Source organism: Brassica napus, chromosome C4 (genome assembly GCF_020379485.1).
Source record: "Brassica napus cultivar Da-Ae chromosome C4, Da-Ae, whole genome shotgun sequence".
Taxonomy (NCBI): Eukaryota; Viridiplantae; Streptophyta; class Magnoliopsida; order Brassicales; family Brassicaceae; genus Brassica; species Brassica napus.
In genome coordinates this window covers 27,093,172-27,164,902 of record NC_063447.1, presented here as the reverse complement: position 1 = coordinate 27,164,902, position 71,731 = coordinate 27,093,172, and the positions used below count along the sequence as shown (strand labels likewise).

Genomic DNA, 71,731 nt, shown 5'->3' with positions numbered 1-71,731 from the left:
TTTGGAAGAAGATGTGGAAATCGATCGACAAGAAGGGAATAATGTCGATCGACCGACTATGATAAATATCGATCGACAGAATGAAAACAATGTCGATCGATGCTCGATTCCTGCCAAGCCGGTAGTAGAGAGAGTGTATAGGACTTTGCCACCCTTTCCTCCTAAAAAGACGCAAACTAAGCGAGAATTAGATAAAGCTATCTGCAAGAAAGCATTCGATAAAATCACGTTGGAGATGCCACTAAGTGATGCCATAAAAGTAGCACCTTCGATTAAGAAATATGTAAAAGACATGGTATCAAACAGCTTCCCAGCTACTGAACACAGCGTCATGATGGTTTCAGAGGAAGTAAGTGCAATAATCCTAGCCGAAACCCCGATCAAGAGACCTGATCCGGGCAGTTTTGTTCTAGATTGCAACATACGAGACAAGAGTTTTCCTTGATCCCTTTGTGACCTAGGATCCAGCGTGAATCTCATGCCACACTCTGTCGCGATATCCCTGGGATACGACGAGTTCAAACCCACCAAAATAACTTTGGTTCTTGCTGATAGATCCGTTAGAGTACCTGAGGGAGTACTAGATGACGTACTAACGACTGTCACGTACCAACGGATTTCGTTGTGTTGAAATACCAGAATGAACCAAAAGATCCCCTCATCTTAGGTAGACCATTTCTAGCTACCGCTGGTACAATCATCGACGTCAAGGAAGGTCGAATATGTTTAAACATTGGAAACATTCCAATGACCTTCGATATGGAAAAACTGATAAAACGACCCTTAATCGACAAACAAACCTCTTACGCGGACCATATCTCTGAGTTGATTGAAGAATCCTTCATAGACCTAAGCTCAGATGACCCCTTGGAAAAAGAGCTCACATTTACCGAAGAGGAAACATTTAGCATCGACATCAGAGCTGCTGAATACGCACGATTAATGGACACAAGTGTAGAAAAAGCAAATGTCAATGACATGGAGAAAGACGATTCGGAAATCAACATGGATCGATATTTAAAGGCCGCCGTCGATCGACAACCATCCCCTCTAGAAAATTGGGATCCCAAAAAAGCACCAAAAATTGAGTTAAAGCAATTGCCCGGCGGACTCAAGTATGCTTTTCTCTACAATAATTCTTACCCTGTAATCGTAAATGCTAACCTAACCAACGGAGAACTTGCGTTGTTATTGAATAAACTGCGCAAATATAGGAAAGCCCTCGGATACTCTCTAGAGGATATTCATGGTATCTCTCCAGATCTGTGCATGCACCAAATTCACTTAGAAAACGATTCCAAATCGTCAGTGGAACATCAAAGAAGGCAAAACCCGAACTTGAAAGAAGTTGTTAAGAAGGAAATTATCAAACTTCTAGATGCTGGAACCATCTACCCAATTTCGGATAGCAACTGGGTGAGCTCCGTGCATGTTGTACCTAAGAAAGGCGGAATTACAGTGGTTAAGAATGATAAAAACGACCTCATTCCAACGCGAACTGTTACTGGACATCGAATGTGTATCGATTATAGGAAGCTAAGCGCTGCCACCAGAAAAGATCACTTTCCCATACCATTCACTGATCAAATGTTGGAAAGATTGGCAAATCACCAATCCTACTGTTTTCTTGACGGATACTCTGGATTTTTCCAAATCTTTATACATCCTGACGATCAAGAAAGACCACCTTTACATGCCCTTACGGAACATTCACATACCGCAGAATGCCATTCGGTCTTTGTAATGCCCCTGCCACCTTCCAACGATGCATGATGTCGATCTTTACTGATATGATAGAAGATTTCATGGAAGTCTTTATGGACGATTTCTCAATATATGGATCCAGTTTCAAAAACTGTCTCGATAACCTATGTAAAGTTTTGGCTAGATGTGAAGAAAATAACCTCGTTCTAAATTGGGAAAAATGTCACTTTATGGTGAACGATGGAATCGTCCTAGGACATAAAGTGTCCGCTGCTGGTATAGAAGTAGATGGGGCAAAGATTGAGGTAATGACCGGCCTGCCTGCACCCACAAACGTGAAAGAAGTGAGAATTTTTCTCGGACATGCCGGATTTTACAGGAGGTTCATACATGATTTTAGCAAAATCGCTAGACCTTTCACCTCCCTCCTCTGTAAAGAAGTTAAATTCGACTTCTCACCAGAATGCGTAAAGTCTTTTGAAGAAATAAAGAAAGCCTTGAGAACTGCCCCCATCGTACAAGCACCTGACTGGAATCTTCCTTTCGAAATCATGTGTGATGCGAGCGATTTCTCTGTATGAGCAGTTCTAGGCCAAAGAAAGGACAAAAAGCTACATGCAGTTTACTATGCCAATCGAACACTCGACGAGGCACAAAGGAATTACGCAACAACAGAAAAAGAATTGCTTGCTGTAGTTTATGCATTTGAAAAGTTCCGCCAATACCTGGTTGGTTCGCGAGTCATCGTTCATACTGACCACGCTGCAATTAAATATTTAATGCAAAAGAAAGATGCGAAACCAAGACTCCTGCGACGGATGCTTCTACTTCAAGAATTTGACATCGTGATTAAAGATAAAAGAGGAGTAGAAAACGGAGTTGCAGATCATCTTTCCCGGATACGAATAGAAGATGACGTTCCTATCGTTGACTTCTTACCTACAGAAAACATTTACCAAATGGATTCATTCGTCGGAAATATTTGTCTCAGTTCCGTTTAACTATCGATCGACGACGACAATGATATGTCGATCGACACTCCAGATAATCTAAATATAGAAATAAATCCCAATAACCTCACCTTCGATATAAAAGTAAACGTCGCATACAACGAGCGCACCATGACCATGATTCCCCCATAGATGAAAGTCTGCATCGGGAAGTGCACGCAGTCGGACAAGGTTCAAAGAGCAGACCCTGGTACGCTGATATATAGTGAACTATTTAGCTGCTGACATAGAACCCGAAGAGTTGAGAGGGTATACAAGGAAGAAGTTTTTAAGAGAAGTTAGGAGATATAACTGGGACGAGCCATATCTCTACAAACATTGCTCTGGCGGGATATGTAGACGTTGCGTTTCCGAAACTGAAATCCCTGATATGTTACTCCAATGCCATGGATCTGACTACGCTGGACATTTTGCAACCTTTAAAGCGGTGTCAAAAATCCTTCAGGCTGGATTCTGGTGGCCGACCATGTTTCGCGATGCTCATGCATTCATCGCACAATGCGACAGATGCCAACGAAGGGGAAAAATAAGTAAAAGACATGAAATGGAACATAAGTCTATTCTAGAGGTAGAAGTCTTTGATTGTTGGGGAATAGATTTCATGGGTCCTTTCCCTTCTTCGTACGAGAACAAATACATACTAGTCGCTGTTGATTATGTATCAAAATGGGTCGAAGCAGTAGCTTCCCCAACAAATGACGCATCTGTAGTTATCAAGCTTTTCAAGAGCATTATTTTTCCAAGATTTGGACTTCCTAGAATAGTCATAAGCCACGGTGGCTCCCATTTTATTAACAAAGTTTTTGACGGATTACTCCAGAAGAACAGAGTTCACCACAGAGTTGCTATGCCCTACCATCCGCAGACGAGTGGACAAGTAGAAGTCTCAAATCGATAGATCAAAGAAATCTTAGAAAAGACCGTAGGAACTTCTAGGAAAGATTGGTCTAGAAAACTAGACAACGCATTTTGGGCCTACCGAACTGCATACAAAACCCCACTAGGAACAACCCCATTTCACCTACTCTATGGAAAATCATGTCACTTACCGGTTGAGCTAGAACACAAGGCAGCATGGGCTATAAAATTATTAAATTTTGACATCAAACCAGCGGTCGAAAAGAGACTAATACAGCTTAATGAGCTGGATGAAATAAGACACTTAGCCTATGAGAGTTCAAAGATCTATAAAGAGAAAACGAAAGCATATCATGATAAAAAGATCATCACCAGGCACTTCGAACCAAATGATCAAGTGCTGTTATATAACTCTCGGCTTACGCTGTTTCCCGGAAAACTCCGATCTCGTTGGTCATGTCCCTTCACTGTTGTGGATGTCAAACATTATGGAGCCATCACACTTATAAACAATAAAGGAGAAGAATTTACAGTGAATGGTCAACGAGTGAAACACTATTGGGCTAAACCACCAATTAGCAGGCCTTTAAACTTAGGCCTTCGTCCTGATAATAACACAGATCGGACCTCGAGTCGAGCTCGAGACTTAAAATAAGCGCTGAATGGGAGGCAACCCATTTCTAGTTTTAGGATATTTAGGATTTAGTTTAAATTTAAAAATAAAATAAAAATACTAATAGACAATTATAAAATCGACCGATGAGAGCATGTCGATATCGATCGACAGTACATCACCTGCACCGACCGATGGTAACTCCTTTCCATCGATCGACACTTAACCCGGTCAGGTATATCGTTCTAACTTGTTAAATTGTGTACTTATGATTATTTCTCACCTTAACTCCGACTAGATATACACTGGGGACAGTGTACTTTAAGTCTGGGGGATGTTTACTGATATTAGTGTGTTCATGAGTCTTATAAAAATGTTTTCAAAAGAGTTTTATTGTGTCAAGAAGGGAATAATGAACTTTTTAGATTTTTGCTTGTTATCTAACCACTCTTTAACACCATTCTAGACTTATTGATTGCAGATAGTACTAAAGATACTAAAGTGGATCAACCTGTCAACTATTCACACTTGCTTGTCTTGGGGCTTGGTATACATGAGATCGGATTCTTCAAACAAGTCTGGAAGGTAAAGCCTTGTGTAGATTTATCACCTTTTCTTTTTCTATTTCGACCCTAGATTTATAGGTAGAGATATTTATTTTCAAAAAAAAAGCGAAACAAAACAAAAAAAAAGAAGAAAGAAAGTAAAAAAAAAAAAATATATATATATATATATATATATATATAATAGGTGTTAGTTAGGGGGAATCCAAACAAGACTTGGTGGCTACAACCATTAAGGCTTGCTTCATAAGGATTCCAACAAAAAGAATTCGAACAGGACTTGGTGGCGGCAATCATCTGTTCGATTCATATGAATTGTTGGATATAGGTCAAAAAAAAGTAAACATGACTTGGTGGCAAAAGACTGCTCTAGTATGTTTTGCTTGAGGACAAGCAAAAGAGTAAGTCTGGGGGAGTTGATAGACCATGGATTTTACCCACCTTTAGCCATGATTTATAATTGTTTTAATATATATTTACTACTATATAGAGTCTATTTAGAGTGTTTACAGGTTCAGGTACGTTCTGGAGAAATATGGTGATTTTGGAGCCTTTTGAGTGTAGAGCTGCACATATGCATCAAATGTTTAGCTCTGGATGGAGACTTTCCCACCGTTAGATTGAGCCCATATTTTACACAAGATAGAGCTTTTAGTTAGCTTTCCAACGCCACCGGTTTGAGGTCAATCAGCATCCTGTAGCAGAAGTTATGCCTGTTTTTCTGAAGAGTGGTTAGTCTGCCTTGCGAGAGGAAGCTGTCGAGGAAATGAAGGCCTGCCGATCGATATTGCATCATTGGTGTCGGTCGACAGTGATCCCAGAAAACAGGACAAGCTTGTTTCATGACCAATTTAGGCCTAGAAGTCACCACATATTACCAATATACCCCTAGACGACCTGAAACCCTAATTTACAGTTTTCTAAGCCATTGTTGACGGCTATGCTTCATACTATTCTTGAGAGAGAGAGAGAGAGTTTAGGATTGGAGAGAGAGAGAGATCTGTACACCTTGAGAGAAGGAAGATCTTGAACTCCCTTTGTTTTTACTCTATTCTGTTTTTATTTATCTATTGAGTATTATTCAGACCATCATAACTATGTGTTTTATGAATATTTCTGAGTAGTCCTTGCTGTTAGGTTTAGGTTTCTCAATAGGTTGATACATGTAATACTGAATTAAACTGTTGCTAGGGTGTTGAAAAACATAGTTCTTCATATAATTGTTCTTAAAGCTAAGTTTAGGATTGATTACCCTTTAAACTTAGATCTTAGGATTAATTGGGATCAAGCCATTGCCTTACTCAATACCTGAAATTAGCTAGCATGATCTAACTGACTAGATACAGACAAAAGTTGGTATAGTGAGTTAGAGAATATAAATCAAACTTGTCCGTAAAGCTTTCTGGAAGAAGTATCGATGGACGCAGCGATAGCCCTGTCGATCGATATTTTGAAAGGTGTATCGATCGATATTCATAACGAATTATCGATCGACACTTTCTCACGATTAACATACGAGAGTTGAGATCCGAGATCCAGATTAGACAATCAATAGATTACATCTTAGTTTGAAATCAAGAACAATTAATATCAATAAACTCCTAAAAATCTATCTAAAGTATTACTTATCATACCTGAGAACTTACCTAAATCTAGCTATTCTCCCAACTGTTAACAACCTCAAAACAAACCAATCGAGCAATAGCCTTGCTCACAAATCCATTTACTGCTTTAAAACTTATAAACCATTTAATCTAGATTTATTTCAAAACCATAATCTATTGTGTAATCCTAGAGTCTTTGTGGATTCGATCCCTAAGTACTACATCCGAACCTCTTATTTGAGAGAGTAATTCACTCCTTAGGGTAATTTGAGTGATATCACAAATGAGCATAGAGTCGAGATATAATCTCTTTTCTTTAACTCTAAATATTCGCTCTGTTAGTGAGACGGAACAGTACGAATACCGAATCCCAGGATACAACCATGGCAGAAAAATGACGCTATCGAACTATAAACTTTACGAAACACTCTCGTATTTAAGACTTACGCTAAGGGAATTTTTGTTGTTGGTTTCGATGTGAAAAAGTAAAGAAATGAAGAAGGGGAGAGTCGATATTTAAAGAGAAGGAGAAGACCGACTTCCCGCAACAGCTGCTGCACGTGGGCGAGAATCTCGCGGAGATCGAGGAAAGTTAAGTTGCGAAACTCATTCCGCAAGACTCTCTCTTATCTCGTTTAAAAATTTCGAAAGGATAAAATGCATGACGTTTTTATTTTCTAGACAAACTACTTGTCGTTTTAAATAAAATTGCATGCTGTTTTTCCCCGTATCGAATGGCAAAACGTTAAGATTAACTTGGTCCAAAAAAAATCTTATGGCCCTCCGCCAAGACCCAAGACCACGCCCGGGCCAAGCCGGCCGGACGGCGGCGGCGCGCGCGTGGAGAGCTCTCTCTTCCTCTGAGCCGTTTATTCTAGTGTAAGTGTGTACACTTATATATATATTGCTCGTTTCTGGCTCATGTAACCGATGTGAGATGTTTCTAAATCCCTTCGTTAAAGTCATTAAAGGCTTCTTTTGGTTACACCCGCAGACCCATTTCCAGACCCATTTCTTTTCATCATTTGCCAATTTTTATTAAAGCCGTTGGGCTTAATAAATTGGTCCAACAACTTGTTGTATCAATTACTTTTGTAAATATTTTGATTTCTAAATCTAAAATTAGGTTTTAATTTTTCAAACACGAATACCAATACATTTATCCAAACAAGAAAACAAAAAATTCAATAACCAATCGTACAAACTAAAGTCGTAGTCACAAATTAGTCGCTAGACAGACTCAAGTTAGTCGTAAATGAGTCGTTCCTTAACAATCTGACATTTCTCATATCAACAAAATAGTAGCTAATCAGTCGCTAAATCAGTAGCCTACCAGTCGTTAAACAGTTGGTATATTCACGACTGATTTAGCGACTGTCAGTTTTTCGACTGATTTAATGACTGCGTACTTCACGACTGGTTTAACGACTGCAAACTTCACGACTGATTTTGCGATTACATAAATAGTCGCACATTAGCTGTTCACTCATTGCAGTTTAATACCAAATATTTTACCACTAAACTATGACCAAATAGCGACTGTTTGCTTTACTCGCATATTAGTCGCAACTCAATGGTTAATTGTAGTTGGAAAATACGTTTTTTGTAGTGTATGATCAAGGAAGAATCAAAATTTCAAAGAAATTTTTGAATCAGATGAGCCGCCATCCCAGTCGCCATTTGCCAGCGAGAATATGTTTATTTGATGGATACTAGTTATGATCACCAGTTTCTTATATTTAAAATTTATATCTACTAATAATAGCAACCCAATTAATTTTAAAGCTTGTGAATTTCACTTATGTTGAAAGGTTGTATAGTTTCTAAAGTTGTAAAAAAAGTTGTGTCTTTTTTAAAAGTTGAATATTGAAAGGTTGTGTCTTTTCTAAAAGTTCTCTAAATAGTTGTATCTTTTCTAAAAGTTGACAATCCCAATTAATTACAAATGTTGTGAATTCCAAATACTATGTTGAAAGTAGGCATGGGCAAAAAAACCGAAACCGAACCAAAATACCCGAAACCGGAACCGAACCAAAATCTTCAAATACCCGAACGGTTCCTATATTTTTATATCCGAAATAACCGAACCGAACCGAGAACCGAACGGGTATCCCGAATATATAAAACTATTAATTATATATACATGTAATATAACTAAATATATATTTTTAATTTAAAGATCTGTTAAAAGTATTCGAAAATAGTTGGGGATAACTAAATTATTATAAACTATCCGAACTACCCGAAAGCATCTGAAACTATCCAGATAGTTTTATCCGAAATATCCAAAGTAATCTGAAATATTAGAAATTCTTATCTAAATCATCCTAATTATTTGATATTTTACCCTAAATAACCAATATTTTATCCGAATTACCTGAACTACCCGAACTATCCGAACCCAAACCGAAACCAAATGAGAACCTAATATTTTTCGGGTATTTTTTGGTTCCTAGTTTTACTATCCGAACCGAACATAACACGAAACTATCCTAACCGAACCAAACCAAAAATAGGTCATGTAGTAAGTGGATCCTCTAGCCCTCTACCCGAACTACCCGAAACCCAAAATACCCGAACCGAACCGATAACCAAAATGCCCAAGCTTAGTTGAAAGGTTGTGTTTTTTCTAAAAATTGTCAAAAAAATGTGTCTTTTCTAAATGTTGACAAAAAAAATTAACATTAAGAATTTTGTCTTTTCATTTAAAATAATATTTGTTTTTTATGATGTTAAATATTCAAAAATGTCTTTGTACAATTCTTTGTTTTAAGAAATGTGTATTTGTTAGTGTAATGAGTTATGTTGTGTCATGATTTTCTGTTGTTAAAGAAAATTTTGACAAGTTGTGACTATTCATATAAGTATTTTTTTAAAAGTGAAAAGTTGTGACTATTCTTATAAGTATTTTTTCAAATTAACTACCTTTAAATGAAAAAGATGTGACTATTTAAATTTAAGAGTTGTGACAATTCAAATAGATTTTTTTTTAATCTATAAATAGTCTATGACCATGCATTTTTCAAAACAAAATTTTCACTAATCGAACTAATAATAAAATGGTGAAAAATAGTTCTATATAGTTACTTGGTTACAAATTTTTAGAACATATTCAAATGAAAAGTTATCAACAAAAACTAGTAGGAAGAGTTTTACGTGTTTGGATATATAGCCAAATATCCTAAACGAAACAATAAAATCATTAATCTCAATTTTCTTATAATAGATGAAAAAGTTTGTCTTTCAAATTAAATATGTGTTTTCAATATTGCAACTATTGGAAAAAGTTGTGAAAAGGTTTAGATACAACATTAAAATGTATATTTACAGCCAAAATTGTAGAATACGTCCAGGTTGGATATCCAAATATCATGGATTAAACTTACCATTTCTTGTTCCATTTTTGTTTTTAATAGTTGCAATATTGAAAACACATATTTAACTGAAAATCTAGTTTAATCTAAGCCGGTGCTAAAGGAATTAGGAATTAGAGACTACAAACTTTTACAATCAATATAACAATAATCCAACAATTTGTCATTACCAAACTTACGAAAAACACATATTTAACTGAAACTCTAGTTTAATCTAAGCCGGTGCTAAAGGAAAAATGGAAACAATAAAACCTTTTCAATTCCTATTTAAATTGAAGAGTTGGAACTAATCAAATAGATTTTTAAAATATATAAATAGTTTATGTCCAAAACATAATTTTCACTAATCAAACTAATAATAAAATGGTGAAAAAAAGTTACATGCAGTTACTTGGTTACAAATTTTAGAAAATATTCAAATGAACCGTTATCAACAAAAAATAGTAGGAAGATTTTTACGTGTTTGGATAGCCAAATATCCTAAACGAAACAATGAAATCATTAGTCTCAATTTTCTTATACTAGATGAAAAGGTTTGTCTTCCAAATTAAATATGTGTTTTCAATATTGCAACTTTGGAAAAAAGTTGTGAAAAGATTTAGATACGACATTAAAATGTGTATATCTACATCCAAAAATCAGTAATCCAGCTAGGTTGGTTGCACTCGATACGTCCTACATATGCTGACCATGTCTTCCATACGCCGCTCACATATCTCCTCGAACTTTTCCTGAACCACACCGGTTTGTGACGGATGCCAAGTGTGAGTTTTCTAAAAAACAGAAGAGTGAGTTGATGTTAGGAATGAAATTAAACAACATTTTAATTGTGAAGTTTAAAAGAGAAAACTTAACTGCAAATTCAACAAAAAACTTTTTCTTTCTGGCCCCAGGGACAACAGTTCAACTGTAGAAAGGACCATCAAACTTGTTTGTAAAGATCTTTGTAATCTTTCGGGTCAGTGATGATTTGTCATGACCAAACCTTAAAACGCATAAACATAAGTTATGTACGGATGAGAGTGATTTCATATTAAAAAAATAAATAAGTTAGACTGAACCAAAACTGATAACCAAACAACGAAAATAAAATATTTAGACTGAACCCAAACTCACAGCAAGAACAAGTCATATACTCATATTAGAAACAAACATAGACAAAACTTTCAAGTCACAACCAAACAACGAAAATAAAACTTAAAACACAGACAAAACTTTCACCTCACAGAAATTTCAAGTCATATTTAGAAACATAAAAACATTTAAACAAAAATAGACAAAACTTTCAAATCACTAGGTAAACCCGAGACCAAACTTTGAAACACATATGATATTCGTTTCACTTGCTTGAGAACAAGAACAGTGATGTAGAACTAGAACAAAGATAGATATGTTGAAACTTTTCATTTTTCATTCAAGCTTAAAGTTTATTACAAGAGTAAGAGGAGTATTTATACTAAAGAGTTAAAATCCTAGGTGAGCCACGTGTTGTCGTTTAGGGCGACACTTCCTCGTTGGATTCCTGCACATGAAAGCGATTCCTTAATGCCATTGGTTGTTCCAAGGCGTACGGTGCAGGACCACCTGTTCTGTTCTTTGTCTGTTTTTGATCTCTTGACTCGATGTAGCCGTTGTAGTGCTGTGCTCTTGAGTGGACTTATGTTCTGTCTTCTGTAGGCCCACTTAATTCTTTGTAAAGCTAGTTTCAGCTCTTTGGGCTTTATCACTTTCTCGTAGGCCCATTGATATGTTCTTCTCTGTTTCAGAAACAGAACACGTTTCTGAACCAGTATTCTCTTTTGCTTTCCAAACTTTCATCGTTTTGTCAGTTCTGTCTACAGGCCCCCTCAAACTTTGTGTACGTGAACAAACCACACCAAGTTTGAACCTTAAGTCTTGAAAGCTGCGAGTAGGTAACGACTTTGTAAAAATATCAGCCAACTGATATTCTGACAATATATGATGTACGATCAATTTTCCAAAAGCTACTTTCTCCCTCACAAAATGGAAGTCAACTTCAAAGTGTTTGGATCTTTCATGCATTGCCGATGTCGCAGAGAGATAAACTGCTGAGAGAATATCGCAAAATAACTCGGGTGGTGAGGACTGAGGAATACCAATTTCACTCATAAGATTAGTGAGCCAAACGATCTCTGCTGCAGTGTCTGATAACGTGCGGTATTCAGCCTCTGTGGAACTTCTGGAAACTTAGTCTTGTTTCTGAACTGACCAAGAGATGAGGTTGGAGCCCAAGAATGTGCAAAAACCACCAGTGGATCTTCTAGGGTCAGGGCAGCCTCCCCAATCACTATCACTATAAGCTGTGACTTTTGAATCTGTCTGAGAGTTGAAGGAAATACCAAGGCTTGTTGTTCCTCGAAGATATCTCAGAACTCTATTGAGTAATTGAAAATTTGTCTCAGTTGGAGCATGCATCTTAATTTCTACATATGTAGTTCACTGCAAATTGAAGATCTGGTCTGGTTAAAGTCAGATACTGCAGTTTACATGCTAGACTTGTAAAATATGTATGCTGAGGAAACAATGGGGACTCGTCAGGAACTCTGTTGAGTTGATGAGGAAGGAGAGTTGTCACTGGACTACAATCTGACATTCCAGAGATGTGAAGCAAGTCTTCTGCATATTTTTTTTTGATTTAAAAACATCCCAGTAGAGTTGAAGTGAGCCTGCAGTCCAAGAAAGTAGTGGAAACGCCCTATGTCCTTCATTTTAAACTCTTTGTTTAGTGCCTCGAGTAGTATACTGATGAGATTTTTGTTACTCCCAGTTAATGCAATATCATCAACATAAAGAAGTAGGAGTATTATATTTCCATTGCGACGATAAATAAACAAGGAGAGATCTATGAGACTGCAAGTGAAACCGAAAGCTAGCAGGAAATCACTAAATTTGTTGAACCATGCTCTTGAAGCTTGTTTAAGCCCATATATAGCTTTGTTAAGCTTGCATACGTAGCCTGGTTTCTCTGAATTAATGAAGCCAGGAGGTTGATGCATATAAACAGTTTCTGTCAAGTCTCCATAAAGGAAAGCATGTTTGACATCTAGTTGTTTTATGTCCCAGTTATTTACCGTTGCAAGGTGGAGTATAGCTCGGATAGTGGGTGACTTGACTAGTGGACTGTATGTATCTAAGTAATCAATCCCTTCTTCTTGATCGTATCCTTTGACTACCAGGCGGGATCGGAGGCATCTGACTGTACCATCGGCATTCAACTTGACTCGAAAAATCCATATGCAGCCAAGTATGTGCATATTCGGTTGATAAGGGACCAGAGTGAAGGTATCAGGTTCATCAAAAGAGACCATCTCCTCTGTCATAGCTCCATTCCATCCTGGATGTTTCAAAGCTTCTGTGACTGTCCTTGGCTCAGTGGGTGTAGAGGTGACAGTGAAGAGAACATAGCGCGGGTTTGGTTTTGGTTTTATTGTTCCTACCTTTGATCTTGTTACCATCGGATGTTGGGACTGTGTTGCACTTGTAGTAGGTAACTGTTGAGTAGTTACAGTTTCTGTCATCACAGCTGTAGTTTCAGGCATGTTTGAAGAACTGGCGCTAGCGTTGAACTGCAAAGAATTGTTTCCATCTCTTGCAGTCATTGAGAGCTCTTTGATACCAGAATCAGAAGATGGAGTAGCGTCTGGACTGAGAAATCTTTGCAACTCAACTCATGGTAGCGAGCCAAACTGAACAGAATTTAAGTGATCAGACCTTGGGATGGAGCTTGGATCAGAAGATGAAGTTCCAGAATCTGTATTCTGACTTGCTGAAGATGTTTGCTGAATGTTGTGTTCAATTGTAGGAAAAGCAGGGTTTGTCCGAGGACTGTACTGAGGAACGGATTGCAGAGGAGTGACACTCAAATCACTACAAGAAAACATAAGTTTAACGACGGCGGTTTTCCTAGTGAGTTCGTCGTAAAAGAGGGTTTACGAGGAATTAGCGAGGAAACGGGTTTCGTCGTTATACGTTCGTCGTAACGCATATTTCCTCGCTAATTCGTCGTAAAATAGCGAGGAAACCATTTCGTCGTAAAAACGAAGAAAATAAATCGTCGTAAAGACCACGTAGACAGTCCACGTAAGAATGTTGCTACCGTTCCTCGTAAATACCACGGAAGCATTTCCTCGTAAACGACACGTACATATCTCGAAAGTATTTCCTTGTAAAATTCACGTAATTACCTTGAAATTTTTTCTTCGTAATTTTCACGTAAATATCTTGAAAGTATTTCCTCGTAATATACTCGTTTAACATTTCTCGTGATTTCCTCGTAAATGTTCAACGTAAATAAGTCGTAGATTAGCTACGAATCTACTTCGTTTTATTATTTAACAAATTTAAAAATATAATTAAAAAATATTTAAAATTATTTAATTTATTAATAAAATTAAAATTTAAAAAATAAATAAATACGCAAATATTTTATATATAAATAAGTTTTGAATTTATAATACAACCACGGAAAAAAAAGAACTAAGAGTCGTGCATCGCCCGGAGGAATTCATCACTCCTCCTGTCTACATCCTCCTCGGCATGTGTGTCGTCGGATGGTCTCTCGCCTGGAGTGGGATTTTCTCGTCACATGTTCCTCAACATTGTCTCCCAATCCGGATTTGTGGCCGCTATAAAGTCCAAGAAGCCCTCGAGTCCACCCACACGAGCTGTGAACGCAGATTGCGTCGAGGCCAACTCGTTACGCAGCTGAGTGACTTCATCATCCCGTCGCTGACCATAAGACGATGTCGCTCTCGGAACATCGTTGACAGAACCAATCCCCAACGTCCGTCCCTTTTTTTTAGGGACAACCTTAAAAACAAAAAATAAATATTGTTAGTAAAAATTTAAAGTTAAATTAAATGAATAATAAAAAAATTAAAATTTTAGAAAATTTACCTCCTCGTAAATCTTATCCACTTCAAGTGTGGATAAGGTGATGGGTAATCCGTCGGTAGACTGCTGGGTCAGCTTGGTCTGGCGGTCTTCAACCCGAGCAACCACGTCGTTGTAGATTTGCTCGGACTTGCCATCTACAAATACGCCCGCCTTGTTCTTGTGGGTCCTCTCGTAAAGTTCCATAAGATCTTTGGCCAACATTTAAGAAAGTTAGAATAAAAATATATATATTAAAAAAATTATTTAATAAAATATTTAATTACCATTTCCATACGGACACCGGCGTGGGGTTTTTGGCCCGTAGTATGAAGCATCAGCCCGTTCCCGTGCTCATCGACCGTGTTACGGGAGTTAGAGCAAGACTGGGCGATTCTAATGGAATCAGGAAGATGCCAATAACGGATGAGGCCATCCCACACATCCGTGGTGAGCTCAGCGGGTTTGCCACACTCATATCCCTTCACGATCCAGTTACCCTTCCAGTTGGAGACCGTGTCCAACAAGCGAACTTTCGCCTTCGCATAAAACGCTTTCCTCACCCTCTCAGTGACCCCCAAGGCCCAATGATATTTTTGCTGTGGAAAAAATTAAATTAATAATTAGTTTTTTTAAAAGAAATATATATAAATCATGAAAAAATTAAAGTATATATAATTAATTAATAGAAACTTACAGCGTAAATTTTGAACCACGTCTTTCTGACGTAGTGAGGCGTCTTACTCCAGTACGGATGTGGCATGGAGAAGTAACCTTCGATCGTGTCGGTTACGTCCGATGCAAGACATCCGTCAACCCCAAACCTGGAAAAAAACAAATTTAAAATATAAATTATTTTTTAATGTTATAAAAGAATTTTAAACGAATTAAAAAAAAATTAATGTAACATACCACAAAATTCCGTCCGGTCGGTAGGGGTCGAAGACTGGTAAACCTTCTCTGCCTGGCAGACGGAGAATGTCCTCGACAGTGTACTGCGAGTAAGGAGCACTCGGAGGCACCATAAAATTGGGATGAATATCGGCGGGCATCGGAGGAGGCATAGGAGGAGGCATCGTCGGAGGAGCCATCGGAGGAGGCACATGAGGAACCGATGGTGCACTAGAAGAAGGAGACCGAGAGACTCTCCGAGAAGATTGAGTCTCGGGGACAGTCTCCTGGCCCGAAGAACCGGGAGCTGAAAAAGACGGGTCTAAACGACTACCCAGCTCACCGAACATCTCTCTGTAATGAGCAGTAAGTCTGTCCTTTCGAACCTAGAAAAAAAAATTAATTTTAAAAATTAACATTAACAGTATAATTCCCTACATTATCCACCTAATCAATACTAATTAACATAAAACCCGTAAACCTATCTAAATTCCCATACTAACCACCTAATCTATCCTAAACTAATCAAATTAGAGAGGAATTAGAGAGACTTACCATTGCTACGAAATAGAGAGGAAGTGGAGAGGAAGTGGAGAGGAAAGAAAGAGTGAGCGCTCGGGAGTATATATAAGATTACTTATCCTCGTTATTTCCTCGTAAAGTTACGAGGAATTACAAAGGCCCGCGTGTTTTATTGTACGAGGAAGTAGCGAGGAATTACAAAGGCCCGCGTTTAGCTTTACGAGGAATTACAAATGCCCGTGTTTTATTGTACGAGGAAGTAGCGAGAAATTACAAAGTCCCGCATTTAGGTTTACGAGTTTTTTACGACGATTAAGCTTACGTGGAATTTACGAGTCAACCTTTTACGAGGAATTATCGAGCCCCTCTTTTCTATAAATACCCGCAACTTTCCTTGTCTAACCACACACAAACTCACAAATCACACACAAACTCAAAAATCACTCCCTAGCTCAAATCACACAACTCAGCAAAATGCTTTTCAAATTAGAAATATTTGAAAAAAAAAAAGAGGAGAAGAAGATATTGGAACACATGTGGGCTAGACTTACGTAAGTCTCGCCACATGTGATTCCTGTATCTTTCTTCTCTTTTTTTTTTCTAGTTCTTATTCTACGAGGAATAAGCAAGGCCAACTTTTTTTTTTTGGTTACGAGGTATTTACGACGATTTGCGCGTACGTGGAATTAACGAGCCCTGCTTTTTTTTTTTCGTCGTTATTTTCTCGTTGGCTTACAAGTGCTTTACGACGATTTATGCTTACGTGGAATTAACGAGCCCCGCGTTCTTTATTTTTATATTTCGTCGTAATTTCCACGTTTCTTTACTACGAATTAACGAGTATTATGTTTAAATCCCTAAAATCTGAAACCCCAAACCCCATCTTCCTTATCTTCTACTTCGTATATTCCAAACCCCAAACCCATCTACCCTTTAACCTCAATATATTCTTTCACCTCAATCTATTCTTTCCATTCCAAACCCCATTCCTTAACTTATTATCTCAATATCTTATTTATAAAACAAACTCCCACATTACCTTACACAAAATCAAATACATCAATCCGATACATTGACATTCTCATCATCACTAGAAACATCATCATTTTCATTAAACTCGTCTTCAACAGCTTCCTCTGTGGCATCGTCGGTAAGATCTTCGTACTCGTGATTATGCGGATCAATGAGAAGGATGTCATCAATTTCTTGTTCAGGTTCTTCGACTTCATTTATCTGTTCTTCTTGCAATGGTGGTTCTTCTCCACTGATGATTCGTCCTCGAGGTGTAACTTTGATCACGGCTAACCAATTTATACCCGAATCTCTCATCCGAGGGTATGGAAAGAAGCTAACTTTGTCTGCTTGTGAAACTAAGATGAAAGGCTCGAATTTGTTGTACCTTCATCCACCGTTGACAGCAACTACACCGAATTTGTTAAACCGAACACCTCTGTTGACGACGGGGTCGAACCATTCACATTTGAAGAGGACGCATTTCAGCTTCAATATCCCTGGAAATTCGACTTCAATAATCTCCGTCAAGATCCCGTAGAAATTTGTTTCCCCTTTCATACATATTCCATAGTTACTGGTCGCCCGCTGTCTACCATACTCATATGTGTGAAAAGTATAGCCTCGTGTGAAATACATCTGTGATGTGGTGACCTTTACAAGTGGAGATTGAATTACTTCGTGTAACCACTTAGGATAATCTGCATCGTCGTCATAATCAACCTGCAAAAATAAAGAGAACGTTGAAATACAAATCATGTATGAAAAAAGAGTTTGAGTTAATTAATACATGATTCCTCAACCACTTAATAAAGTGTTGATCTTTCCTTTTGTCTACGTCACTTGTGGATATACCAGGAAATGTTTCTTTGACTTGAGAAACAAATAGGCTGTAAAATCGCATTTTATATGAATGAATCTCTCGCAATTATATAATTTATACTTATATGTGTTTAGAAGTGTCCATATATGTTACCTTTCAAAATAACGCATCAATGGATCCTCGTAATTGAGTAGAATATAGGTGTGTGCACTATGAGCGTCTTGTTCACTCGACCACCAAACCTCTTTTGACTTCCCACCGAGTCGCCCAATCTGGCTAAAGATGTCTGGAACACCAGCAACTGCATATGTTGACGCAACACCACCATCATCATATCTTCTTGGAGCTCTTCTCCGGGTACGTACTTTTGACGCAAAGTAGTACGATGTGAAGTGAGAAACTTCTTCCGTCAAACTTCCAGCAATTATAGAACCTTCAACTTTGGCGAGGTTCTTTGCTTTTCCCTTCAAATATTTCATGGCTCGCTCATACTGATACATCCATCCGTAATGTACAGGTCCACGAAGCAATACCTCATATGGGAGGTGGACAGCTAGATGCTCCATAACGTCAAAAAATCCGGGAGGAAATATCTTCTCCAAGTTGCACAATAAGATGAGAATGTTCTCCTTAAGCCGTTCCACAACTTCTTCTTTAAGAGTGCGTGTGCTTAGATCCCTGAAAAAAATGCTCCAATGCCTTTTATATTCCAAAAACAATTAAACACATTGTTAGTCATATATTATTTTGCAAACTAAACCATTATAAGATTATTACGCTATAAAACACTACCTGCAAGTGCTTCATGTACGTTTGTTGGAAGTAGCTCCGCAAATGCAAAGGGCAGTAGTCGTTGCATAAAGACATGACAATCATGACTCTTCATCCCAGAGAACTTTTGACCCTTCTCAACACATCTAGAGAGATTTGAAACATACCCATCGGGGAACTTCACTTCTGATGCCACCAGTTGAACAACACCGACTTTTTTCCGAAGACAATCTGAATATCGGAACTGAAACTTGTCCATTGCTTTTTATATGTAACTCGCTTCTTGAGCAAATATCCGGCAAGTCCAACCTTGATTTTATGTTGTCTTTTGTCTTCCCTGGGACATTCAATATTGTATTCATGATGTTCTCAAAGAAATTCTTCTTTATATGCATCACATCGAGGTTGTGGCGCAGAAGAAGATCCTTCCAATATGGTAACTCCCAAAATATACTCTTCTTGTGCCAGTTGTGATGAACACCGTAAGAATCATGCATATTACGAGGGACATGCTAATTACCACCCCAACGAACTGTTTCGTTAGCTCCGTAGTAGTCGATTTGCGCTTCAATTTGTTCTCCGGTTAGATATGGAGGAGTAGTGTCTCTCACAACCCTTTTGTGCCTAAACAAATTATTGTTTCTTCGGTACGGATGGCCAATGGGAAGAAATCGACGGTGACAATCAAACCAACTTGTCTTCCTACCATTCTTCAGTTGAAACGCATCTGTCAATCCATTACAATATGGACAAGCTAATCTCCCATGTGTAGTCCATCCAGACAACATCCCATAGGCAGGAAAGTCACTTATGGTCCACAAAAGCATCGCTCGCATCGTAAAATTCGTCTTCGTTGAACAGTCATACGTCCTCACCCCTGTTGACCACAAATCCTTCAACTCTTTTATCAGTGGTTGTAGGAAAACATCCAGGGACCTTTTTAAATTGTTCGGACCAGGTATTAATATGGTCAAGAATAGCAACTCCCGTTGCATTGACATCTCCGGTGGCAGGTTGTATGGCATAAGAAAGACTGGCCACAATGAATATTGTCTCCCTGACATTCCGAACGGACTAAATCCATCTGTGCATTATCCGAGATACACATTTCGGCTATTGCTAGCGAAATCCAGATGTACTTTGTTAAAATGTTTCCAGGCTCTTGCATCTGATGGATGAGTCATCTCACCATCCGTCTGAGTATGCTCGGCATGCCATCTCATCTTTCCAGCAGTCTGCTCTGATTGGTACAATCTTTTCAATCTGTCTGTAATTGGTAGGTATCACATCTTTTGGTACCGTACCCTATTACGTCCCCGTCCTTGCGGCTTGAATCGTGGCTTCTTGCAGAATCGACATTCTTCTAACTTCTCATCATCTCCCCAGTAGATCATGCAGTTGTCGATGCAAACATCTATCATCTCTGAAGGCAACCCAAGACTATAAACTAGTTTCCGAATCTCATAATAAGAATCAGCAAACACATTGTCTTCCGGCAAATACTCTTTAAACAAGTCTGCCCATTCATTCATGCAACTTTCAGATAGATTGTGATCAGTTTAAATATTCATCATTCTAGCAGCCAACGGCAAAATAGAGAGACCTTCTCTACAACCACTGTAAAGTGGTTGATTTGTCGCGTTTAACATTTCGTTAAACTTTTTTGCATCTATATTAGGTTCTTCGTCTTCATCATGAGCTACGAATGCATCAACTACCATTTCATGAACCCTATCATAATCTATCATCTCCTCCTGATGGTAAATATGTTCATTATGCAAATGATGATCAACCGATTCTTCCTGAAAATTGCTATTACTACTACAAGCTTCATTCTGATCATAATTATAACCTTCTCCATATTGAAACTAGATATAGTAATTTGGCGTGAAACCTCTATTTATTAAATGCTTCCAAACATTTTCATAGTTTGCCAATTTCGAATTGCTGCATTTCCGACAAGGACAGAACATCTTACCACTTTCTTGGGCGAGCGGTGTTGAATCTGCTTGATGCATAAATGTCTCCAGCCCCGCAAGGTATTCTTTCGTCACTCTCCCGTTAGCATCTCTATGCATATACATCCACTTCCGCAACTCGAAAATATTCCCGGGGCCAGCCATTTTTTTTGTTGGTGTGTTTAAAATGATGTTCAAACGTCCCTATTTATAGAAATTTTTTGAATCTGGTAGTTGTAATTTTCCTACGAATTTACGACGAAAATTAGTTAGGTGGCCGAAAAAAAACGTGTGACAAACAAAGTTGGTGGATTCAAAATTTCCTCGCTAAGTAGACGTAAATTATTTCCTCGTAAAGAACACGCTGAGTTTACGTGGAATGTACGAGGAAATACGCTTTCCTCGTAAAAGCCACGTCACTTTACATCGACTTTACGACGAAACTGTTTCGTCGTTACTTTACGAAGAAATAACGCTGATTTTATTTTTCCGCCGAATTTTCTCGTAAAGTCGACGTAAATTAACGAGGAAAAATATTCCTTGTTAATTTTCCTCGTTAAGCTTGTGTTTTCTTGTAGTGAATATGATGCAGGAGGTGATGACACAGCCTGCAAGACCGGAGGAACGATTGGAGTTTCAGAAGTCTCTCGAGATGTAGGTGCAGGTTGCGTGTGGAGAAAGCTTTGTTGCCACACCTTAAGCAGAGGTGTAGATCCTTGTTGATGTAGATGTGAGTAAGTAGTGGCAAAAGGGAGGAGCTGCTGATTAAACAAGACATGTCTATTGATATAGACTTTCCTGGTTGGAGGGTTGAGACAACGATAACCCTTATATTTCTCATTGTATCCAAGACACACGGATTGTAGAGATTTGGGGTCAAGTTTGTTCGAAGTATATGGTCTCAGTGATGGATAACAGGCGCTGCCAAAGATTCTGAGTGCAGTGTACTCCGATTTTCTTCCGAACAGGACCTCATATGGACTCTTGTTGTTCGAAAGAGAGGAAGATGGCAGCAAGGTACCACGAAAGCTTGATGTAAAGAACGCCTCGACCCAATATTTTTGAGGCACCTTCCCATCAAACAACATAGATAAACCAAGCTCAGTGATTTGCCTATGTTTTCTCTCTGCTATCCCATTTTGTTGGGGAGTGTAAGGGCAAGAAATCATTTGTTTGATCCCATGAGTAGAGAGATGAGTTACAAAGTTGTTGCTTGTGAATTCACCACATCCATCACACTGAAACATGAGGATCTTCTAGTTTAATTGCTTCTCTACCAGAGCTTTCCACATGATGAATACTTGAAGAAAATCAGATTTCTGTCTCATAGGATAAAACCAGCAATACCGAGAGACATTGTCTACAAATTTAGCATAATATTTGAAACCTTGGACTGAGCTAACAGGAGAAGGACCCCAAAGATCACAATATATCCTCTCAAGAGGTTTATGAGACACATACACTGAACTAGAAAAAGGAAGTTTAGCACTTTTGCCAGTTGACAAGAGTCACAGATCTTGGAGATGCTTTTATTGACACTAATAGCTTGATTTTTAGACAGAAACTGTAGAATCTCAGCAGTAGGATGACCCAATCTTCTATGCCATACTTCAGCACTAGCAGCGACTTATCTTGATGTATAGAAGGATTTGAAGTTTGAATTTTCCAGAACATATAGATCTTTATGCGTGCTTCCTTGAGTCAGGATTTGTTTGGTGAGTATGCTCTTAACATATACACCATCACAGTCAAATGTAAACTCACAAGAGAAATCAATTTTCAACTTAGATACTGATAATAAAGATTTAGCAATATCTTGGCAGATCAATACATCTTTCAAAGACAAAATACCTGTGGATCCAAAAGCAGATTGCATAGGAACTGAACCGATGTGTGTTATAAGTAGAAAGTTTCCATCTGCGACCATAACTGAATCATTCCCATGATATTGCTGAGAAGATTGGAGATGTTGTTGAGAGTTTGTAACATGAGCAGATGCTTCTGTGTCTGGGTACCACACAGTTTCATTGTAAGACTGGTCTTGTGCAGGAGGATCATTAGAGACATGAAGTGCAGCCATGGTAGAAGGCAAGTCTGTTCTCTGGTAAGATATATCAAAGCGGCGGTAGCACTTGAGTGCATTGTGCCCAAACCTGCTGAAAATCTGACAATTGGGACGAGTTGAAGACTCTCCTTGAGGTGCGGTATTGGTGGAAGATGCTTGTTGATGAAACCCACGACCTCGAGTAGAACATCCTCTGCCTTTGCCATATCCAAAACGACCATTGTTGCCTCCTCTTCCACGATAGTGAGTGAAGTGTGGAGTCTGATGAGTGTAAGTGGCGTTTTGAGAGTAGTTGGGGTCTGCAGTTGATACATGGAACGTCAAATGAGAAGACACTGATGTTTGGGAAGCATCATAGGATTTGAGACGATCATCAAAGCCTGTGAGACGAGGGACAATGTCTTCGAACGTTGGTGGCAGGGAGAATCCATGGCTCCTTCGATACTAGGTTTGATAGGCTCGTAATCTCATCCCAGTCCTTGTAAGGCTGCAAAGATCTTCATGTTTTCTGTTACTGGATTCCCGACTGAGTTTAGTTGGTCACACAAGTCTTTCATTTCCTTCAGATAATCATTCATCGTTTTTTTGGCTTTGGAGACTGTTTGAAGACGACGTTGAAGCTCGAATAAACGAGAAGAGAACACACGATTGAAGTGATTGCCCAGAGAAGTCAATACTTCTTGAGCAGTTTGAGCTCCAAGAACTATGCTGAGTATGTCTTCAGAGAGAGAGAGAGCCAACTAGCCAAGCTTGAACTATCTGGTCAGATCTGACCCACTGTTAGTAGTCTGGGTTCGGAACATCTCGATATCCTCCAACTATGTTTGGTACAGGGATTGTCGCGATGGGTGCTGGAGATGCGCCATTGACGAAGCTTAAGAGACCAACTCCGGACAGGAAAGACTCAACATGACGCTTCCATTGTGTTGATATGCCTTGAATCTGGATGTTACATCTAGGCGATGGATGTTACATCACGTACATCATACCGACTCGGTTGCATCAAGAGCGTTGCATCAAGTTATTATGGATGTTACATCTGAACGTGGGCTTAGGCCCATGAGTCCATAAAGTCTAGGGTTTTAGATACAAGATGCTACTATATATATCTTGTATTCGAAGTAACCCTAAACTTGCACTTTGTAAGTTCAATATCGCCTCCAATAGTAAGATCTCTCTTTGCCCGTGGACGTAGCCCTAGGGGTGAGCCACGTCAAATATTCGTGTCGTAGTTACATCGCTTTTATTCATCTGTTTCCGCATCTGTTCCTTCTCACGTCCGTTACAACAGATTGGTATCAGAGCCAAGGTTCTGTGGTCCTTGGTTTGAGGGGAGGATTGTCAGAATAAATAAAAAGGCAATCCAAGTCCCACTTCGGATATTAGACGGAATAAAGTCTAATATATATAGCTGGTCCAATCCTACTTAGTTTGAGGCCTTTTGGGAGTAACGACCCAAAAACAAATCCGTGAGGGCTTAGGCCCAAAGCGGACAATATCATACTAAGCGAGGGACTGGACATCTGGTGACGGACATTTGCTCTAGTTGAGCGTCTGGCCTCCAGCACGGGCATCCGGTCTGGCTCTAGTAGAGCATCTAGCCCAGGAGTGCATCTGGTCCGTCACAACAGATTGGTATCAGAGCTCGGGGTTTGTGATCTGGTGAGAAGATGTCTGGAATAATCGCGAAGATCGACAAGTTTGATGGGAGAAATAGCTTTAGTCTTTGGCAGATCAAGATGCAGGCGTTGCTGAAGCAACAAGGCATCTGGGGACCATTGTCAGAGAAGAAATCTGAAGCAGCTGATTTGGAGGCTCTGGAAGAGAAAGCGTTCTCAACAATTTTGTTGTGTCTTGCAGATGAGATTATCATCGAAGTGTCAGATGAGAAAACGGCTGCTAGTTTGTGGCAGAAGTTGGAGAGTTTGTACATGACAAAATCTCTGACGAATAAGCTACTTCTGAAGCAACGCCTCTTCGCCTTGCGTATGCAAGAAGGTATTGAGCTTCGCGACCATCTTGACAAGCTGAATTCGATATTACTGGAGTTGTGTAACATCGATGTTAAGGTGGAGGATGAAGACGCGGCACTAATCCTGTTGGTATCTCTGCCGAACTCCTTCGAGAACTTCATGCAATCGTTCATTGTTGGCAAAGATACAGTGAAACTGGAAGAAGTTAGGTCGGCGCTTCATAGTCGGGAATTGCGCCATAAGACATCCAGCTCAGGGACAGACAATCAAGCATCGGGGTTGTTTGTCAGTGGTGTGAAGGGACATCGGAACAGAAGGACTTCGAAAGATAGGAAGTCGTTTCCAAGAGGTCCTAAAGCATCTGATATTTGCAACTATTGCAAAGAGAAGGGACATTGGAAGTCAGACTGTCCCAAGATGAAGGAGCAGCAGTTTGGGTCTGTTGCAGTAGCTGAGGATGAAACCAAGTCTGACGACGACATCACTCTTGTTGTGCACGGACACACACACTCTTCTGACGTGTGGGTTCTTGATACAGGAGCATCCTACCATATGACACCGAGGAGATAGTGGTTTTCAGAGAACACAGAGGTACTTGACAGCCAAATTAAGATGGCAAACGACTTTGTCTGCAAGATTGTTGGGATCGGCTCAATCAAGCTCAGGACACATGATGGTAGATTATGCACATTGAACAAGGTTAGGCATGTTCCATCAATGACAAAGAATTTGATATCCGTGAGTCTTCTGGACAGGAAAGGGTTCAAATATTTGGGTGGCGATGGAGTTTTGAATGTCTACAGGGGTTCTGATGTGATTCTGAAGGGTTTCATGAACGGTACTCTGTATTTGCTGAAGGGTACAATGGTTACCGGTTCAGCAAATGTTGCATCGCCAGAGATCCCAGAGGAAGATATGACTAATCTATGGCATATGAGGCTTGGACATATGGGTGAGCGTGGGATGCAACATCTGTCGAAGCAAGATATGCTTCATTCTGATATTGGTTTGGAACTCTGCTCGAAAGAGTTTAAACAATTTTGTAAGGATGCAACATCTGCCAAGCATCTTACAGACATGGGAACACCACAGCGGGATGGTGTTGCAAAATGGATAAACCAGATAATGCTAGAGAGAGCGATGTGCATGCTCTCGAGTGCTGGTTTGGAGAAGCGGTTTTGGGCTGAAGCAGTTAACACGGCTTGCTACTTGATAAATCTTGTTCCCCACATAGGCATCGAGTGCAGGATACCTTCTGAGGTGTGGTCAGGTAGATCTGCTGAATATTCACTTTTAAGAGTGTTTATGGGCTACGGTGATGGAATCAAAGGATACATGGTCTGGTTTCCATCAGAAAACCGAATGGTTCTAAGCAGGAATGGTGTCTTCGATGAAGCATCCATGGTTAGAAGCTCAGCGTCCAGTTCAGAAGCAGAAAAGGGTAGCACTGATAAACAGGTGGAGCTGCAAGATGATCATGAAGTGATCGATGTGCAGGCACACACAGAAAATCAAGAGGAGCGTGTAGAGGATGTTCAGTTGGAGTCTACGAAGATTCAACCGCTTGATGGTACAGAGCATAGCATCGTGAAAGATCGACCAAGAAGGGTTGATGTCAGGCCACCAGAGAGATATCACTTTGATGATATGGTGGGTTATACACTTCAGGTTGCAGAGGAAGTGGATGCGTCATCCACCTACATGGAAGCTGTTTCTAGTCTCGAGTCTGAGAAACGGCATGTTGCAACGAGAGACGTGGAGTCTCATCAGAAGAATCATACATGGGATCTGGTAACATTACCATCGGGGAGAAGGGATGTTACATACAAGTGGGTCTTCAAGATTAAGGATGGAGCATCATCGGCAGAAGAAGTTAAGTATAAATCTTGGGTTGCTGCAAGAGGGTTAAGTCACAGAGAGGGAGTAGACTACGATGAGATGTTCTCACCTGTGGTCAGAGATACTTCCATCAGAGTGTTGTTAGCACTGGTAGCACGTCAGGACTTGGAGCTTGAGCAATTTGATGTGAAGACAGTGTTTCTTCATGGAGAGCTAGAGGAGATATACATGACTCAGTCGAATGGTTGTCGGGTTCCTGAAAAAGATGACTATGTGTGTACGTTTCAGAAGTCACTTTGTGGATTTAAGCAGTCTCTCAGACGATGGTACAAGAGATTCGACAGCTATATAATCAAGTTGGGCTACATCAGAAGTCCTTTTCATTGGTGTGTCTACGTGAGTAAGTTTAAGGATGCGACGTTCATATGTTTGGTACTCGACGTGGATGACATGATGATAGCTGAGGAGAAGTGTGACATCGAGAAGCTAGAGCTTCTGGGTTCTGAAGTTGAGATGAAGGAGTTGGGTGCAACAAAGAAGATTCTATGGATGAAGATCTTCATAGATAGGGAGAAGGAGTTGTTCTTGTCACAGAAAGTCTATATTAATGAGGTGTTGACAAGGTTCGTGATGTCTTCAGGTGAACCTATCAGTACTTTGTGCACTGCAAATGATCATCTCACCATGTATATGGGATAGCCCGTTGGGGCATCTGGCCCGTTGGGGCATCTGGTCCGCAAGGACATCTGGTCCGTTGGGGCGTCTGGTTCGTTCGGACATCTGGCCCGTTGGGGCGTCTGGTCCGTTGGGATATCTGGCCCATTGGGGCGTCTGGTCCGTTGGGACATCTGGCCCGTTGGGGCGTCTGGTCTGTTGAGACATCTGGTCCGTTGGGACATCCGGCTGATGACGAACGTCTGGCTCTAGTTGAACATCTGGCTGTTAAAGGGCGCCTGGTTCGTCATAGCAACACATCTGGCTGAAAGGACATCTGAAGCAAAGAGAGTGATGGTACATTTGGCGTTGAAGAACGCATTTGGTACATTTGGCGTTAATGGCGCATCTGGCACTTGAAAGCGCATCTTGTACATCTGGCACTGATGGCGCATCTGGTACATCTGGCGCAGAGAAACGCATCTGGTACATCTGGCACTTGAAGGTGCATCTGGTACATCTGTTATTGGGAGGATTCAAGTCAAGGTGGAGATTTGTTGATATGCCTTGAATCTGGATGTTACATCTAGGCGATGGATGTTACATCACGTACATCATACCGACTCGGTTGCATCAAGAGCGTTGCATCAAGTTATTATGGATGTTACATCTGATCGTGGGCTTAGGCCCATGAGTCCATAAAGTCTAGGGTTTTAGATACAAGATGCTACTATATATATCTTGTATTCGAAGTAACCCTAAACTTGCACTTTGTAAGCTCAATATCGCCTCCAATAATAAGATCTCTCTTTGCCCGTGGACGTAGCCCTAGGGGTGAGCCACGTTAAATATTCGTGTCGTAGTTACATCTCTTTTATTCATCTGTTTCCGCATCTGTTCCTTCTCACGTCCGTTACAACAGATTGGTATCAGAGCCAAGGTTCTGTGGTCCTTGGTTTGAGGGGAGGATTGTCAGAATAAATAAAAAGGCAATCCAAGTCCCACATCGGATATTAGACGGAATAAAGTCTAATATATTTAGCTGGCCAATCCCACTTAGTTTGAGGCCTTTTGGGAGTAACGACCCAAAAACAAATCCGTGAGGGCTTAGGCCCAAAGCGGACAATATCATACTAAGCGAGGGATTGGACATCTGGTGACGAACATTTGCTCTAGTTGAACGTCTGGCCTCCAGCACGGGCATCCGGTCTGGCTCTAGTAGAGCATCTGGCCCAGGAGTGCATCTGGTCCGTCACAACACATTGTATGTAGTTACGTTCAGTAAGCTTGATGGTGACACAATTTGAGATGTTGAGTTTAAGTTGAGAATAGAGATCTAAAGCGTTGTCCATGGCTCAGGATATACTCACTGAGCTCTGATACCATAAGAACAAGAACAGAGATGTAGAACTAGAACAAAGATAGAGATATGTTGAAACTTTTCATTTTTCATTTAAGCTTAAAGTTTATTACAAGTGTAAGAGGACTATTTATACTAAAGAGTTAAAACCCTAGATAAGCCACTTGTTGTCGATTAGGGCGACACTTCCTCGTTGGATTTCAGCACATGAAAGCGATTCGTCAACGCCATTGGTTGTTCCAAGCCATACGGTGCAGGACCACCTGTTCTGTCTTTTTGTCTCTTTTTGATCTCTTGACTCAATGTAGCCGTTGTAGTGCCGTGTTCTTGAATGGGCTTCTGTTATGTCTTCTGTAGGGCCAATCAATTCTTTGTAAAGCCAGTTTCAGCTTTTGGAGCTTTATTACTGTAGGAGATGGATTACATCCCTCCACAAGCCCCATCGAATAACAGGCCCTAATCCAGCAAGTCGGATCGATTTGGTTGGCTCGGTGGCTAAACCTATCAGCTTGACCTTAGAGTACTTTTAGCCGGTCGAGTAAGTCGGCTAAAAGTGCCCGGCTTAGAGGGAGCCTCGTTAAGGCCCGTATACTCGGCCTCTCGCATCAAGGCCCAAAGGGGCACGAAATTAGGGCATCTGGGGCAGGAGTCCTATAAGAAGGAAAAAGGAAGCAACAAGAAGGGGACTTTTGGACCATTGAACACACTGAGCGGCTAGATCTAGGGTTTTAGGTTATCTCTTTGATCTTGTTACTCTTCGATCTTGTTGCTCTTGAATCTTCCTGTCACTCTTGTAAACCTTCAAACCAGATCTAAATAAAACGTCTTTAGCCATCACATTTCTGACTTCTTCCATCTTAGTCGACTGAATCCCGTTCAAACAATTGGCGCCCACCGTGGGGCTGACTAAAGTAACGTTCTAGATCTACATGGTTCAAGACGACGCCACCTTCGGCGCTCCGGGCGGAGAACCGACCCCAACGCCCGAAGCCGCGCCACCCATCGCCGCAGATTTCATGAGCTCTATCATGGCTCGACTTGCTCGTCAAGACGAAGTCCAAAAGACGACCAACGACCAGTTAGCTGCTCTGGTCGCGGCCCTCACAGCTCCCGACGGCCAAACAAGCCGTCCCCAGCAGATACGCCGTCGCCTCTTTAGCACCAACCTGACGGCGACCGGAGGCGACCATATCTCAGACGACTCCGAGCCTAATGAAACCCTTCTCGCCGACCACCCCCCAGTAGGTTCTGATCTCGCAACCATACGCGAGCTCGCCGAGCTCAAACTCAGCTTCCAACAAATGAGCGAGAAGATCCATCAAGTAACCAGCGCGGCCCCGCAAATCGAGAGCGTCCTCGCCGCAACATCACGCACTCCGTTTACTAGCGCTCTGACCAGTGTGCAACTCGAAAAGATAGAGAAACTGCACCTACCCAAGTACAAACCCGGCGGAGACCCAGTGGAACACATGACAGCTTTCAACATTGCGATGGCACGGGCTCGACTCCCCGACGAAGAAAGGGACGCAGGCTACTGCCAACTGTTCGTCGAAACTCTACACGAGCAAGCCCTAACCTGGTTTTCCCAGTTAGAAGAAAACTCCATCGGAAGCTTCCGCGACTTGTCAGCAGCTTTTCTCAAGACTTACATTATGTTCACCAAGCGCAGCGCTACTGCCTCTAGCTTGTGGAACCTCAACCAAACCAAAGACCAGAGCCTCTGCGACTACATGGAGAAGTTCAAAGTTGTAGTCTCGAGGATTGAAATTCCAGACGGTATTGCCATCGACGCCTTGCGGAACACGTTGTGGGTTCATTCTAAATTCCGAGAGGATTTATATCAAAACCCAACTACGTCGCTCCAGGACGCTATCGCGCGATCTGACAATTTCATCAGAATGGAAGAATATACTAACGTCATTCTCAGCAAGATGAACGCACCCAAAGCTCCAGCGGCTAAAAACGCCAACACGCGACAAGAACCGCGACAGCATGCTTTAACCGACAAAAACGGCCGCAAAGACGGATACATGTATGTCGTCAACGAGAACAACGTGCCGGTTTCAACTCTCGTAGTCCGCGGAGAGGGATGGAACAAGTGGGTAAGGGAGCTCGATTCGTCCGACAAATCAGTCGACGCCGTTTGCTCGACCCAAACTACAACAGCAGCAGGTTCAGCGGCAGGACCTTCCAGAACCGTCGATCTCACCAAACACTGCAAGTATCACGATGTCAAAGGGCACGATACGACAGAGTGCAAGTCACTCTATGCGCACTACCTCTCCTCCTTAGCAAGTGGCGTCTTCAAGTTCGAACCACTAAAGGCTAAGCCGAAGAACGACAAGAGCTGGAGAAAGAATAAAGAAAGGAGAGCCCAGCGCAAAGCTACAGGCAAAAGTCGACATAGCGAAACTCAACAACGCGATGACGAGGAGGACGCCCCGAAGAGTAATGGCGAGGCAGACTCCTCGGCTGACGAAGAGCAACCAGCTAACCGCAGACGCATTGAGGTCATACTTTTCCAGCAAAACTTGTCGTCGGACGATGAGAACGATGACACACCTGTACTCGAAGATTTGAGAGATGTTCTGAAATGGAAGTTTGAATTCGAAAACAGCAACAGCTCCACGCGCAATGACATCCGAACAACGTTGAATGCACGGAAGTCGCGGCGTATCTCGGCAGTTGACCCTGATCCCAAAGAACGCCCGAACGGCGACCGTAGGGATAAACTCAACGCAGGAGCATGCTATCTCCGAATCCGCCTCAATCGTTCTAAGCCCATTGACCTCTGGAGGCGTTTGGAGCAAACTAAGACGTCAAGCAACGACACTCCATCATCAAAAAATGGCAGCAACGTACCAACCGATTTACGCGCCTTCTTAGACTCCAAGCAGGTCCAAACGCGACGTCAAGCAAATGTCATCATGGGCGGTTCTCCTCCTTGCGGCAACTCTGTTCGCTCCGTCAAGGATTACCGTCGGCAGGTCGCGACTTTGCAAAGATGGCCGACTAGGCCGCCAAATCACCCTCCGATAACCTTTTCACCGGATGACGCTGAGGGGATTCACGTACCCCACAATGATCCTCTTCTTGTAGTTCTTGGAATTGGGGAGTACGACGTCACCAAGGTCCTCATCGATACAGGAAGTTCCGTCGACCTCATTTTCCGAGGAACCCTGCAGAAGATGGGAGTCGATTTCGACGACATCAAACCATCCTCCAGAACATTAACCGGCTTCAACGGATCCTCCGAAACAATACTGGGAACAATCCGTCTTCTGGTACGCGCATGCGGAGTCACTCGGACTGTCAAGTTTGCCGTCGTAAGCACGAAGGCCCCTTACCACGCCATACTCGGAACCCCCTGGATACACTCAATGCAGGCCATTCCATCTACTTATCACCAGTGCGTCAAGTTCCCCGGTACGGACGGCAAAATCAAAACACTACAAGGAGATCAAAAGGCCGCTAGGGAACTCCTAGTCGCCACAGTTACACTCCAACGATCGTCTTTATCGGTTAACTCCGTCACTCCTCCAACCTATAAAGTCTGCTCCCAGGAAGGCGAAATTCTCGAGTTACCTATTGACGATGCCGATCCAAGCCGGACCGCAAGGGTTGGTGCGTACCTGTCTGAAGAAATGCAGCGGTCAGTTCTTGACTTTCTCAAGGCAAATGTGTCCACATTCGCGTGGTCCATGTCAGACATGAAAGGAATTGATCCGGCCATAACAAATCACGAACTAAACGTCGATCCGACAGTCAAGCCTATCCGACAGAAGTGACGCAAGCTCGGTCCAGATAGGTCAAAGGCTGTAAACGAAGAGGTTGCTCGGCGCTGGTTCAATTGTTGAGGTGCGCTACCCTGAGTGGTTAGCAAATCCAGTAGTCGTCAAAAAGAAGAACGGGAAGTGGCGCGTCTGCGTCGACTTCACAGACTTGAATAAAGCCTGCCCAAAGGACAGCTATCCTCTTCCCAACATCGACCGTTTAGTCGAGTCCACGGCTGGAAACGAGATGCTCACCTTCATGGACGCTTTCTCTGGGTACAACCAAATCATGATGCACCCCGACGATCGCGAAAAAATGGCATTTATCACGGAGAGAGGAACCTACTGCTATAAGGTCATGCCATTCGGTTTGAAGAACGCGGGAGCAACCTACCAACAGCTTGTGAATAAAATGTTCGCAGACAAGCTGGGCGTCATCATGGAAGTATACATCGACGATATGCTTGTCAAGTCGCTACACGCTGCTGATCACCTCTGTCACTTGAGAGATTGCTTCGAAACTCTCAACAAATACGGCATGAAACTGAACCCAGCATTGTGCACGTTTGGGGTTTCCTCAGGCGAGTTCCTTGGATACATAGTCACGCAGCGGGGAATCAAAGCCAACCCGAAGCAGATCTCCGCGGTCCTGAACCTTCCGAGCCCAAAAAATAGTAGAGAAGTGCAACGGCTTACGGGTAGGATAGCTGCACTCAACCGGTTCATATCCAGATCCACCGACAAATGCTTGCCATTCTACGACCTCCTCCGAGGTAACAAAAGGTTTATCTGGGATGAGAAATGCGAGGAGGCATTTATCAAACTCAAGCATTATCTTACAACTCCACCCGTTCTCGCCAAGCCAGACGGCGGCGACGTTCTATCTCTTTACGTCGCAGTATCACAAGCAGCAGTCAGTAGCGTTCTAATAAAAGAGGATCGCGGTGAGCAAAAGCCAATCTTCTACACGAGTAGGCGCATGACCGGACCAGAAACGCGATACCCAACTCTGGAGAAGATGGCACTAGCAGTCGTCGAAGCGGCGAGAAAGCTTCGCCCCTACTTTCAGTCACATTCGGCTGAAGTATTAACCGACCAGCCCCTCCGAACGATACTTCAAAATACAAACAGGTCCGGAAGACTAACGAAGTGGGCTATCGAACTCGATGAGCTTGATATCACTTACAAAAACAGAACTGCAGCGAAATCTCAGGTCCTTGCAGACTTCTTAATCGAATTGGCCTCGGAGTTAGAGCAAGATCTCACGCTCCCAAACCCAAACTGGACACTGCATGTCGATGGATCTTCGACTAACAGGGGCGCAGGTGCTGGAGTTCAACTACAATCCCCGACCGGCGAACTGATCAGGCAGTCTTTTAGCTTCGGCTTTCCAGCCTCGAACAACGAAGCTGAATACGAATCTTTGATCGCTGGACTCCGCTTAGCAAAAGCTGTCAAGGCCAACCGTTTAAGCGCCTACTGTGACTCGCAGTTAGTCGCCAGTCAGCTTAGCGGCGATTATGACGCCCACAACGATCGGATGGATGCCTACCTCAAGATAGTACAGGGATTAGCCGCAGAGTTTGAATTCTTCGAACTCGTCAAAGTTCCCAGAGGAGAAAACGTCTGCGCCGGCGCCCTAGCAGCCCTTGGAAGCAAGCTTCATGACCAAGTTAAACGAACTATTCCAATACACCGCATTGAGAAGCCGAGCATCGATATCTCGACGGACCAAACCGCCATCATAGCCCCAGTCACCGAAACCGACACTCTCGTTACTGACGAGTTCGGCCCCGACTGGCGAACTGAGTTTATCGACTACCTCTCAAAGAGGGAACTTCCAACCGAGAAATGGGCAGCCCGCCGACTAAAAACGCGCAGTGCCCATTATGTTGTCCTAGACAACGAACTCCATCGATGGACTGCGAGTGAAGTACTACTCAAATGTATCCACGGCGAAGAAACGGTCAGGGTTATGGCCGAAACACACGAAGGCGCTGGAGGTAACCATTCGGGCGGACGCGCATTAGCAATCAAAGTGAGAAGCGTGGGCTTTTTCTGGCCGACGATGAACGCAGATTGTGAGTTCTACGCCAGAAGCTGCGACAAGTGCCAACGGCACGCACCAAGCATCCATTGTCCAACTGAAATGTTACGAACGACAGTCGCACCGTACCCGTTCATGCGATGGGCAATGGATATCATAGGACCTCTTCCATGCTCCCGCCAGCGGCGTTTCATTCTCGTCCTCACTGATTACTTCACCAAATGGATCAAAGCTGAAGCCTACGCTCAAGTCATCGACAAAGAAGTCCACGGGTTCGTCTGGAAAAACATCATCTGCCGCCACGGTCTACCGTACGAGATCGTTACCGATAATGGATCACAGTTCATGTCGGGTAACTTCAAGGAGTTTTGCAGCAGATGGAACATTCGTTTGAGCCCCTCTACCCCTCGTTACCCACAGGGAAACGGCCAAGTGGAGTCCTCTAACAAGATCATCATCGACGGCATTAAGAAACGATTAGACCTAAAAAAGGGTCATTGGGCCGACGAACTCGACGGAGTTCTATGGAGCCACCGTACAACACCACGAGGGTCGACCAAATCGACACCTTTCTCTCTCGCATACGGTGTAAAGGCTATGGCTCCCGCAGAAGTTAACGTTTCAAGCCTCCGACGCTAAAAAATGCCCCAGTATGTCGAACTCAACAAGGAGATGCTGCTTGACGCCCTCGATGAAATTGAAGAACGACGGGACCAAGCTTTGCTGCGAATCCAAAACTATCAACATCAGATAGAGAGTTACTACAACAAAAAGGTCCGAGCCAGACCCCTTGAACTCGGCGACTTCGTCATGCGCAAAGTGTTCGAGAAAACTAAGGAGCTGACCGCCGGCAAGCTTGGCGCTAGGTGGGAAGGACCTTACAAAATCATCAAAGTGGTGAAACCAGGAGTCTACCGACTTCAAACGTCAAGCGGAGAAGAAGTGCCCAGAGCATGGAACTCAATGCATCTAAGACGCGTCTACCCCTAAAAAAAAAAAAAAAAAAAAAAAAAACCGAGTAGATGCACCTCCGCGGTCACCTCTACTCGACCGAGTAAATGCGCTTCCAACGGCCACTTTCACTCGGGAAAAACGAACTACGAATGGCTTGATCCTCAACCGAGGTACGTAGGCAGCCTTAACCGGTCCAGCTGTAACAAAACCAAAGTCAAAATCTTTTTCTTTGCTTCGACTCCGATCGAGTAAATACCGATTGTCGAACCCAACGGCTCCCGTACCTCCAGCAGGGGGTACGCGGACACTCACGTTCCATCTCCTAGCTATGTCCTGATCAGACACTTAGCCTAAGGACCAAACGGTTGCGAGTCACCTGTGCCCAAAGAGCACTGACCGACCAAATGGAGTGAATCTTTAACCTTTTCTCGACTAAACGCGTAACGGATTAGCTACCCATTTACTCGATAGTCTTTGAGAAAACGCGTAAAAAGAACCTTCTACTCTTTGACTCAGTCTCTTGTTTTCAAAGTAGAAAATGCGTCTAGACGTTATCTCAATCGAAACACGACAAGAACTGAACAAAGTCTCTTAGCGGGTTGTGTCGTTATCTATTTGCAAAAGCCAAAGGTCGAGGATCTATTGTCTCTAGGCGAACATATCGCAAAACTCTAAAGATAACTGAAATTCACTTAGGCAAATTGCAAGTACAGATTGAGAACACAACAACCCGCAAATCTAAAAGTCTGCTTGAAAACAGCGACTTGCCGATAAAATAAAAGTATGTCTAGTAATACAACAACATGGTCTATCAAGACCACAAACACAAAAAGAAAAGAAGACATAGATAAAGCGTCAAGGCGCAGAATCTTGACCGATCTCCTCCGACGTCCCAAGAGCAGAAGGACCGACTATGTCTTCAGCAACAGTCGGGTCTTCCACACGGGTAGGAATAGAGACAAGAGAGTCCACAGTAGGAGGCGGAGGAACATCTCTATTCCCGACTTCGTCGGTCTTCTCTTCCTCGACGGGTTGCAATGACGACGTCTCCTCAACTCTATCGTCTTCCTCCTCTTCGCCTTCTCGTCCTTCAGAAGAAGAATCCGAGACGAGGACAGGATCCTCGATGCTCACGTGCCCGGCCTCTTCCTCTCGAACCAGAATGTTGCCTATCTCAAGGTTGTCTTTCCCGGGGACCTCCTCTGGGTTCTCGTTCCCTGGACGTTCACTAGGACCACCTCCCTCCAGGACCTCGACGCGCTCGGCCGGGACCGATGTGACATCGACCGAAGGCTCCTCCGACGGCTCCTCAGTAATTTCGAGTGAGGTGATGAGCTGAGAAACCGTCCATGGTCCGATCAAATCTACGTTCGATCCATAAGGATCAAACGATGCTCTAAATCTGTCCTCGACGAAACGAGAAGGGAGAACCAGCGGGGAAAAAGTGAGGTCGCTATCAGACAGCGGATCCACACGAAGCTTCGTAGCCTCCACCTCGTAGAGTTTCTCCTGCTCGATAAAAACGTCGATCATTTCTTGCGGGATCTCCGTCCCACTTGCCTTTATCATCTCGAGGCACTTCCTCGTCCCCGAAGCTTGACCGTACAGATTCTTCGCCTTCCCAAAGGCGTCCAAGCGAGTTCGATGGTCGTGCACGCGACCAAAGCAGCTGTTTGCCTTCTCGATCATAGCAGCTTCGACCCTTTCCCTCTCACGAGTAACCTCGAGTCCCCGGGAGTCTCTCAAGCGTTGCCTCTCTCAAATCAATTTCTCAACCGCGGCGTCCCTTTCCTCGAGTAGCTCTGCCTTCTCCTTTTCAAGGGTCGCAGTCGCTTGCTCCAAACGGGTGTTCTCTCGAGCAAGCTCTTTCTTAGCCGCGCCGGCGGATTTGAGCTTACCCTCCAGCTCTTCGAACTTCACTCGAAGGACTTCTTTCTCCTTCTCAGCCTTCTCGTTAGCCTTTTTATGCTCATCCCTCACCCTCTCAATGGCCTTCAATCTTGATTGAGCGAGCTTCTCCGAAGATCCCAACTGAATCATCGTCTGCTTCAGGGCGCTGTCGTATTTCTCGACAAGGAAGTTCATGCTCCCGTCACTTTGCAAAATGATAAACACGGACCACGTGAGACGGATCAACCCAATAAATCAAAAAAGGAGACAAAAGGTGAAAGGAAGCGTAGATACCCGCGCTCTCGAGGAAGCAGCGTCGATGTATTCATTCTTGAAGTAAAGGTCTTCCAGTTGCGGCATCTCCTTCGTCCCACCACGAATTTGACGCGTCAGCTCCGCACACCTAAGGGGATTAAGGATCAGGGGAGTTGTCTCGTTGTAGGAAAACTCGACGCGATCAGGAAATTCGACCCTCCTCCTCTTCGCGACGGAACCTTCAGGTTCAGACCTCGCGGGCTCACCACCAGAACCTCCTTCTCGCGAGCAGGTTTTCCTCTTTTCCTCTGATAGGTTTCCAGGAGTACCGCTGGCTTCCCCAACAGCGTCGACTATGGCCGCGTCAGCAACGTTCGCGTCGGAGGTAGAAGGGCGGGGCTCTGCCTCAACAGACCTCTTAGTTTTCTTCCTCGGGTGACCACCTGATGCCGCCCCGACTAAAACAGCCTCTTGCCCTTCTGCTCCACAACGAGACCTTTTTCTCCCATCCTTCTTCTTTTTAGACTTCGGACCCTCGGAAGTCGCGTCGACGGGAGCAGACTCTTCGGGAGGAACCTAGTCGGTCGCTCCCACCTTAGTCCTCTTGGTCTTTTTCTTCTTCTTCTTGGGACCAGAAGAAGAAGTCTCTGCCGTCCCCCCCTGATCGGTTGCAATAGGACCCTCCTCTCTGGAGGCTCCTTCTCTAGAGGCTTCTTCTCTGGAGGCTCCACCGCCTTCAGAAGTGACGTCGACTCCGGAGTCAGACGGTCCCTGAGGATCGACTGTAGTCGACTTCTTCGTGAGCACTTGCAACTTCCCTTTTAACAGAGCGCTTAGGTCCGGAACCCCGTCCATTTCTCTGGCTTTGTCGAGAAGTCTCTGTTGTTTGCGAGTAAACAAAGGAAGGCGCGACTTACGGGGACTGAGAACGCAAGGAAGCCTCGACTCCCAATCAACTGCAAAAGAAGAGAATCAACATGAAAATCGCAAAAGGAAACTCGAGTAGGCCCTAAAAACAATCAGTAGGCTTACCTTTAGCGATCCTAGCTTGCTGACGACGTATCCACTCCCGACTAAGATCCGGCCAACGAAGATGACTATGCGCCGCGATCGCTTGAGCACTTTCGAAAAACTTCTCGGGGTAGGCGATCGTATTCGGATGACGAACTGCAAATACAAGGATAAGAAAAGTTAGGACTAACGACTAAAACGAAACTCCAGCAGACGAGTCTCTACCGAGTTGCCGGTTCCACAGAACGCGGTAGTCGTCCCCCGGTGGCTCTACGAAAGCATGTTCATCGGATTTCACAAAGAAATACGCGCGTTGCCAATCCTGCGTCTTATTTGGATGACCGGTCAAGACGTTGTAGTTCGAACTCATTTTCACCGAGAAGATCCCGTTTGGCTCCGCCTTCGTGAAAGTCAACTCTTCGAAGACCCTCACGCTCATCGAGATGTCCATCTCAGCTGCCATTACCATTAGCATGACGGCTATTCGCAGCGACCCGTTCAAAAGTTGAGAAATGGCAATGTCTCAGCGGAATGCGTAGGACGTCACTAACCGGGGAATCGGGAACCATAGCTTCGTATGATCCCCGAAATAGGACTCATACACGCATTGGTAACCGACCGGAGGCGACCAGGGACGCTGCTCGGCAGACGGGATGATGTAGGTAACGCCAGCACCGCCACTCGCCCTTAACAGATTCCTCACGGTGTGATGGGAAGCAGAAGATCCAAACATGTTCCCCCACGACTGAGCCCGCGGGTCCCGTAGCAGTCCGGGTGGCAGCGGAGCAAGCTCTTCGAAGATCCCACCAGGATGGTAAACAGTTGGGCGACAGTCTATCTGGTCAAAACAAACTCTCTCGCGGACCTGTCTCAAAGGAGTCGGAGACCGATCAGACTCATCGGTGTCACCACGTTCGGAGCCAGTCGCAGTATCGTCTTGATCTCTCCCTCTATCCTTACTTCCGCTCGCATCACTGCTCCCGACCTCAACACGATCGGCGTCTTCATCACGAATCATCCTATAAGCATCAGCGACCAAAAGACGCTGAGATAGAGTCATATTTTCCGTGTCCCGAAGAGCATCGCGATGAATCAAGTCGAAATCGTCCAGAGGACTGCAGGGTGCTGACACATCTCTGGTCGGACTCAGAAAATCTGTGATGTCCTTCCCTTTCTCTTCTCGCGACAATCGACTTCTCGGAGGCATATTCCTTAATTCAGGGGACGACTACAACCGCCGAACGATACCAACGAGTCTATACGAAGTAAAACCTATCTAGAGAGAGAAAGCAAAAGTAGAGAGAAGGGAGAGAAAACGGGATACCTGAATCTGTAGAGAGGAATGACGAAAGCAAAGGAAAGAGGTCTATTTATAGCAAAAATTAAGGCACGTTCTCCGAGCGCAATCATTAGGTCTACACAGGCCTAAATGGGCCTCAAAAGGCCGCCTAAATGCCCAGACACCTACTCGCGACGGTTCGGTTTCTCGCTCGAACCGATTTTCAATTAGGTTGTCAGGCCGGAATCAATTCCTGGTCTTGATTTAAACCGGTCTCCGGTTAACCAACAAAACCGATCCCCGTCGCTTTATCCAAAATGATGTATCGCCCGAGTAAACTGCATCTCATCGTAAAAGATTTAGAAGTGAAAGCACGCATCAACGACTCAACATTACTCGAAGCGACTAGAGACGCTCATAGGACGTCATGCGACTAAAAGCACATACCGACGACTAAACGGGAAGGGTTATCCTTTGTATTAGAGCCTGTTATCCGAATAAACCTGACCCACAAATTCACTGAGACCGCCATGTCGCTCACAAGTGAACTGGGGGGGACTTATTGTAGGAGATGGATTACATCCCTCCACAAGGCCCATCGAATAACAGGCCCTAATCCAGCAAGTCGGATCGATTTGGTCGGCTCGGTGGCTAAACCTATCGGCTTGACCTTAGAGTACTTTTAGCCGGTCGAGTAAGTCGGCTAAAAGTGCCCGGCTTAGAGGGAGCCTCGTTCAGGCCCGTATACTCGGCCTCTCGCATCAAGGCCCAAAGGGGCACGAAATTAGGGCATCTGGGACATGAGTCCTATAAGAAGGGAAAATGAAGCAACAAGAAGGGGACTTTTGGACCATTTAACACACTGAGCGGCTAGATCTAGGGTTTTAGGTTATCTCTTTGATCTTGTTACTCTTCGATCTTGTTGCTCTTGAATCTTCCTGTCACTCTTGTAACCCTTCAAACCAGATCTAAATAAAACGTCTTTAGCCATCCCATTTATGACTTCTTCCATCTTTGTCGACTGAATCCCGTTCAAACAATTACTTTTTTGTAGGTCCATTGATATGTTCTTCCTCTCTGTTTCAGAAACAAAACACGTTTCTGAATCAGTATTAGCTTTTGCTTTCCAACTTTCATCATTTTGTCAGTTCTGTCTACACCGCTGACCAACCTGCCATGCCTATATTATTCCCGAAAAATTGAGTTTAACCCATTTATTCCGCTTTGCATATGGGTTCGTCCCTAACCGACTCATTATATTTTAAACGCTGATCACCCATGGATAGTCTGATCATTTGACACTCATATAGACTGTCGTCAAAACGTGTAACCAATACAGCTATACGCGCATTTTAAAACTCGTACATATTTAGCAAATTTTTACTTTTTTGAGAGTTAGATTTACAGAATAATAGGATCACCGCATGACCATTTCTTCAACTTCAAATATAATCATTTCTCAACAAAAAAAACCACCAAAATCTCACTTTTTCTCTCTCCCTCTTTCTGTTTCCATCTTTGAGTTTTGCTCGAATCCAACGGTTGATTTTAACTAAAACCATATTAGATTAACAAAGACTTTTGTTTTTGTTTGTTTCTTAAGTTTTGCTTGGAAGAGTCAATAATGGATTTGGAAGATGAGAAGAAGGGAGGAGAAGCATCAGGAGAAACATGAAACATCAGACAGAGAAAATAGGCTAAGCAGAATGAACAGTGAGAGCTCTTTGTCTCCGACAGAAGAGGATGATGATGATGAAGACAGGAAGCCCGAACTTGGTCCCATGATCGCTCTCAAAGAACAGCTTGAGAAAGACAAGGTCTTTATATTTTTTTAACTTACTGTTATGAGAAGATTTAAACTATACAAGGTTATAGATAATGGTGGGATTACGGTTTGGTTATATGTTATTAATCGTACTATTATATTAATCGAACTTTTAAAAAATAGTTTAGATTTCTGTCGAAATTTTTGATAGGATGATGAAAGCTTGAGAAGATGGAAAGGAGCAACTTATCGGCGTGGTAGATTTTGAAGACGTCGGAGGTAAACCAAACCTTAATCTGGTTTACATCTTATGATTTAATTAGACTGTAATCTTTAGAAGGATATCATGTACGGCAGGGACGATTCATGCATCTTAGTTAAATCAAATGACATTTTTCTTACCCTAGTCTCGGTTAATATTAATACGGGCATAAAGTCCATAACTATTGAATGTAAGCTGTCCTAATGCTTTATGCTAAATTACGTTTTGGAAGAAAAACAATTAAATTGTTATATCCAACACACACTTAACGGATCTATGAAATGCAGAGACACCGGATCCTGTAGTAAAGATACTACACTTGAAAATTAGGTCTCCAGACAGAGATGAGATGGTATTGACGATACCTGATGATGGTGTGCCGAACCCGAAAGGTCCCTGGTTCACCATAAAGGAAGGATCTAAGTACACCCTTGTCTTCAACTTTCGTGTTACCAACAATATTGTTTCTGGACTTCGCTATAACAATACCGTTTGGAAAACCTGTGTCAAGGGTAATTTTAAAATTTTCTGTAAAATATATTCTCCAAGATGTTATCTATTAATAGTTGGTGTTTTCCTTGTTGGGACAGTGGATAGTACGAAAGCAATGCTTGGGACATTTAGTCCTCAGGCTGAGCCTTACCAACATGTGATGCCTGAAGAAACCACACCTTCTGGTATATTCGCTAGAGGATCCTATTCCGCAAGGACGAAGGTATATTGTTTCATATTTTCTTTTACTTATTTGGCAGCAGGCAGTTAAATTTTTATAGTTTTTTGTTAATGTAATCAAATTTAGTTAGTATCTTTTATTAACGTTGATGAGTATCTATCGATCATGAGGCCTTCTTCAAATGCAACTATGTTTTTCTTTGTTAGTGAATAAGTTTTTAAGTTGCTTAATTAGTTTATTTCATATTTCAGTTCATTGATGACGATAATAAGTGCTATTTGGAGATCAACTACACCTTCGACATCCGCAAGAATTGGCAATGATCTATCGAATTCAACATTTTCTTAAGTCTAAAACTATATAGACAAAGCTCTTCTGACAACATTCATTTTTATCTTCCATTCAACTTCAGATAGAAAATTTATTTAGCTTTCGATTAAATGAGCATGAATAAAATATAGGGAAAATTGGATAAATAGGACACTTTGAACTTGGATTTGTCACATTAGGATTTCTAGAAGATATTTTAGGAAAATTGGATTTTAGATCTTGTAAAATACCAAAGTACCCTTAAGTACCTTTAATTTATCAATTATGTTGAATTTAAATTATAAATTATAATAATTTTCGTTTTAATGTTAAAATTAAAATCTATAAAAATTAAAAAAAAAAAGTCGTTTTAATGTTAAAATTAAAATCTATAAAAATTAAAAAAAAAACACTAAATGGGAAAAAGGGAGACGCGGGATGCCGCAAACCTAATTCCTCTTTCTCCTTGTCTTCTCCGTCGTAGAGTCGTCGCTCTCCCACGGCGATTTAGGGTTCAACGGTGAGAAGCTCTGTTCTTCGTCGGTGTTTCATCAGTCTGTGGTCTCTACTCTCGTCTCCGTCACCATCCTTTTCGATCTCACTGAAGACACAACGGCTGCGAATCGTTCTTCCTCTTCGTTGGGTCAAATCGATTTTTGAAGTGTTCTTCCATCAATTTCGCTTCTCAATCTCACAATTCTTCACATAAGGTATTGGATTACATCTATAGATTCTCATATTAAACGAAATCGAAGTGTTCTTCCATTAAAGCTCGATTCTTTTTAAAAACGATTTGGCGTGTTTCTTAAACTAATTTTGTTTCACGGATTGGTTAAACATCTTATACATCATTATTTGTGTGATGATATTGAAACCTTTACATGTTGAACTAACAATTTTGTCACGGTTTGTAGCTATGTCTGAGGAGCTACCGAAGAGGCTTTTTAAGGAGGTCGAGGAGCCCCGAGTTACTCAGATCAACAACAACTGCAGGATCGACTACATAATCCGAAAGTTCCAAGCGTGGCTGCCAAAGGAGTTGGATGTCATGAAGAAAGACCCGGTTTTTCATCAGATTTTTAAGCTCCATGAGAATGGTCTTGGATACTCTGCCAGGGTGATACACAGCTTCTTGTGTAGGGAGCTGGTGACTTTCTTACAGCACGAGCTATGGTTTGTCTTTGCGAGGAGACCGCTTCGATTCTCATTGCAAGAGTTCCACGCCGTAACCGGGTTTGAATGCGATACTCATATCTCGCTTGAGGAGTTTGAAGAGTGGAAATATGATGGTGGTTTCTGGAGCAAGGTTTTGAGGAGAAAAGATGGAACAATTACACTCTTCAACCTGTGGACTAAGGACAAGGAAGCTGTAAAGAAGTGGAGGAATGCAGATCGCATACGTCTTGTCTACTTGGCGATCATTCTTTGTGTGGTATTAGCGAGAGATGAGAAGGCTAATATCCCCCTGAAGTACATCGCGGTGGTCATGGATCTTGACAGAGTTCGAAGGTATCCTTGGGGAGTTGCTGCTTATGACCTTCTCTGCAAATCAATAGCCAAAAATCGTTCCCAACTGAAGGAAAAGACCACTAGCTATGTCTTGGATGACTTCTCATACGCCTTGCAGATTTGGGCAATGGAAGCGGTACCAAAAATTGGGAAGCTTTGTGGAAAAAAGCTAGATAAGGGTTTCAAGGACGGTCCTAGATGCATAAACTGGATGGGAGCTGCGAAGGTGTCATATGAGGAGATCATTCGCTTGGAGGAGATTATTACACCCAAGGTAATTTTATCTATTTATGACGATTCCTTCCGGTTTGAAATGAGTATTTAGTATCTAACTGTATTTCCCTTTCTTGTGTAGGATGACATCTACCCATACATCTCATGGACAGGAAATTATGATGTTGTCAAAGCTCAGGCGTTTCGCAAAGATGATGATGTGGAGGATGATAGAATCAATGTTCTGATGGAGATGATAAAGAAGGGGCATGATTTTAGTGAGCATGTTTGGGAAACTGAAGAAAATGAAGTGATTTCTTTATCTCTCGATGACGAATCAGCTGTGAATGATGAAGCAAGCGTGAATGTTGAAGCAGCCGAGAGTGATGACGACTTTCAGACTCCGAAAGGATCAAAAAATGTTGGTTCTAGATCAAAGAGGGGTAAAAAGAGGCTTCCCGATCGTGGTATGGAGAAGAGAAAGCATAAGGTTCTCGCAAGTGGTGCAAAGCAAGCTCCTTTTAATGAAGACATGAAGGCTTTTATGACACAGTTGTTTGAGCACAACTTCTCTGGAATGGAACAAAGGATACAGAAACAGATGGCCGAGACATTTGAGCAGATGCGGACAGAGCTTAAACAATCACGTAAGGAAGCCAGCGTTGAAGTTGAGCTTGGAGAGCCTTCACCGACAAAGCCATCGACGAGCCAGGCACCGTTGAGGAGGTCCACACGCGGGGTAAACAAACACTAGTCTTCACCATCCTCTTCAATGTTATTTTGTCTTGTTTGAGTTCGTGGTTTGCGTGTCTGTTTGTTTTATTGGCATCTAAGTTATCGGCCTGAATTTTGTTGTACTTTATAAGGTCTCGGTTTGTATGTGTGCTTGGTGTGTAAGTGTCCTTGGTTTGTAAGTGTCTTGTTTGAACTTATGTAATGGTCTGGAACTTTTATGTAAAATAATTATGTAATGATAATGTATTTTGGTGTCTCAATTATTGCTTATTTGTCGTGACATAACAGGATGGTTCCGAGACTACATTCGATGTGAATTATAGTGAAGCAGATGATATGGGTCGCGGGATAGGTACGCAAAAGCTGCAGTGCTGTATAAGGCGCCAGTGAATCTGTGCACTTCCATACCTGTCAATCTCAAAAAAACTTGATCAATATGAAGTCTATATGATGAAAATCCCGAAAATAAATAATTCTCAAGTATTCATGTGTTTATACTTCCATACCTCGTGAATAAATTGCAAGAATGGCGTGTCGGCAAGGAATTTTTCCTATATCACACTTACCACATGTGCATGTTCTTCTTTCCAAATCAACATGACAATCATATATGTCTCCTTTTACAACCGATCTGAAGTTGTCAAGCTTGTAAACCTGGAATCCTTTTGCCTTCACAATTCTCCTATCAATCTTTCTCTCCACCTTAGCGGTTAAAGGATCTACATGCTTTGAGCTTAACAAGCGACGCTCATAGAACCATCGAGTCAACAGTTCTCTTATACTATCAAGCAAAGGAATAACCGGATATTCTCTAGGTATTCTAAGAACTGAATTTATAGACTCTGCAGGGTTCGTGGTCCTAATGTCATACCTGGAGCCAGGGAAGAGAGAACGAGCCCATTTGCGCACATCAGCCTCCCGTAGATATCTTCCAAGCTCAGGACTCATATCAAAAATTTCGGTGATACGTTCTTGAAATTCAGTGTACCTATATGCCCGTGAAGCCTTTTCCACCAACGCAGTCAATCCTTTTGTCTTGAAAAATGAGACCACATTGGTCAATAAGTGATGAATGCAAATTCCATGTGCTGATCGAGGGTAGACAGTCCCAATAGCTTTAGAAATAGACGCATTTCTATCTGAGACAAAAGCTAGATCTTGACAATCAGCAATAACCACTTTCAACTGTCTGAAGAACCACCCCCATGAATCGTCATTCTCTGAATCAACAACCCCAAATGCAATCGGATACAAATTAGAGTTACCATCTACAGCAGTAGCAACAAGAAGTGTCCCTTTGTATTTATTTTTCAGAAAAGTTCCGTCAACGACAATCACCCTTCGCATTGCATTGTAGAATCCTCTAACTGATTGCCCAAATGACATAAATAGATACATGAATCTTCCCTTCTCATTAGTTTCGTAGTGAGTATGCGTACCAGGATTTGCTTCTTTAATCATATGCAAATATGCTGGTATTTTAGAGTAACTGCGATCTGGTATACCTCTAGCAGCTGCAATAGCAAACTCACGAGCTTCCCAAGCGTGCCAATAAGTAATCTCATAACTATGCTCCATTCTCATAAATTGAATGATGTCATTCGGTTTTGGGCCATCGTTTGCATCATCAAATCGATGTTGTATCAGAGTCCCAATTGTTCTTGCAGATGCTGTTTTTCCGAATTTCCTTTTCTTTGAAGGAGCACATGAATGTCTTCCATCACATTGGTTGATCATGAAATATGTAGACCCATCTATTCCTTCTGCACGCACAGTCCAGTTGCACAATGCATCCTTACATCGAATATACCACCATTTTCTCGTGGATTTGATAACAGTGTAATCGAAATTATTCTTCATCGCCAAAATTTCCATTGTTGCCTTCAGAACCCCTTTACTTGTGAAAATTTGATCCTTCTTCACGAAGTCTCCTCTCCAAGCTCGACCATCCTTATCACTGTCTCCATTGTTTTGACAAAGTTCAATGTTTTCACTCCTTAAAGCACCGCAACCATCCGCAACGACATAATTCGTTCTTTTAACAAAAAACTCCTTTGACGGCTTGACAAACTCTGCTCGATTTATCTCAAGAACTTCTTCATCCTCAACATTACTTGAATCACAAGGCTCCTTATTCAAATCGATATTGACTCGTTCCTTTTGATTTACACCAGAAACAGAGAACATCACACACAAGGTAGTAGACGATTCCCTCTTTGCATAGCCCACAGAATTAGATGCTTGCCGATCATTGGTGATAATAATTGGAGGATTCCCTTTTTGATTCAACAACGAATAACTGAACTCGGCATTAATGGCATTATGGTCCACCCCATAATCCTCACACACCGTTATCTTGAGCTGCTTCAACGTAGTAGTAGTTGCTAATGTTACCATTCGACCACGCCTTTCTTTGTCTACCACGAAACTCCAGTCATCACCGCGACTACACATCCATTCACCCGATTTGACATAGATTAGAACCATGTTGTATTGATAGAGAAAAGAGAGATGATTATGTCGATGAAGAAGAGAGAAACACAAAGATAACGGTGTGTAAGTAAATAATTTGATATTAAAGAAAATAAATAATAATTTATTATATTTTCAATTTAATAAGATAAAATAATAATTATTCGTAAGAGGATTAATTTAATAATTATTGATTGGGTAGGTGATAGAGTAGACAGAAGATCGAACACAAGCTATTGCACCTTCACTAGAAAAAACTTGGTTAATTGGAAGAGTAAGAAACACAAGGTGGTCTCTTGCTCGAGTGCTTAGGTAGAGTATAGAGCCATGTTGAAGCTGACAAATGAGTTGATATGGATCAAGGGTATCTTGAAGGATCTTGGCATCGAGACAACAACACCCATGACCATGCATTATAATAACCAAGCAGCTATCCAAATTGCATCAAAATCAGTTTTTTTCATGAGAAGACAAAATATAGAAGTTGATTGTCACAAGGTGAGATATACGATAGTCCAAGGAGTGATACTGCCATGCTATACATGAAGTGTAGATCAGCTTGCTGATGTGTTCACTAAAATTGCAAGACAAAAAACAAGTGAGTCCTGTCACTCTCGCCTTGGACTCATTGATCTCACACCTAGCAGCTGATCTCCTTAACCATGAAACTTACACCTTTTTTCCTCGTTAAATTTTTGTCCCAATGAGTTTTCCTTGGTAAGATTTTTAATGAGAAAGGTCTTTATGGTTCCCAAGCTTGACCGGTTCCTATGGCCAAGCTTGAGGGGGAGTATTGAATATTAAAATAAAAAGAAAAAGTTTTCATCCAGGAAGGTCTGTCTGTCAAGATTAATGCTAGAAAAGTTTGCCAAAGAGAAACAAGCAAGACTTGGCAGCACGAATAGTACATGCGGAACTACGGTATAAACAGATTTTTATTTTATTGTAGCTTTCATAGTAAGCCAAATGTGTTTAGCCAAATGTGTTTGGCTTCTTGTGTATGCATGTTCTGGTTTTCTTCTTCTTTTATAATCTATTGTAGTGACATTTTTAGATCTAATGGAGACTATTCTTTCTTCATCATTCTTACTCTCACTCTTTTACTCAAGAACACAAATTTTCATTTCTCACATATCTCTAAACTAAATCTCTTTTAATCTCTCTGGTTACTTAATCTACTCTCTTATTTCTCATAATCTTGCATGGAGAAGGTGGTCTGGATGTTTGGTAGTGATGGTCGTTACTTGGGCCGTCATTGCATCTCTTCGGTGGTGGTGGTGGAGAGTGGTTTTGGGTTGTCGGTTGTGGCGGTTGAGGACTTTGTGTAACTGGAGGGTAATACACCAGTGATGATGGAGGTGGACTGTAGACGGTGTAAAATCCTAAACCTTATGAGTATTAAAATTAGGGGTGTTCAATCCGGATATCGGTTCGGTTTAGGTTCGGTTTTTTTTGGTTTTCGGTATTTCGGTTAGTAAAATATAACTACCATTCTAAATCCATATTTACTTCGGTTCGGTTCGGTTTATATACCGTCGGTTTTCGGTTTATTCGGTTTTATACCAAAAAACATAATTATTTAGTTTGAGATCATATAAAATGAATTTTAGAGTCATATTGTCAACACAGTCATTTATTAAAAATATATTACATGTTCAAATAAATGAACAAAAAAGTAAAAATGCTTCTACCATGAAATAAAATAATCAAATCTATAATTGAAATCAGAGCCTGAAATTTTGAAAATAAAAATATGAAACAAAACAGAAACATGAAAGAAAAGTTTTTCCACTCTTCCATATTTAGTGTTCATTAAAGTCATGCTTTTTCGATTGAACACGAAACTCTGTTTGTTTATAGATAAGAAAAAAGTTATGAAAATTTTCCATTAATTATTTTCTATCAAATTTATAATCTTCGTATTAATTTAGTGAATACTAAAATAAAGCAAAAAGATAAAAAAAAAACTTAAAAATAAAATTTCTGAATTGCGATGTATTGTTATTTAATTATAGTTCAATTGTTTTACAAATTGTTCTTTATTACTATAACATTATGGTAGTAGTTATTAACACAAATTTAACTTATATAACAAATAGATATTCATGTATTGTTATAAAATAGATACATATTTACATGTTTCTACTTTTAGTCGGTTTTGTTCGGTTTATTCGGTTTAATCGGTTATATACCAAACCATATCCAAATCCTACGGTTTTTATAAAATTATATCCATTCGGTTTATATGGTATATAACAAAACCAAACCATATTGTCTATTTCGGTTCGGTTCGGTTTGGTACGGTTCGGTTTTACCATATTGAATAGCCCTAATTAAAATACAAAACCTTATGAGTATTAAAATACAAAAACATCCTTATTGAAATTGGAAATCGGAAAATATACGATTATCATATTTCCTAAACATACGTTCAATATTCTCCATGAAGATTTTGAATGCTCAACTTGGACACTAACTTCTTAAATGGAGCTCCGAGTCCTTTGCTTAAGATATCGGCAATCTTCGAATCTGTACGAATACGTTAAGTAGTTATGATCCCATCTCGAACAGCATCACAGACTGAATAAAATCATTTTCAGTATGCTTGGTACGCATGTGGAAAACAGGATTTGCAAGATGTGAATTGCTGCTTTACTATCACAGAAAAATCGAGTTTGCACAACTTGTTCGAGTCCAAGTTCTTTTAACAATTTTGCGAATCCACTTCGTCTCGCGGTTAGCAGCTTACATGGAGCTTTATTCTGCCTTTGCAGATGATTGTGATACAGTGTCTTGCTTTTTTCGTTTTCCAGGCATTAGGTGATCCTCTTGAAATGCTTTAACATGTGAGAGTTATTACCACATATGAGAAGATCATCGACATATATCAACACACCCAACTCAATGTTTTTGCACGAGTATGAGAAGAGTGAGTAGTCTTCATAAAACTAAAAAAATCCAAAACTAAGAACCGCATCTGAGAGAGGCAAAGAATGCTAATGTAAATGAAATCTGAAAGGTGCATTTAATTGTGTGTACAATATATAGACTGTGTAAATATACTTGCCTAAGTACCCTACTTGTATTATATATATGGTGTAATCTCAGTATAATAAGATCATTCAATCATTAACCTCTATTGAGTACATACAACAAACCGGAGACAAGAGATCCAAGTTTGTGATGTCAAGACTCAGGATGACCCAGATAAGAGCAGAGGAGATGTATTTGTTTCTGAGCGTTTTCTGCAGAGAATATAACGGTTATATTGAGAGTTTGACTCTCAGGTTTAAAAGAGGAGCAAGGTGAAGCCAAGTCTCTTTTTGGATCGGTCGGTGTTTAGTTTAACCAATCTGATAGAGAGATTGGTTACAACCTAGAGACACACGACACGTCGTGATTAGTTATATCCACATTTAATATCCCACCCAGTTTATGAAATAAAGATGTGAAGCTGAGTGGTCACTGCTTATAAAGTGACATAGCTATGATCAATAATCATTACTAAAAAATGTGTATATATCAATTACTAAAAACAAAAATATAAACAACATGGATGTGTAAATCTACAAGGGAAGGAACAAAAAGATGGTGAGTTAAGCCCGTGGGAGCTCTAGTGTGTGTGATATCCCATGGATTACAAAGTTGTTAGAAGAGAACATATCTGGAGCTACAATCTCAACTCCAGAGATCATGAAACACTGTGACGAATTAACTATACCTCTCCTAGTGATTATGAGATCTTGGTAAGGATCTAGTGTCTTGAGTAAGGCTTTATCAGGCATTGAAGCGAGATCTTTCTTGGTAAGTCGTTGAGCAAGAATGTGACGTCTCATGACTTCGTAGAGAAGCGGAGAAGCAGAAGACAGTGAGACCAGATTTGGTGTGGCTAGAATTGTTACTCCGGTCAAGTTCTTGTGTTGATCTGCAATGATCCTGTTGAGAACAGAGTGCAATCCGATTGCAAATGGCACAAACCCGTTTGAACTTAGCAGCTGAATGATCCGAGTCCAGTCTATCTTAACCGGCACAGCTTCTTCTTCTTCTTCTTCTTCTTCGATAATGGTTTTGTTTGAGTCAGATTGACACAAAGATGACCGTGGAATATGATCCATGTGAGGTAGCAGAGGTGAGAAGGGTCCAAGAACTCCGTGAATTACCAATGAATCTCCAAGAAACATGTCCGGGTGTGAGATCATGACATGATTCACTTCTGCTCTTCTTGATTCTTTGTCAACGCTGGAGATTTGGACGCTCTGGTGACGGAGAAGGGTAGGGAGACAGGTTCCTTGTGGCTTCTTGAGGAGTTCCTCCATCGGAAGCCTTAGAGGGAGTGTGTGATACTGAAGAAGCTGCTTCAGAAACAGAGGAGGAAGAGATGACGTGTTGAACAAGGAAGAGTCGTCAATAGCGAAGAGGGTTGTGCTGGGAGAAGAAGAAAGGAAGATCTCAGAAGATACGTGGAGGAGAGTGGCGATTGCTTTGAAATTGGATTGGCGTAGAGCTTTTGAAGCGTTTAAAGAGAGAGGATCATGATGAGTAATGGGTCTGTTAGTTTTTGTGATGTTGGAATCTGGAGGTGGAGGTAGAGTGGTGGAGACGGCCATGAAAGCTAAAGCAATAGAGAGGACAAAGTAGACAAAGCAATCCAATGAACAACAACCCATCTCAGAGACTTGGAGAAGAAGAAGAAGACGAAGAAGAAGAAGAAGAAGAGAGAGAGCTCGTCAAAGAAATGGTTTCTTGGAGAGGGAAGTTAGGTTTCACAGGAGAGTTTGCCGTGTGGATAAGTCTTCGTCATTATATCTTATACTCATTTTATTAGTTAATCCTTTTCGTGCTTTTTTCTTTTCTTGTAGCGGTTACTTATTAAACTAACTCAATGTCATTATCGCAAGAATGTTGTACTCTTAGATTCTTCATAGCAACAAGACAACGTTTATAGAATTTTTCAAACCACACAAATATGTTGTTTCAATAAACCCTCTAGTCTAATGTAAAATTCGCACAAGAGCCTCAAAAAAGATTGAGGGATTACATAGTTTTCACTGTGCTTTGAGTTAAAAGTAATAGTGTAGAGATGAAGATTGACCAATTTAAAACCGCATATATCCACTACAAGAAAACAGCGGTATTCTGACGGACATTCCGACGGAAAATGAAATCCTCGGAATATTCCGAGGAATTTCCGAGGAAATTCCGAGAAAGCACAAAATTGGGTTTCCTCGGAATTTCCTCGGAATATACCGACGGAATTCCGAGGAAATATCTATCCGTCGGAATATTCCGAGGAAATTCCGAGGGAAAATGGGTTCCTCGGAAAAAACCGATGAATTCCGAGGAAATATTATAGCCGTTGGAGAGCCGTTGGGGGATTTTACAAAATTCCGAGGAAATTCCGACGAACTTGCATTTTCCGTCGGAATTCCGTCGGAATTTCCTCGGTCTGTCGGCAGGATTTAAACTATAAATACAAGCACTCCTCTTCCTCTTCATTCACTCCATATCTTCATCCTCCCTCTTACTCTATTTACACACGAATTTGATTCATAAAAAATATGTCTTCTTCAAATTATTTTCGTTCTTGGATCGATCGACCTCATTTGGATCCGAACACGAGATTGCTTACGGAAGAATACCAACGAGGTATAACCGAATTCATGGGGTTAGTTCACCGACAACCGGAAGAAAAAACAGGTATGTTAAGATGTCCTTGCTCTAATTGTAAAAATAGAAAGGTTATTAAAGAGTGGGATGTTTGGACTCATCTATATTTGAGTGGGTTTACACGAAGTTACAAAATTTGGTATCATCATGGGAAAACTGATTATGAACATGGTAGTACTAGCGAACCTCAGCCAGCGGTTAGATTAGAAGAACCAATTAGAACAGATGTAGATTATGGTGTAGGTACTGAGCATATGGTAAATGATCATTTTAGAGGGGAAGATTTACCCAATGCAGAAGCTAGGAGATTTTATGATATGTTGGATGCTGGAAAGCAACCATTGTACGAAGGTTGCAGAGATGGTCATTCAGCTTTATCATCTGCTACAAGATTGATGGGCATTAAAACAGATTATAATTTGGCTGAAGACTGTGTGGATGCGATTGCTGATTTTGTAAAAGGTATTCTACCCGAGGATAATGTAGCTCCTGGTTCATACTACGAGGTTCAGAAACTTGTAGCTGGTCTTGGTTTATCGTATCAGGTAATAGATGTATGCAGCGACAACTGCATGATTTATTGGAGGGCGGATGAACAGCGGGTTACATGCAAATTTTGTGGAAAGCCTCGTTATAAAGATACGAGTGGAAGAGTTCCAGTGCCATATAAAAGGATGTGGTATTTACCTTTGACGGAAAGGTTGCAGAGGTTGTATCTGTCTGAACGCACAGCGCAACCAATGAGATGGCATGCGGAGCACTCAACAGATGGTGAGATCAGACATCCTTCAGATGCAAAAGCGTGGAAGCATTTCCAATCAAAGTATCCCGACTTTGCGTATAAGAGAAGAAATGTCTACCTTGGATTATGTACTGATGGTTTCAGTCCGTTTGGCAAGAGTGGAAGACAGTATTCTCTATGGCCCGTCATTCTTACACCATACAACCTACCCCCAAACTTGTGCTTGCGACGAGAGTTTTTGTTTCTCTCGATTCTTGTTCCCGGACCAGAGCATCCTAAGAGATCACTTGATGTGTTTCTTCAGCCACTAATATATGAGTTGCAACAACTATGGGCTCAAGGTGCTGAAACATACGATGTTTCGTGTAAAGAAAACTTTCAAATGCGGGCAGTACTAATGTGGACAATAAGTGATTTTCCAGCATATGGTATGTTGTCTGGATGGACAACGCATGGAAGGCTATCATGTCCATATTGTCAAGATAACACTGATGCTTTCCAACTAAAACACGGAAGAAAAACGTGTTGGTTTGACTGTCACAGGAGATTTCTACCACCTGATCATCCATATCGTAGGAGTAGGAATTTGTTTACGAAGAACAAGAGGGTGTTTGACAGTCCACCTCCGGAAATTTGTGGGAAAGATTTGAAGATACAACTAAGAGATTTTGGTGCAGAAAGGACGCCAGACGTTGATATATTGCATATTTCCATTATCTTATCCATTCATCCATGTGCATTTTGATCATATATACTAGGATTTAGTCATGTTTAGGTTACATTTTGCATACATGAGCCTCTATCAGGTGTTGGAGTGCCACATGGAGTTCTTGGGGCTATTTGGATGCATTTGGAGCTCAAAGGAGGTGATATATTTGATCATTGGACGAGCAGAGCAGGGGAGCGAGGTTCCGCAGCGACGTCATGAGGTCGCTCCAAAGCACCTCTCAGAGCGACCTAGCTGGAGCGACCCCGTGAAGTCGCTCGCCATACTCACCCCGTGAAGCGACTTTCCCAGAGCGACGCGCCGAGGTCGCTCGCATCTCACACACCTCTCGGAGCGACCTCCTAAAGCGACGCCATGAAGTCGCTCGCGTTCTCGTCACTCCGAACAGTCTTAGATGACCCTGGAGCGACCTCTCAGAGCGACCTATCAAGGTCGCTCCCGATCCAGAGCGACCCGTTGGAGCGACACATCAAAGTCGCTCGGGACCTCTCGCCCGGAGACACCAAAAATCGGCCCTGGAGCGACCTTCCGGAGCGACACCTGCAAGTCGCTCCGCGTTATTTTGCTGCCGAAAATCATGACTTCTCAAGGACCTTTTTGCAATTTATTTTGGACGTTTTACATTTCTAAAACCTATGTTTTAAACATCTTTGGTAGCCACCAGAGAGATTATCTTTTGATCTATTGAGAAATACACAAAAACTCTCTTGAGAAGTTCATCTCTTGGATTTTGATTGTTATGTTCTTGTGTTATTGTTGATTTCTTATCTATTTCTCTACATGATTAATCTGAAATCCAATATGGGTTTAAGAGGAATCATGGAGATTAGTGAGTAATCACCTTTTGAATTCATGGGTTAGGGAGATCAAGGGTGATTAGGTTAGTTCTAGGATGTTTTAGTGTAGATCATTCTTGTTCCTTGCTAGTAGAGTATTCATAATGCATCTTCTGAGTTGGCCACTCAAAAGTTGATCAATAGGCATTTCCCACCCAAAAGGTGTTTGATGAAATGCCTGAGACAACTCTCCTAGGCTTTTAGTATACTTTGCCAAAGACATTTGTTGTTAAAGATGCTAAGATAGCTAATAGACTTGTTAGTAATGATTGCTTTCATATTATTCAACCAAAGACATTTGATGTTTGAGATATGTTAGCAAATGAGCATTCATCTAGACATAGAGCTTGCTTAGAATTGTGTCTAGGCTTAAGGTTGATAGTTTGATTGATCATTTGCCATCCTTAGTTCGATACTTGATCACCCAAGGTCTAATCCCTATGCCCATGAGTTCTCTTTTCCCTTAGTCAAAAAGTATCATTCTGTTATTGCTTTCTAGTTTTAGTCATAGCTTAAAACCCATCTAAATCATTGGTTGCACTTAGATTAAGTGAGTACTTGCATTCTCAGTGCTTTGATATCCCTCAGAACTGGTTCGACAATCACTATACTACAACATTTGTCTTAGGAGCCTTGAAAACTCCTAACATCAAATTGGCGCCGTTGCCAAATTCTGAGTAGATTTGAACATTGAGATTTAGTCACTTACTTGAGACTAAGTCATTTTTATTTTCTTTTGTTACTGATTCTTCTTCTTCACCTACCTTTAACTTTCAGGTGTATGAACTTGAGGAGCAGGGGTCCATCAAACCTAGTTCCAATAGTAGCAGACATCAGAGCTTTCGAGAGGGAGTGTGCTAGAGCTAGAAGAGAAGAAGAACAACAAGCCCACTTGCAGAGATTGGATATCGATATGGCAGATCCACCGCAAGGGGCAGAACACCAACCGCGGGCAGCTCGACCCATTGGTACTTATGACCGGCCCAACATTCTTGGTCATAGACTAGGAATCCGAGCACCGGCTGTGGCAGCCAACAACTTTGAGGTCAAGTCAGGACTCCTCAACGTGATCGAGAACAACAAGTATCATGGCTTGGCTCTGGAGGACCCATTTGATCACTTGGATAGGTTCGACAGCTACTGTGGGTTGTCAAAAACCAATGGTGTTTCCGAAGATGCCTTAAAGCTCAAGCTATTCCCTTTCACTTTGGGGGATAAGGCACGTCAGTGGGAGAAGTCTCTACCCAGCCACTCTATCACCACTTGGGATGAGTGCAAGAGAGCATTCTTGGAGAAATTCTTCTCATCCTCAAGAACTGCTAAGCTGAGAAATGAGATCTCCAGTTTCCAACAGAAGAACTTGGAAGGATTCAGTGAAGCCTGGGAGAGATTCAAGGGCTACCAAGCTCAATGCCCACACCATGGTTTCTCTAAGGAGAGCTTGCTGAGCACATTCTACCGTGGTGCTCTTCCTAAGTACAGGGCCAGACTGGATACAGCTAGCAATGGGTTCTTCTTGGGGAGAACTGAGGAAGATGCAGAGGAGCTGGTTGACAACATGGTAAAGAGTGATGCAGTCTACAGTGGAGACCACGACAGAAGCAGTCGAACAGATGATAAGCAGACGAGGAAGGAGTTGAAAGCTCTACAGGATAAGATAGACATCCTCCTTGCTGATAAAGCCACACAAGAGCAGCTGCACTTTGTTGGTAACCCAAGCCAAGATACACCACCTGTTGTCCATGAGGTTGAGGGTTTGGAAGGTCAGGAAGAGCTGTGTTTCATCAACAACAATGGTAGCTGGTACAAAAAAGAGCCCAACTTTCAGTACAACAACTACCAACAGAAATCCTATCCCAACAACCAACAGAGTGGTTATCCGCCTCGAAACAACCAGCAAGGCAGCTATCAACCTCATCAAAACCCCTCATCTGGTTCCTCTGCTCCTCAAGAGAGCAGCACTGACACCCTGCTGAAACAAATCTTGGAGTCTCAGACTAGAAGTGAGAAGCATGTTGGTTATGAGTTGAAGAACCTTCATTCCAAGATTGATGGGAGCTACAATGAGCTCAACAACAAGTTCTCACATCTTGCTTCTACAGTCAAGAATTTAGAGAATCAGTTTGCTTCCATGAACACTCACCAGACTCGCCAGCAAGGATCTCTACCTGGAAAATCTGACCAAAACCCCAAGGAGGCCAAAGCTATCACCCTTAGGAGTGGTAAGCAGTTACCTCCTACAACCCTCACCAGGGATGCTGAGAAACTAGGTGAGGAGGTGGCCATCAACTTAGATGATGAAGTGGTGATTGTTGATGAGAAAATCAATGATGAAATCTTGGAGAAGATTGTGGAAGCCAAGGGTAAAGGAAAGGTTGGGGAAGCGAAGAAAACAGTGAAAGATGGTGAAGTTCTTGCTCCAGCAAGTGAGAATTCTTTTGTTCCTCCTCCCTATGAACCCAAACTACCATTCCCTGGTAGATTCAAGAGGCAGCTGCTAGAGAAGTACAAGGCTTTGTTTGACAAGCAAATGAGTGAAGCTCAGGTTGCAATGCCCATCATCGATGCTTTCATGTTGATTCCTCAATACAACAAGTTCCTGAAAGATGTTGTAGCTGCAAAGAAGAAGGAAATGGAAAGCATGATGATTCTTACCCATGAGTGCAGTGCCATCATCCAAAGGCTTGATGTTCCAGAGAAGTTAGAGGATCCAGGATGCTTCACACTACCTTGTGCTCTTGGACCTATGATATTTGAGAAATGTCTCTGCGATTTGGGAGCTAGTGTCAGCGTGATGCCTTTGTCTGTTGCAAAGAAGCTTGGATTCACTCAGTACAAGAAGTGTAAACTCTCTCTGGTGTTAGCTGATCGTTCAGTGAAGTACCCTGTGGGCATCTTAGAGGACCTACCTGTGAAGATTGGAAAATATGAGATACCTACAGATTTTGTGGTGCTTGAGATGGGTGAGGAGGCTCAAGACCCATTGATTCTTGGAAGGCCATTCTTAGCTACAGCAGGAGCAATTGTTAAGGTGAAAGCGGGCACGATTGATCTCCATTTGGGTAAAGGGCATGTTCTCCACTTTGACATCAAGGAGAAAATGAAGAAACCAACTGTGTTCGGGCAAGCCTTCTACATTGAAGAGATGGGCACTCTTGCTGATGAGCACCTTGAAGAGTTACCACCTGAGGACGACGAGGAGGGAGCATCTCCCTCTACTCATTCCCATAGAAGGTAACCCACTACTTTCCCTTGTATATACCATTTCGTTTTTGCATATTAGTTTTCTCTTTTTGGGTATCTCTCTCTCCTTGACAACACAGAGACTGTGTCATTTAAGTTTGGGGGAGGTACCAAGTATTTGATCACGTTTGCTTTGATGATTTTGAGTCTCATGCATTGCATTATACATATATATTTGCATAAAAAAAATTCATTTAGTTTGCATCATTGGCATTTCTAGGAGAGTCTAGAGCATATAGGTTGCATTTACTTGCATTGGGAGCAATGATTTGAAATGCCTTGTAAAGAACATTACTTTGCACCTGAATAGCTTATGCACCTCTCAAAAACACTTGTATGCTTCGAGCCTTGAAGACTCTTCCTGAAACTTGTTGATTGCTGAAACTCAGTCTTTGAAGCCAACTACAACCTTATTTGAACTGAACGAACTTAATGCTTCTTGCTCATGGTCCCTTGTGTACTGAGTCATGGCTATACACACTTGAGTTGTCACATCCTTTATGCCAATCTTATTTTGACAAACTCTAGTGGTAGACCACTCCCAAAACCTTTCCCTTCTTTTAAGCTTTCATTGTTTGATGAGTGAGGCCTTCTTCGGAAAGTCTTACATGTGCATAATGTTGAGAGTATCGGGAACGACAATGCTTGATCTTCATTCTTGCTAGATTGGGCACTCTATTGTCTAGCTATAGGTGGGGGGTGAGAGTTGTGATTATGATTTGGGAGCAATGAAAAAGGAAAAGAAATGACTCTTTGTGTTTAAGTGAATTGTCTTACTGGGATAAGTAGAAAAACCTCTAGCTCAAGTTATGAAAAGTCTTGGCCCCCATTTAAAAAAAAAAAAAAAAAAAAAAAAAAATAAAAAAAAAACATAAAATATGAAAAGAAAAGAAAAAAAGAAAAAGGGGGCTAGCAAAGTTGTTAGGAGCTAAGTAATGTTTTGAGGTTGTGAAAAATCCCTTGTAGATTTCAAAGAGAAGGAGTTAATGTTCTTAGGATCTTTTGGTGAGAGATGTGAGTTGGGTTTGACATTTGAGAATGATTGTGTAATTGTATGTTTGGGAAAAGGGTAGAACAATGGAGATTGAGCATTGTATGCATGAGTTGATCCCTTTCTTAGATATATTATGTGCAATGTCAAGGCTACTTGTTTCGAGAGTAAACCACCTTAAAGATTTTATGTTTCAAACCTCTTGAATCACTTGAATAAAAGCCTTCCCTCACCCAACCAAATGACTTGGACCAACTGACCATTTGCAAGAATTCACCTGATGTTTTGTGCTTAATGAATGTGAGAGTTGGTTGATTTGAATGTGTGGATGCTTGATGATGAGTGTAAGGGCAAAAAGAGTTGAGATAGGCCTAGAGAAGCTAGAGTGTAATAAGAGAGTGTGCTCATGCTGGATTAGATGTTGAATCGAGTACTAGTTGTGTTTCTTTTGGCTATGAGCTCCCACCTTCAAACCTCTCTCCCTATGAGTTCTAGAAAGTTCACTTGTGGACAAGTAAAAGAACAAGTTTGGGGGAGTTGATATCTTGCATATTTCCATTATCTTATCCATTCATCCATGTGCATTTTGATCATATAGACTAGGATTTAGTCATGTTTAGGTTACATTTTGCATACATGAGTCTCTATCAGGTGTTGGAGTGCCACATGGAGTTTTTGGGGCTATTTGGATGCATTTGGAGCTCAAAGGAGGTGATATATGTGATCATTGGACGAGCAGAGCAGGGGAGCGAGGTTCCGCAGCGACGTCATGAGGTCGCTCCAAAGCACCTCTCAGAGCGACCTAGCTGGAGCGACCCCGTGAAGTCGCTCGCCATACTCACCCCGTGAAGCGACTTGCCCAGAGCGACGCGCCGAGGTCGCTCGCATCTCACACACCTCTCGGAGCGACCTCCTAAAGCGACGCCATGAAGTCGCTCGCGTTCTCGTCACTCCGAACAGTCTTAGATGACCCTGGAGAGACCTCTCAGAGCGACCTATCAAGGTCGCTCCCGATCCAGAGCGACCCGTTGGAGCGACACACCAAAGTCGCTCGGGACCTCTCGCCCGGAGACACCAAAAATCGGCCCTGGAGCGACCTTCCGGAGCGACACCTGCAAGTCGCTCCGCGTTATTTTGCTGCCGAAAATCATGACTTCTCAAGGACCTTTTTGCAATTTATTTTGGACGTTTTACATTTCTAAAACCTATGTTTTAAACATCTTTGGTAGCCACCAGAGAGATTATCTTTTGATCTATTGAGAAATACACAAAAACTCTCTTGAGAAGTTCATCTCTTGGATTTTGATTGTTATGTTCTTGTGTTATTGTTGATTTCTTATCTATTTCTCTACATGATTAATCTGAAATCCAACATGGGTTTAAGAGGAATCATGGAGATTAGTGAGTAATCACCTTTTGAATTCATGGGTTAGGGAGATCAAGGGTGATTAGGTTAGTTCTAGGATGTTTTAGTGTAGATCATTCTTGTTCCTTGCTAGTAGAGTATTCATAATGCATCTTCTGAGTTGGCCACTCAAAAGTTGATCAATAGGCATTTCCCACCCAAAAGGTGTTTGATGAAATGCCTGAGACAACTCTCCTAGGCTTTTAGTATACTTTGCCAAAGACATTTGTTGTTAAAGATGCTAAGATAGCTAATAGACTTGTTCGTAATGATTGCTTTCATATTATTCAACCAAAGACATTTGATGTTTGAGATATGTTAGCAAATGAGCATTCATCTAGACATAGAGCTTGCTTAGAATTGTGTCTAGGCTTAAGGTTGATAGTTTGATTGATCATTTGTCATCCTTAGTTCGATACTTGATCACCCAAGGTCTAATCCCTATGCCCATGAGTTCTCTTTTCCCTTAGTCAAGAAGTATCATTCTGTTATTGCTTTCTAGTTTTAGTCATAGCTTAAAACCCATCTAAATCATTGGTTGCACTTAGATTAAGTGAGTACTTGCATTCTCAGTGCTTTGATATCCCTCAGAACTGGTTCGACAATCACTATACTACAACATTTGTCTTAGGAGCCTTGAAAACTCCTAACATCAGACGTCGGTGGACATGAGCGTTTTCCGGTAGATGCTGTTGGAGAACTACATAACTGGCACAAAAAAAATATTTTCTGGGATCTGCCATACTGGGAGGATCATCTGCTAAGGCATAATTTAGATGTCATGCATATTGAGAAGAACGTTTTTGACAATCTCATGAACACGATCCTTAATGTTCAAGGTAAAACAAAGGATAATTTGAAGTCAAGACTGGATTTAGTCGATATATGTGCTCGTTCAGAACTTCATGTTGATGAGAATGGTAGGGCTCCTTTTCCCATATACCGACTTGATGCAGAGGGAAAAGATGCGTTCTTTGATTGGATTTCAAACGATGTGGAATTTCCAGACGGTTACGCATCAAATTTGCGTAACTGTATCGACAGAAAGGAAGAAAAGTTTACTGGCTTGAAAAGCCACGATTGCCATGTAATGATGCAGCGCCTCCTTCAGTTCGCCTTCAAGGAACTATTACCACGAAATGTTCATGAAGCAATTGCAGGGATAAGTGGTTTCTTCCGCGATTTATGCACGAGATCAGTGACTCTTGAAGGTATTGAAAATTTGAAGACTAACATAGTCGTGATTCAGTGCAACCTTGAGAAGATATTTCCTCCCTCATTTTTTGATGTTATGGAGCATCTTGTTATTCACCTGGCAAGAGAATTGGAACTTGGTGGTCCTGTGCAGTATAGATGGATGTATCTGTATGAGCGGTATATGTTCCATTTGAAAAAGATGGTGAAAAATTTAAGTAGGGTGGAAGGTTCTATAGTCGCACAGATGATCAATGAAGAAACTTCAAACTTTGCCGAGTACTACTTTCTAGCAGAAGTTCAGACCAAAAACAGAAGACCTGCTCGGCATGATGATAGAGGCGAATGGGCAACATATCATGTTACGGTTCCAGACATTTTCACAGACGTTGGACGACTTAGCGGAAAACCAAAGGACCGTCGACTTACTGAGCAGGAGCGCAGTCATTTGCAAACATATTTGCTCACCAACTGCGAAAACGTTCTTCAATATGAGAGGTAAATAAATGAGCTTACAAATTTTTATTTTAACAAGTTGAAATTTAAATCTTAATTAATTACATTATTGTCATCATATACAGGATTTTCATGGCAGAAAAGCGGTTCGAGTATAGATACGCCACATAGGACGAACTAGAAGAAATGAAGCAGAGAGAATTTACTGGATGGATGTTTACTTATGTGAGTGCTTTAAACAAATTAAAATATATTTTATCACAGATTTATACTAATTCACATTTATTGATATAACATATATATATGTGCTATTAATAGGTGTCTGCTGGTTTGGCCAGAGGTGAAACATTTGACGATTGGATACGTGAGATGGTCGTTGGACCAAACTTTGTTGTGAAGTCATATCCGAGATTTTGTACTCGAGGATATGCATTCACAACTCAGAAGAAGAGACGTTCGAGTACGACTTATGATGTTGGCGTTTGTTCTGCATCAGGAGATGATGTATACTACGGACACATACATGAGATTTTGGAAATCAAGTATTTGGGCATGGTTGGATTGCGCTGTACTGTTTTCTATTGTGATTGGCACGACAACACTCCAGATCGAGGTGTGAGAACAGATGCATTTGGTGTTACATCAGTAAATTCGAGGCGAAAGCTGCAATATTATGATCCTTTCATTCTTGCTTCTCAGGCCGATCAGGTATTTAAATGTTAATTATTCAGAACGATTCATCATCATGTGTATTAATTTATAATTTTTTTAAATGTTACAGGTTTGTTATATCAAGTACCCCCGGGTGAGGAACAGAGATGATCCATGGGTTACTGTTACAAGACTCAACCCGAGAGGCCGAGTTCAGGGAAGTTCTGAGCTGGAAGACCCACTACAACCAAGCACATCCGGCAACTTAAGTGCAGCAGAAGATTTAGCTGGAGTTGGCCTTGTAGTCGATTTAACCGACTTTGGAGAGGAAGCCGTCGTTCACGTAGAGGATGAACCAGTGATTGGAGAGTTTCACCAAGATCCAAATTCAGATTCATCTGGTGATGATGACTCGGAAACAGACTACCATTGATTTTTTTTTTTTTTTTTTAAGAAATACCGAGGAAATTCTGAGGAACACTTGATATAACCTCTTTCCTCGGATATTAGTTATTTGGTTTATCTAGCAAGGGAAAACTGAATACGAATTAAAAACTACTCAAAACACAACCAAATAAAACGAAGAAACCATGTAAAAGAAATACGAACTCATAATTAAGAAAAAAAAAACTAAGTTCAAAATTAACAGAAAATAAGACCATAAAACGTTAGAATAAAAAAGAAAATAAAATAGCGCGGTCGGAAATCAAATGGCAATACTGGCCGGTGATAGCTCCTACTCCTCGTCTCCTGCTCCAGATGTTCCTGCATCGTTGGGTCTCTTGGACCTCTTTCTTACCCTGTGTGTACCACTCGAACCCGAACCAGAGCTGGATGGAGAGTTGTCCCGATGAACTACATCATCCTTTTGGCAACGACACGGCCTGATACGTGAAATGGCAGCCCAGATCTTGTGTAGCATGTCGTTGTTTGTCTTTATGCTCTGATCTCTCCAATGTTGTTGCTGGCGCGAAGTGGCGTTCGGTGGAAGCTCTTGCAGCTTGTACTGGCTGGAGTCTGATGGAAGTAGCTGATGGGGTTGTGAATCATCTGGAATGGCTTGTGCAGCCTCATCTTCTCCTTCTTCATCAACCACGGCCTTGCCTTTGGTCTGATATTTTGGCGTGAAGAAGGATGGCTTGTCTACTAGTGCGGTAGCAGGGGGTAGGAACTCAACTGCAGCCTCTGAAAGTAGAGCAGTCAGGCCGATCTGAGGCAGGTGGCAGTAGAGTGTTTTCTTCGCTCGGTCCTGGAATACGTAGACGTAAGGACCATCCCGATCGATCCTCGAGTGGGGACCAGCTATGAACTCCTTACTTACTAGAGAAATGACATCCAGGTAGTTCCAAGCAATGTTGTTCGATCTGTCCAGTGCTACATGCTGGTTCTGGCAGTCTACACCCACATGTCTAAGGATCCGAGTAATGACTGCACCAAATCCACATGCATTGCTCTTGGATTTGGTTACTTTCCCCTTGTATCCTGCTAAGTTTGCGGCCAGCACCGCTCCCATGTTGAAGGCAGTAGCAGGTGGGAATGTAGAGTTTCCAAATGCCGGTAGCAAATGCCTCACACCTTGGTACAGGAGGCACAACTCCCATTGCGTGACTGATGCGGCTGTGGTTGTCCCGTATAGCAATGAGCCAATGAGGCATGTCGCATATCTCAGTACTGGGCTCCGGATAAGTGACTCCTTTGCCTGAGAAGATCTATAAACCCCTGTGCCAATCGTTTCCCAGAAGTTCAACAGCTCTGAAGTCCAATAAAGACCAGATGTCCTCTCCCCCGCACTCAATCCAAATAGTCCACAGAGGTCTGTGAAAGATACCTCATAGTATACTTTCTGCACTACGAATGCCAGAAAACCTTCCTGATGGCTATCATCGGGACGGCTGACGTATGCGGATGCTATGAACTGGCGTACCAACTCCGGATAAGTGGGTTCCTTGAGGTTGCATAGTTGGCCTAGACCCATGTTCTGGAATAGCCCTTCAATGTCTGCTTTGATTCCCAATATTGTCATCATCTCAGGACATGCTAGTTGTGTAGCCGGAACGGCTACCTTCTTCATGTTGTTGTAGTGAGTCGTATCAGACTTATCCCACTTCTTTGGCCTTTGCGTCTCTCGCTGAGACGAACCCTCTTCTTGTGTGTTCTTCTTTGCTGATGTTTTCGTGCGCTTCATTCTCTACAAAATAGAATCATTGCTCTCAACATGGTTATAATCAATTAAGAACTCAAAGCAACATGAAAATGAAAGGCGAAATCGAGTTGTGATAAAAAAAATGAAATTGAAAAAAATTCTCAATCCCTAAATCATCTCAATTGTGTTCCAAACTCGTTGATCACAGACAATTGTGTTCTATTCCATGTTTAAACATCTGTTTCATGCATATTTGATCAAGGAATCAACAAGAAAATAAGAAATTCACAAAACCCAAATATTGCTCAAGAACACGATTTCAGAATGTGGAGATTCGCGGAGTATACCTGTCTTAGGGTGAAAACGAGCGTAGGAATCAGGTAGAGCTCGAAAAATCAAGGGGAACAGAGCCCAAAATTGTTCAAATCGGATGATTATAGAGAGAGAAAGGGGGGCGAATTATAGGGGAAATCGGAGGGGATGAGAGTTCTGAGGTTTAGATCCAAAAAAGGTCGGGTTTTGCCTTATAATTCTGTTTCCCGCACACGCATCGATCGATGCGTTTTTGAACACATACAGATCGATCGATCACATTCTTACGGCCCGGTGCATCTTAGTGATCGATCGATTCGTTTTTATACATATAGCGATCGATCGATTCGTTTATACAAAAACTCACTAGATTTTCCGAGGACATTCCGAGGAACACTTGAGATTCTCGATCGATCGATGGGATAATCTCATCGATCGATCACATTCTTACGGCCCGGTGCATCTTAGTAATCGATCGATGCGTTTCTGGATATATATCCATCGATCGATCCGTTAATAAAAAAACTTACAAGATTTTCCGAGGAAATTCCGAGGAACAATTGAGATTCTCGATCGATCGATTGGATCATCTCATCGATCGATCACATTCTTACGGCCCGGTGCATCTTAGTGATCGATCGATGCGTTTCTGGATATATATCCATCGATCGATCCGTTTATAAAAAAACTTACAAGATTTTCCGAGGAAATTCCGAGGAACAATTGAGATTCTCGATCGATCGATTGGATCATCTCATCGATCGATCACATTCTTACGGCCCGGTGCATCTTTGTGATCGATCGATGCGTTTTTGAACATATATCCATCGATCAATGCGTTTATAAAAAAAATTGACGTTTTGAAACCCCAAACACTAGTTCCTCGGAATTTCCTCGGAATATTCCGAGGAAATTCCGAGGAAGAAGAGGGTTTCCTCGGAGTTCCCTCGGAATAATCCGAGGAAATCCCGAGGAAATAGGGTTTTTAAACCAAAAACAACGTTTTGCGGTTTGAATAACACCTATATAACCCTTATTAAGTGTCTTACGTTCATTATGAAGTCAAATATTTGTTCCTTACCGTATAATTAACACTTTTCCGATTGTATGAACGAAATCCCACAACATAAGAGAAACACTTATACCTTTTAATGAACGGTAAAGGGAATACTTTCAATTAGTTTTGAAATTTGTTATTTCATGGTTTATGCTCATCTATACAAAGAATTCTCAATGGTATGCATTACAATTGTATAAGAAATGAAATACGGCAAAAAAAATTGATGTTTTGAAACCCCAAACACTAGTTCCTCGGTATTTCCTCGGAATATTCCGAGGAAATTCCGACGGATATTTTACTATCCGTCGGAATTTCCTCGGAATATTTTCATTTTACCGGGCAAATATTTCGCGAAAATTCAAATTAGAATTCCGACGGAATTCCGACGGAAAATGTCCGTCGGACCCTAGGTTTTATAACCACGAGCCCCTTCTTCTTCCCCATTTCTCTCTTCTTCCTCTGCGCGACTCCTCTCTTCTCTCCGGCGATTTCCCCCTGAAATCCGACGATATCTCCGGCGATCTCCCCCTTCTCTTACACAAATCATGTAAGGACCCTATCTCACTCTCTTAGGTTCTATTTCTTAGGTTTTTGTGTAGTTTTGATAGATTTTTGTTAGGGTGATTGGTTAGGATTGTGATTTGGTTGTATAATAGGTTTAGAATTATGATTTGGTTGAATAATTTGTTTTGTTGAATTGATGTAGAATTTTTTTATAATTTTTTTTATTTTTTTGTATTTATAAAATCGATTTTTGTATATAAAATCGATTTTTGTATTTTGCAAATAGATTTTTCTATATAAATTCGATTTTTTGGATTTTACAAAAAATATTTGGCATACAAATTCGATTTTTTTGGATTTTACAAAACATTTTAAATATCTATAAAACTTTTTGTGATTAAAAACTATTATTTGGGATTTAAAAATATTTTTAATATATATATATATTATTAAAACTATTTTTTTTTAATTATTAAACTATTTTTATTTATTAAAACTATTTTTTGTTTATTAGAACTATTTTTATATATTTATTAAATATTTTTAATATATATAAATCTTTTTTGTGACTATATTATTTGGGATTTTTTTTAAAAACAAAATTAATTTATATATTTCTCTATTTATTAAATATATTTTTTTAATTTACAGGTCTCATGATGATCAGGCCCGGCCTCGACAGCGCCGTAGTCGTGGTGGTACGGGGAGCCAGTCTCGGGATTCCAGCCATTTTTAGGATTCCCCTTCGCCCCACAGCTCCAACCATACATCTCCCTCTGCTGCACCCGCTCCTGCTCCTCTCGCTCCCGCTGCTGCATCCGCTCCTGTTCTCCGGGTCCTCCGGGAGTGATGCGTGTTGCGGAGTTGGTTCAACAGCCCGGTCGTGCCATCTTCCGTATCTCACTCCGTATCCACATGGACGGGGTCAAACATGGTAATTAAACATTTTTTTCTTTAAATTTGGATTCATTATTAACCGTTTATTCTTTTTATTAGGTTCAACCGATCCGGGAACGGGATCAGCGCATGGATCAACCGTATGATGTACTCGGCCCTCGACAGTGGACATCCGACGTTCACTCACTTCCCTACCGAGAAGCAGGTTCTGTGGTTTCGTCAGTTTGCGGTAAGTATTCTAATTTCTTACTTATATTTTTAATCTTTAATATAATTTTTCTACTAATTGTGTTTTTTTTTCAGCAAGAGTTCAACTGGAATTCCGATGAGACGCTCTTTATCTATCACCACTTCGTCCATAAAGTAATGGACAACTATGGGAAGCAGATCCACGAGTGGAAGAAGAAGTGGGAAATCAATAAGGTTCGATTTAATTTATTAAACAATTTTGTAATTTATTAAACTATTTTTTAATTTATTAAACTATTTTCTTTTTTTTTTATTAAAAGGTCCCAAAGTCGATGAACGACACGGTCTGGAAGGAGTTGTGTGCGCATTGGGATAAAGAAGAGACGAAAGAAACTTCTTCCACCAACTCCACCAACCGCAGGAGCGACCGTAAAGGGAAGGGCATCTACAAGCATAACTTGGGTGCTCAATCTATTGCCACTCTGGGAGATCGCATGGTAAGTTCAACCGTTTTTTCTTAATTATTTGAGTTTCAGAATTTTAATTTATTGTGTATTTCTTCTAATTTCTAATGTTTCTTTAATTTATGTTTTTTTTCAAGGCGGAAGAAAATGATGGCGAGCCGGTTGATGATCTCGCCCTAATGAGGAGGGCGCATACCAATAAGAAGACCGGCCAGATTGATGACGGTCTTGTGAGGGACGTGGTCGACCTGGTCCAAACTCAGGTGGTAGACAAAGTGTCTCAGCTTCAAACCGAGGATGACGCTTCGACGGCTTTGACCAACTTGTCCCGGTTTCGAATCAACGAAATCGTTGAATCCGTAAGTTCTTTTTTTTTAAAAGTTCAATTCATTTATTTCTTGGTTTAAATTTGTAAATTTGGCTATTTTCTATTCAGTCGGTTCCAAAGAAGAAGGGACGTTTGGTCGGTTTGGGTCGTCGCACCCGGTCGGTTCCTCCTTGTTCTGCACCACCGCCCTTTGTTGATCCAGAAGTGCTTACGGCTCAGTTGAAGGACAAAGATGATCGTATATCTTTGTTGGAGACCCAGATGGCGGCTCAACAGGCGGGCTATGAGGCACAGAGGAGGCTGAACCAGCAAATGATGGAGATGATGTAGAGGATGTACCCGAACGAGGTCTTCCCGGACGTGCCAGACCCGTAGTTTTTTTTTTTTCCAAAAACTCGGAATGTTTTATTTTTATTTGTGAAACTTTGAATATTAATTAATATGATTTCAATTTTAATTTTAATTTCATATTTTCGAATTTAAATTTCAGAAATTTTATTTTTTTTAAAAAATTAATATTTTTTACATTCCGAGGAAATTAATTATATTTTTTACTCGATCGATCGATGCTTTTTTGGACATAAATCCATCGATCGATCTGTTTATAAAAAAACGTTCGGAATATACCGAGGGAACGGTTCCTCGGTATATACCGAGGGACATTTCCCTCGGTATATACCGAGGGACATTTCCCTCGGAATATTCCGAGGGACAGATCCCTCGGAATATACCGAGAGACACATTCCTCGGAATATTCCGAGGAATATGTCCCTCGGTATATTCCTATCGATCGATGTATATATGCCTAAAAACGCATCGATCGATGAACGTCCGAGGAAGTATCCCGACGAAGTTCTCCCTCGGTATATTCCGAGGACCTTTCTGACAAACTAGTGATCCTCGAAATTTCCTCGGAAGTTTGTTTCCTCGGAATTTCGTCGGAAAATTCCGAGGAATTTCCGAGGAAATAAGAAATTCCGAGGAATTATTTCCGACGACTTGTTTCGTCGGTATGTCGTCGGAATAACGATATTCCGACGAAATTCCGACGATTTTTTCCCTCAGAATCCTTGCTGTTTTCTTGTAGTGATCCGCCAACACACCAAATTTATATTAAAAACTAAAAAATATTATTTATTTAAATTTTAATTATATATATAAACATAATATTTATATTTTTTTACGTTTTTTATAATATACAGTATATTATTAAAAGATTTATAACAACATATAAAAATTCATTTTTTCTTTAAATTATTATATCTTCTGTAGATATTCAAAACATCATTCCACTTCGAATACTCGAAAAGTTCTCAGCCCGATTTTTGTGAATGTCCCTGGATATAAAAACATTCAAGAATAATCTATCTATATTATAATGATACAGTTTCGAGACTCCTATAGCTATCCACGTAGGTGGGACCCACCTCTATTATTTTTTTTAAATGTCAAGTTATCAGATTGTGTTATGGGTTTGATCCGGCCCGCTACCGTCCTCCTATGCATCACCTTTGGCTGATTAGGGTTGCCGTCTCCTTCGAGATCCTTCGTTTGAGGGCGCTTCCTCTTCCACTAGAGTTCAGTTTTCTTACGAACTCCAATAATTTATTGTCTCGAAAAAATAGAAGTCGATCGAGTATCTTCCCTGCAAAGTAGTGTCAACAAGTGATGGATGAGCAAGGTTCTTCCAGAGGTAATCATGAGATATGTTTCCTCTTTGTCGATTTAATGAGTTCATGCTTCTGTTACGTGCTGATATACACATGAGTGCTTGAATTTAGTTACTTGATCTCTGGATTTTGACGGATTCACTCTAGATTTGTCAATTGGGATTTATTTTTCTGAATGATGTTTGTTAATCAAAAGACTGAGTTGATTTTCACTATTGTTTGATTTTTTTTGAAATGTCTTTGATGTTGAGAAGTTTCGTTAATTCTTCATCTCCTTTTCAGGTTAAGATCCTTCACTGGCTAAATCATCTCCTTAAATCTTCCATGGTAAATACTTGAGCGATTATCTAAACAATTATTTGGCTATTTCTTTTATCTTTTTGAATAAATGTTAAATTAATTCAAGACGAAACCTGATCTACAAGATATGTTACTCTGTTTTGAGTACTATCAAAGTCTCGTCGTGAAAATAAAGACAAAATGAAGCGTGTAAAGGAAAAAAAAATTTGAGAAATTTTAATGCTGAAACTCCATGGCTGTCGCAAGAAAACCACATCTCCATGGCTTTCTCAAGCCTTTTATTTCCCATTCCTCGAACAGAAGAGACTCTTTTTTGAAT

General features: G+C 41.4%; 6 protein-coding genes, 1 non-coding gene and 1 pseudogene across 7 annotated transcripts in view; 4 read left to right on the top strand and 4 right to left on the bottom strand.

Moving 5' to 3' along the window:
• The first annotated feature begins 32,575 nt into the window (after positions 1 to 32,575).
• Positions 32,576 to 34,945, top strand: LOC125585948. Its single transcript, XM_048755686.1, has one exon. The coding sequence runs from the start codon at positions 32,576 to 32,578 to the stop codon at positions 34,943 to 34,945; it is 2,370 nt and encodes a 789-aa protein (XP_048611643.1).
• A 2,073-nt stretch (positions 34,946 to 37,018) lies between these two features.
• Positions 37,019 to 38,879, bottom strand: LOC125585947. The gene is made up of 5 exons (XM_048755685.1): positions 38,642 to 38,879; positions 38,438 to 38,572; positions 38,000 to 38,361; positions 37,445 to 37,939; positions 37,019 to 37,327 (listed from the first exon to the last, which is right to left on the bottom strand). The coding sequence occupies exons 1-5, from the start codon at positions 38,877 to 38,879 to the stop codon at positions 37,019 to 37,021; spliced, it is 1,539 nt and encodes a 512-aa protein (XP_048611642.1).
• An 847-nt stretch (positions 38,880 to 39,726) lies between these two features.
• Positions 39,727 to 43,093, top strand: LOC106407965 (annotated as a pseudogene).
• A 527-nt stretch (positions 43,094 to 43,620) lies between these two features.
• LOC125585946 lies at positions 43,621 to 45,208 on the top strand. The gene is made up of 2 exons (XM_048755684.1): positions 43,621 to 44,487; positions 44,569 to 45,208. The coding sequence occupies exons 1-2, from the start codon at positions 43,621 to 43,623 to the stop codon at positions 45,178 to 45,180; spliced, it is 1,479 nt and encodes a 492-aa protein (XP_048611641.1). The 3' UTR covers positions 45,181 to 45,208.
• A 254-nt stretch (positions 45,209 to 45,462) lies between these two features.
• LOC125585945 lies at positions 45,463 to 47,648 on the bottom strand. The gene is made up of 2 exons (XM_048755683.1): positions 45,668 to 47,648; positions 45,463 to 45,569 (listed from the first exon to the last, which is right to left on the bottom strand). The coding sequence occupies exons 1-2, from the start codon at positions 47,646 to 47,648 to the stop codon at positions 45,463 to 45,465; spliced, it is 2,088 nt and encodes a 695-aa protein (XP_048611640.1).
• Positions 47,649 to 51,105: 3,457 nt separating this feature from the next.
• On the bottom strand, positions 51,106 to 52,738 carry LOC106395103 (fasciclin-like arabinogalactan protein 21). Its single transcript, XM_013835628.3, has one exon. The coding sequence runs from the start codon at positions 52,298 to 52,300 to the stop codon at positions 51,230 to 51,232; it is 1,071 nt and encodes a 356-aa protein (XP_013691082.2). The 5' UTR covers positions 52,301 to 52,738; the 3' UTR covers positions 51,106 to 51,229.
• A 4,188-nt stretch (positions 52,739 to 56,926) lies between these two features.
• On the bottom strand, positions 56,927 to 57,033 carry LOC125586590. Its single transcript, XR_007323127.1, has one exon. It is a non-coding gene; the product is annotated as a small nucleolar RNA R71 (small nucleolar RNA).
• A 14,077-nt stretch (positions 57,034 to 71,110) lies between these two features.
• Positions 71,111 to 71,731, top strand: part of LOC111206068 — a 1,342-nt gene continuing 721 nt past the window's right edge. The window contains exon 1 of the mRNA XM_048755682.1: positions 71,111 to 71,135. Coding sequence (XP_048611639.1) covers positions 71,111 to 71,135 — 25 coding nt within the window. The remainder of the gene's footprint in view (positions 71,136 to 71,731) is intronic.

What these genes read in the sequence shown, in the direction of transcription:
- LOC106395103 (XM_013835628.3), bottom strand. Translation starts at nt 52,300, where the DNA reads ATGGGTTGTTGTTCATTGGATTGCTTTGTCTACTTTGTCCTCTCTATT.
- LOC125585947 (XM_048755685.1), bottom strand. Translation starts at nt 38,879, where the DNA reads ATGGCAGCTGAGATGGACATCTCGATGAGCGTGAGGGTCTTCGAAGAG. An exon ending in AAAAGACCAAGAGGACTAAG is followed by an intron (nt 37,940 to 37,999) that starts GTGGGAGCGACC and finishes GCGACTTCCGAG; the next exon opens with GGTCCGAAGTCTAAAAAGAA. An exon ending in CTGCTTCCTCGAGAGCGCGG is followed by an intron (nt 37,328 to 37,444) that starts GTATCTACGCTT and finishes TTCCTTGTCGAG; the next exon opens with AAATACGACAGCGCCCTGAA.
- LOC125585945 (XM_048755683.1), bottom strand. Translation starts at nt 47,648, where the DNA reads ATGGTTCTAATCTATGTCAAATCGGGTGAATGGATGTGTAGTCGCGGT. An exon ending in TCTTGCAATTTATTCACGAG is followed by an intron (nt 45,570 to 45,667) that starts GTATGGAAGTAT and finishes TGAGATTGACAG; the next exon opens with GTATGGAAGTGCACAGATTC.
- LOC125585946 (XM_048755684.1), top strand. Translation starts at nt 43,621, where the DNA reads ATGTCTGAGGAGCTACCGAAGAGGCTTTTTAAGGAGGTCGAGGAGCCC. An exon ending in AGGAGATTATTACACCCAAG is followed by an intron (nt 44,488 to 44,568) that starts GTAATTTTATCT and finishes TTTCTTGTGTAG; the next exon opens with GATGACATCTACCCATACAT.
- LOC125585948 (XM_048755686.1), top strand. Translation starts at nt 32,576, where the DNA reads ATGGCATTTATCACGGAGAGAGGAACCTACTGCTATAAGGTCATGCCA.